This window comes from Hoplias malabaricus, chromosome 6 (genome assembly GCF_029633855.1).
Source record: "Hoplias malabaricus isolate fHopMal1 chromosome 6, fHopMal1.hap1, whole genome shotgun sequence".
Taxonomy (NCBI): Eukaryota; Metazoa; Chordata; class Actinopteri; order Characiformes; family Erythrinidae; genus Hoplias; species Hoplias malabaricus.
The window spans coordinates 28304059-28365938 of record NC_089805.1 but is presented as its reverse complement, the minus strand read 5'-3'; the positions used below and the strand labels follow the sequence as shown (position 1 = coordinate 28365938).

At 38.6% G+C, this 61880-nt stretch overlaps 2 protein-coding genes across 3 annotated transcripts; both read right to left on the bottom strand.

Annotated features, from left to right (window-relative positions):
* Nucleotides 1-16483: 16483 nt before the first annotated feature.
* uts2r5 (urotensin-2 receptor 5) lies at nucleotides 16484-17614 on the bottom strand. The gene has a single exon (XM_066675482.1). It carries the CDS (start codon nucleotides 17612-17614, stop codon nucleotides 16484-16486), a length of 1131 nt encoding a protein of 376 aa, XP_066531579.1.
* Nucleotides 17615-33135: 15521 nt separating this feature from the next.
* Nucleotides 33136-61611, bottom strand: smurf1 (SMAD specific E3 ubiquitin protein ligase 1). 2 transcript variants are annotated; one of them, XM_066674466.1, is made up of 18 exons: nucleotides 61316-61611; nucleotides 43359-43397; nucleotides 42271-42379; nucleotides 41661-41794; nucleotides 41463-41528; nucleotides 41144-41219; nucleotides 40685-40923; nucleotides 39856-39940; nucleotides 39159-39305; nucleotides 38675-38876; nucleotides 38411-38514; nucleotides 38030-38144; nucleotides 37717-37895; nucleotides 37348-37485; nucleotides 36900-37020; nucleotides 36307-36508; nucleotides 35850-35934; nucleotides 33136-35730 (listed from the first exon to the last, which is right to left on the bottom strand). In XM_066674466.1, the coding sequence occupies exons 1-18, from the start codon at nucleotides 61368-61370 to the stop codon at nucleotides 35631-35633; spliced, it is 2196 nt and encodes a 731-aa protein (XP_066530563.1). In that variant the 5' UTR covers nucleotides 61371-61611; the 3' UTR covers nucleotides 33136-35630. The 2 variants fall into 2 exon arrangements, with proteins under 2 accessions (XP_066530563.1, XP_066530564.1); XM_066674467.1 differs by having other exon boundaries at nucleotides 35850-35925.
* Between the last annotated feature and the right edge of the window lie 269 nt (nucleotides 61612-61880).

Here is a 61880-nt window from a genome sequence, read left to right as displayed (position 1 = left end):
ATCAACAATAATACATATATTATCACCCAATATTGTGTTAGTTCTTTGTCAACTTTTGCTCTCATGAACATTAGAAATTTTGAGCTTGTATTTGCTGTTTATGTCCTGCAGGCCTCATTTACCTGAGCTTACCAATTGTTTTTTACGGGAAAAAAATTATATACATAATGTATTGGCTATACTGAATACTAAGATGAAAACTATTGTGGTGTTTGTCACAGAGTACTTCATTGAAATGTATACCAAATTCACTTTTTGAAACCAGTTAAACTGTGGCACAAAATAACAACTTTTGTGTTCCCGGTCAAAACTGATTGTGTATGATTAATTTATCGAAAACAAAATCCCAAAGGCCTCCTCACTGACAACTTGGCTTCTCTCCTCCTGATCATGGTCATGATCAATACGAGATCCAGAGCTTCAGCTGCTGTATATTTCTTGGCCATTGTGCTGTCAAAAATTGAACTGTGAGCATGGCCCCAGAAAAGCTTTATATACTAGAACTGCAAGAAAATGATGCAAGTTTGTTTATCGTTATTTGGCGCAGCAGGTAGTGTCACTGTCACACAGCTCTAGGGTGCTGGTGTTGTGGATTTGAACCCTGCTCTGGGTGACTGTCTGTGAGGAGTTTGGTGTGTTCTCCCCGTGTCTGCGTAGGTTTCCTCCCAGTACAAAACACTCGTTGGTAGGTGGACTGGCGACTCAAAAGTGTCCCTAGGTGTGAATGTGTCGGCCTGGAAAGGACTGGAGCTCCCTCCAGGGTGTGTTCCTGCCTTGTACCCAGTGATTCTGAGTAGGCTCCCAACCCACCACGACCCTGAACTAACCACAGCAAAAAATGGGAAAAAAATTATTGTGAAATTAGCATTAATGTGCATGTAATCAGAAGGTAGTTATTAACTACTTAAAAAAATAAACAATAATTGGCTCATCAGTAAATCACAGTCATCCTTAATCCTAACATAACATATTTCCAAATGTATCATAAATGGGTAAATGATCTAAGACTTTGTATAACATCTCTCGTTATTTGGGACCTGTGGGCAGCTGCAGATATTCTCTTATATTCTCCTATTTTTTTCTTATATGTACACAACCGTGTGGAACAACATCACTGAAACATTGAACTCTGAGCTATATTGTATACATTGCTCAGTACTGCTTTTATGCAATCTGTGTGTGTTAAGTTTGTGCTTGCTTTTTAAAATACTCTAAAATAAGTCACACTTTGACAGTTATCACAAAGCATGAGTGAAAACACAAAAACAAAATTTAAGTGTGAACTTTAGGCTTTCCCCTCTCTATTCTGTGTCCTAGAAACTAGGACACCACTTTAAAAAAAATACTCTCCTAAATTTTAAAGAGGTAGAAGAAGAAAAAAAAAACTGTACAACAATTAGTCTAATTAAGGTGCCTGCCAGGGGTCACTAAGGAGACAATGTTAGCGAAGAGGCAATCTATGCCCATGTTGTTGTTTTTTCTTTAAATAAGGTAAGAGATAAAAGAGTCCTTATTATTATCGTTATATATGAGTATAATGAAATTATGTTGACAGCTATGTGAAGCAGTAGGGCATATATTTACAAATATATATTTACATGGGCAGCAGAATAGTAAACAATATCTAATATAAACAGCCTTTGAGGTAGATATGGCAATATTACAGTTTCAAGCATAAGTGCAGGCAGAATAAATTTGTACTCTCAGCTTATTTTATTTTAGAAAATTACTAGCCAATCAGAGACAGAATAGGGCCAGTCTTTGTGGAAAACAGGGGGCCCAGAAACAAAAAAACCCTTGAAATATAGGGACTTTGAACCTAAGCAATTTGGAACATATATAGAAAGTCCTGGAGATATAAGGCCCCTAAAATCAGGGGCGTTATATCTCCCTGGAGACATAGGGACATTTGAATGTATATCCAGGGCCCTTTAAAACTATGGCTTTTGCAGTGAGAATCAGAATATTTTACTCTGGCAACACAGGGCCTTAAATGACACTCCCACATAAGTAGCACTAGTAGCAGTACTAAACTCCAAGAGAGTTTGGCCTGACAATAATAGACTGTGTGAAATAAGTGGGAGGAGAGCAAGAGAGAAGAGGAGCATATCATAGTCTGTGCAAAGGATGAGGAAAGAGGGAGGAGCTCCAGGGAGAGGTCATCCTCTGAGTCCTGTGAGGATGTTCCACCGGAGAATATTTTATCATCAGAGGGTGTGTGTCATTCCAGGATGTTGTGGCTGATGATGTGCTCCAGAAGGATGTTATGTTTGGGGTTGTTTCAGCGTGTTTGGTTCAATGAGGAGGTTTTGTCTGAGGAGGTTTTATTTAATTATGAGGTTTCACCTGGCGATTTGTTTAATGACAATGTTTTGTTTAATGATGATGTTTTGTTTGAGTTTTTTTCTCTGATTATTGATAGAGGATAACATTTCATCCACTGGACAGAACCAGGAGCAGGAAGATGAACCAGACGGTTCACAGAGCCTGAAAGTACACTGAGAGGTGAATTAAACAGCATTATTATTTTTTTATTATTCATTAATGTATGAAATTTGATGGAGTTCCCCTTTAATCCTTTGCTCTCGCTGGAGCAGCACTATGAAGAGATGGACCGTCTGGGGGAAGGAGGCTTCAGCTCAGTGTTTGATGGCTTCTGCAGAGAAGATCAGCTGCCTGTAAATAACACACACTCGCACAATAAAGAATGCTACATCAATAATGCAGTGTTTGTAAAGTAATGGTCAGTCACTGGTCAAATTCAATCTCTTCATCTTGCAGGTGTCGAAAACACTTCGAAAATTTGAAAAATGCCTTCATCTGTTGTAAACATGCCTGCTGACGTTTTATAGTGTCACAATAACACAGACGGTGAGATTTTTCAAGCTGGCAGAGTAGGAGAACTTCCTTCTGATGACATATCTTGAAGGTGGGAGGAGCTCTTGTAATGCAAGAGGTGTTGTGAGGTGAATGTTGGAGGGTGGGCTGTATGGGCTGAAGAGAGGTGGGTAACTTGACAAAGAAAGGAAAAGGTGGAGCTCCAAGATGGAGGTCTGTTTGTTTGAGGTTAAGTGTGGAGGAGGACTAGGTGTAACAATGTCTTCTGTTATAGACAATGGATGGAGGGGAGATGGAGTATCCACTGGAAGTTGTGCTGATGTCAAAGGCAGGTCCAGACGAAGACGCCGGATGGAGCGTGATGGAGCGTCCAGTGCCCTCCGTGGACCTGACTGACATCATGAACATCAGAGGAGAAGGAGGAGGAGGCCAATGTGAGAGACTGTGCTGCTGAGATGAATCCTTGCCTACTGACCTTGGATGTAAAGGGCAGATGTTCCAGTTGTTTCACAAAACTTTTTAACACCATCAAATAGCAAACCAACTGCAGCACAGAATATAATAATCATACACAAGATAAGATGTAAAATATCCTATGCCAATCCATTAGGGCTTCACATAGATCCCACACCACTCTCTTCGTACCAGCAGTCACACAATTTCCATAGTTCCAATCCTACAGCTACACTCTATGGTTGCTGTGGCCTTTTATGATCCGATCAGCAACCAGCTACCATTAACATCTATGGTTACACCTCCAGAAGGCTCAACAGTGATGTCTAGCGTATCAGACCCAGCCTCCTCCTAGCCTCCTTTTCCAAAAAGTAAATCCACACTAAGGCAGTACCTATCCCCACTTGTACTGTTAATGCGTGCTCAGTGCCACCAGTTCCATGTGATCTTTACGTGCTACACCATCAACCACCACAACAGCACCTCTACAGTGCATTTCCCCAACTAGTCTGTGTTCTCCTTTTCCACAACCACTGACTAGACCTTTCAGCTGTTTCTGATAACTCCTTCACAGCTGCCCTTAGTTTTCCGGCCCCTAATGTCAAACTGCACAAATAGGAATGTGTCAGACTTGGCAACAAATCCCCTAACACCTATACCCACCGGCCTTACATATGCCTGCCACTCGCGTTCCCTCACCTCAGCCGCCAAGTCCGCATACTTCAGCTTCTTCCTTTCAAATACTTCATCAACTGCATCCTCAAACTGAACTGTTAACTCTATGAAATAAACTAAACAATATAGCAGGAATTTTTAAAGTCCTGTTTTTAATGATATTTACCCTTCCATTTCACATTGCAGGAATTCCTGAAGGAACTGGTGGAGGCTCGGATTGATATCCACACTAAGACGTTCTTCAAAGATTCTGTTTGCATTAAAACAACATTTACATTAAGCATATTGCAAAATGTTTGTGGACACCTGCTCATCAACCTGCTATTAGAAATAAATCCAGTACTCCAGAGAACACAGTTCCACTTCTCCAGAGCTGGGAGGGAATTTAACTCTTCTAGCTGAATGTTGGCTTTGGGCATGGTTACCTTTAGCTCACTTAAGACATCATAATTCATTTAATGCTTTTTCTGTAGAGATAATATAATTGTCAGAACACCTACTGGGCCAGGCTAGAAGAATCATTTTTCCTTACTGACTGACTAACTGACTCCTAATGTTGAAACACGCATGTGCAAATAGGAATTTCAACTTCTGCTTTTAGTTCAGCCATATTTCATCAGGTAGCAGTGCTACACCATCTGTTGTTAATTCAGCCATATTTCAAATAGCGCTCTTCCACCGACAAGGAACTGGACCGGTTGGAAGTAACTTTGGAACCGTTCGGTGTGTTTCCACAGACATAAACTGGTTCTCGAACCAGGAAAATCTGTTCCCAGTTGGAACCAAAGAGGAGTAGGTTCTTCAGCGCAAACTGTGGCTTCGTCCGTGGGCGTGTTGAGGCTCAGTAACTCAAGAAAAAGCTCAGAACCTCACACACAGCGTTATCACCCAGTGAAGCAGGACAGGGACATTTACAATGTTTCATATATATAAATAATAGGAAATAAATCACGAACATGCTCTGTTTGTGTGTGTTTCTGTGGCTGTGTTTGGCTTGACTTCCATGGAGCCCGAAGTGGGCACTGGGGCTTCCCCGACCTGGTGGAAATAATTTATTACTATTAAAAAATTTGGAATGAACAAAACATCAGAATCAGAATCAATATCTAAAATCGAAGCTTAGCTCTCACCCCTAGTCTCCTCATTCATGGTGACAAAAAAAAAGTATCATGTGAACCATTCAGACACACCCATAATTCTACCATTCACTCCAGGCCAGACAGTGCCCTCTGGTGGGCATCTTGATTCTGTATCTTAAATAGAACCACAGAGCTCTATTCTCCTCATTCATGGTGACTAAAAAAACACCTCAGCTGTATCACATGACTCATTCAGACACACCCACAATTCTACCATCCACTCCAGGCCAGAGGGCGACCTCTGTTGGATAACAGATCTGGACTCTGTGTTTTAAATAGAACCACAAAGCTATATTCTCCTCTCCTCCTCCTACAGGCCAAATTGGAGATCTACATGGTGAGTCCGGACATTCTATAATAATCCCTCTTTCCAGCAAACTGTTGAAAACAGGGGTTATTCCATTGATGGCCTCCTTTTTCAGAGGATATTGAGTTGTGCACAGCCTGTAATCACTTTTTGGAGTGATTATTAATTCTGGAGCTCCTTTCATAAGACTAACATCACATTTGCCTTTGGACCACAGCCAAGGTTCAATGGCATCTAGAAAATCTGCTTTGTTGGTGATGCTGATTTGTTGAGACAAAAGTGACACTTCGGCTTGTGCTGAGAATGACAAATTTACTGTTGTTCTATATGTTTTGGATGTCTTTGTATATTCCAAATTGAAATTTTCACTAATTGTGATTTTCAGTGATTGTTCATTCATTATCTGTAACCGCTTATCCAGGTCATGGTCGCGGTGGGTCCAGAGCCTACCTGGAATCATTGGGCACAAGGTGTGAATACACATTGGAGGGTGCGCCAGTCCTTCACAGGGCAACACACACACTTACGGACACTTTTTTTTTTTTTGAGTCGCCAATCCACCTACCAACGTGTGTTTTTGGACCGTGGGAGGAAACCCACTAGGACAAGGGGAGAACACACCAAACAGACAGTCACTCGGAGTGGGACCTGAACCCACAACCTCCAGGTCCCTGGAACAGTGTGACTGCGACACTACCTGCTGCACCACCGTGCCACTTATGAGTGATGGTTAAACAAGTTAAAATTTTATTTGACATGTCTTTCCTTGTTTGTTTTTTTCCTTTGCTAAGCAAATGTGAGACACCTCCCCCCGAAACCACTGACTCTGATCTGAGGTTAATTTTACTGCGCAGCCCGCCCATTGCTCTCCAGTAAATAGGGTGGTTACAGAGACGCATTGTCTCTACCTTGGAAAACACACATTTGTTCCATATCAACAGGCCAGGTTTGCACACTAGCAGTGCAATGCAAATCCCCTGAAGTTTTCACATTATCATATTAAAATTTGCCTGTAGATTATTTTAAAAGGGTAACCAAAGGTTTGATTTTTCTAATTGCCATCCCATCCACACGCGTGTAGGATTGCATGGAATTTGTGGCAAATGTAACACGCTTATCTCAATACTCTCCTTTGTGTATGACAATTCCATTTCTAGTTTACATATTAGGTCCCTAGCTAAAAGATTCATATGGCAATTTGGTGATAGAAGGAAAGCATGTTGTAGGGTTGTATCACTTCCTATGTGGTGACACCAAAGCTCGTCAGTGTAAGATGCCATTAAAGGAACTCCACCCGCCCCCAATATAGATGTTTTCCTGCCTGATAAACGTGGTTTGGGGTGTAAGGTCCCCGTTTTTATAATAGAAACTGTAGCCCCATTGTCAACTAAAAAAGTTACACTTTGACCCGCAATTTGTAATTCAATTGTCAGCAAGGCAGAGGGTTTTGTTAGAAGCATTTGATCATGTTAAACAATCTTACCAGTATCAAGATGTGTGTGTGATGTGTGTTCTGCTCCCTGTATGATTTATGCCTCCTCGCCCACAAACAAAGTGTGTGTCTTGCTGGCTGGTTCTAAGGACAATTAACAGCGATGTGTCCCATTTCGTTAGTTGTAATAATTGCATTGAGAGAAGTCTCTGAAGCCAGTGCCACCTCTTCTGTGTCCACTTCCACACAATCATTTCTCACCTTTGTCTGAATATCGGGTTTCAAACCACTTAGGAAGTGTTCTTTTAAGTGGCTTTTCCACAGGCTCATGTCATTTCCTGGATAGTCAGTGGGTTTCTGAAATCCAGAGTGAGCTTTATGGATTCGTTCATGCAGATAATCAGTGACCGTCTGTCCTTCTTTCTGCTTGCACTGAGACAGTTTGTCCAGATTCAGTCTGAGTGGAAACGATGCTTCAAATTATGTATAGAGGGTAGCCACTGCGACTTGATAAGGTGATCCAGGGTGCCCCCATACTGTAAGCCTTCGGGAAAAGGAAGATTCCCTTGTACTTTAGTCCATTCCAGTATCATCTTGTGTGCACATGCCTTGGTCAGTTAATTCACAGAAGGTTTCCACCCATTCACAAAAAGCCTCAGCATGAATACAAACTTTGGTCCTTCCTTATGTCTTCCATTGTCCATGGTCTGAAAACATAATCTGCGCCATTAGGTCCCATCACCTGGATAATTGGCATTTGAGGCGAGGTGCTCGGTCCCTCTGAGCTTTCCTGAGGCAGTGCAGTGGGAGGTCTTTCCGCTGATTTCTTTTTTTCTGCTTCTTTCTTCTAGTTCTCTGATTTGCTCCTTCAGGACTTTAGCATGTTGCTGCAAATGTTCAAAATCTTCATCCTTTTGCTGACGGAGGAGGATTCCTCTTGTCTTCATCCCTTCTACCACTTTAGTGTTGGGTTGAGCTTTCAGTGGCTGGGTATAAACAAAGACTTATACTAATTGTCAGTGATTGCTACAAATTATTAGTGATGACCATTTAACACTAGTGATTCAATGAGCACTCATAAAGGACAAAAAGCATGCATTTAAAAATTCCCTTCACAGTGGGATGTCAGAAGTGTGCTTACACACTTCCATTTCATTGTCTGCCTCTTTTTGTGCTGCCTGTCTCCACTTCCCATAAGTGTGCCAATTTGGCTTCCATGGGCAATTCTCTGATTTCTTTTTTTATTTTGTTACTATTACAGTGTTCTTCAGCTTTATCAGACCTGTCTTGTTGAGCTTGCAATTGTTGTTTAAAGTTGACTAATTCATTTATATTTAATGTCCCCTCGGGAGAAAGTGACAGTATTTTACCCACTCATCTAATTGAACGCAGCTATCTGGTTCCCTTTGTTTCATGCCCTCTATTAATTCATCAGAAGGAGGTTCATCATGCACTATTGGGGCTGGGAAAGGTTTCCCTTTCCCTCCCTTTGAATGATCTTGACCGATTTCTGAGATTTTTGGAGTGACCAAGAATTGAACACATTTACACAGGCAGTATTCTACAGCTGTCACACGTATAAGCTACTTCTGAAATGCAAGATTCTCACCGAAGATTTAAAACATTTTTTTCAACCACCAGGTTCTTTCCTGAATTTCAGCACATCAGGGATGGGAGGCCGATCCGTGTTCCCCTTCTTCAAACAGGTGAGATGGGGTTCAAGGGGTGATCCTTTCCATTGGAAATGGTCCCCCTCTCCAAGATTTTTGCTGATTTTGTTTGTATTTTGCCACTCTTTGATTTCATTGTTTTTTTTCTTTTTTCGGTCAGGTCTTTTGCTTGCTGCAAAGAGTGAAAAGGTAACCAAGTATGATTTAAAATATACTTTTGATATAAAAATATAATTTATACTGAGAATACGGGGGAACTTTATTAACTGTGGGCTACAGGCGTGTTCCCCCTTCTATAGTAAATTTATAGTGCATTTAATATTTTGGGTAAATTTTTCAACCAGCAATGATCGCGTGTCGGATTAACCTCATAGGATTGGAAAGACCGCTCTTGAAAGCCTAGCTCTATAAGGACCGCTTACCTCGTTAACGAACAGCTGCAGACCCTGCCTCAGCGAATTGCAGTTAGTTTGAGAGGAGACACATTGGCACATGTAACTTGTCAGTGTTCTTACTTATTCGCGTTTAATTACTGTTTAATGTAGGTAATAGTGTTACCCATTACTAATCTATTATTTGGTGGAGATCTTGCAGAGTTTAACTGCTTTAAACTATTTCTTCTCTCAATTAATGTTGTAGGTAATATTAGGGTAGATTGAATGGTTCATTGCAAAGTTTGTGATGTTTCGGACATTAAAATGGAAGCTCTGTGCTGAATGAGTATCTAATGTTGTAGACATTTTTATGTGTAAAGAAGTGAACTACAATATTTTCCCACTAGAGGGCACTATTGGATAAACCAAATGTTATTGTGCTGTTTTTGAATGATTAGCATTTTAGCTGGAGAAATATTACTAGAATGTGTTTTGTTTTCTAGACCATACTTCTCGTACTTAATTAATCTCATAACGTCTAATCTACAACCTGAGCCTGTGAGTTAGTACTGAAAGAGTGTGCTGCTGTGTAGTCATGCCTACTATCGTATTTGCTGAATCATAATAAAAGTCTGAAATCAACACTAACACTCCTGTGTTCTAACCTACACTCCAAAGGAGGGAAAATCATGATAGAACTTGCCTTTATATATATGAAAACATATCAGTTAAAGTGGTAAAAGTGATAAGAATATGTAAAAGAATCAATAACAATGATCAGATGATAAGAATTTGTGTCCCCTTCAAATACACTACAAACCTTCCAACACAACTTCAGTAACAATTATAAATCTTACTTTATTTATAATTCAATGTGTTTAAAATGTAAATACATTGTGTTCCAAATTATTATGCAAATGGTATTTTTCTTCCTAAATCTTCTTCCCATCTTCCTAAATGGTCAATGCAAATGATGGTCATTATAATTTTTAAGACATTAATGCATTTTTAAGTCAATAAATCAAATTTTATTGAACAAACCTCCCAATGAAAGCAGCATTTATTTCAAAAATAAAAAAAAACTCCAAATGCACTCTCCCAGTTATGCACAACAGAGTTTCAAAACATTTTATATAGGGTGACCAGACGTCCTCTTTTACCTGGACATGTCCTCTTTTTTAGATGTAAAAAAATGTCCGGGAGGAATTTCACATACGTCTTGTTTTCCTAGAGCTTACATAGAACTTCAAGAAGCGTTTCGTTCACAAACTAGTCCCGCCCTCCCCTACTCCATTTGGTTCTCTTGAGTGAGAAGGGGGAGTGGTGAAGTAGCCTAAAATCTTTGGATTGCACGGTCTGACTGTAGAGCTACCGTTATTGGTCGATAACCTTCTCTGTAAACATTTAATTGGTCAGTCTGCACGTTAGTAGTTGTACTCCATCTCAGATGTGGTCACTCTATTTTATAGGATGTAAAAAACCTTGCTTGAATTACTTTGCAGGATGTCAGAATAGCCTCTCAGACCTGCTGTTTTGATGTGAACTGCATCCCACCCTCATAGATCTTTTGCTTTAGGATACACCAAAGGTTCTCAATAGGACTGAGGTCAGGGGAGGATGGTGTCCACATCATGAGTTTCTCTCCTTTTATGCCCATAGCAGCCAATGGCACAGATGTATTCTATGCAGCATGAAATTGTGCATTGTCATGCATGAAGATGATTTTGCTACATAAAGCATGGTTCTTATTTTTGTACCATGGAAGAAAGTGATCAGTCAGAAAATAATTTTCACACCTTCCGGGACTTACCAGCTCCCTCCCAATGATTCCGGCCCAAAACATGACTCCACTTATTAACGTTGCAGCCTTGTTTGGACGTGGTGGCCATCCACCAACCATCCACTACTCCATCAGTCTGGACCATCAAGGGTTGCACGGCATTCATCAGTGAACAAGACTGTTTGAAAATTAGTCTTCATGTATGTCTGGGCCCACTGCAACCATTTCTGCTTGTGAGCACTGGTTAGGGGTGGCTGGATAGTAGATTTACGCACAATTGCAAGCCTCTGGAGGATCCTACACCTTGAGGTATGTGGGATTCTAGAGGCACCAGCAGTTTCAAATAACTGTTTGTTGCTTTGTAATGGCATTTTAGCAGCTGCTCTCTTAATCCGATGAATCTCTCTCTCAGAAACCTTCCTCATTATGCCTTTATCTGCACAAACCGGTCTGTGCCCTGAATCAGTCACAAATCTATTCACAGTATGATGATCACGCTTAAGTTTTCATGAAATATCTAATGTTTTCTGAAATTTTATGATATTGAAATACACTTTTAAAAGCTATCAACAACTGATCACTGTGTGCTAAAAATTGACAGTACAGTATATGATTTAACTCATAAGAAATAACTATGCATTGTTATGGGCTATAACAGATGGCATTCAGCCATAAGAGGCTTAAGATTTGGACTCATGATGTGAGACCTGAGACTTAACTTGAACTTGCCCCTCAAAGACTTGGACTTGGACATGCAGAAAATGAGACATGTGAACATCTTTGTCTTAAGACATTCCATGATGGTTGTAATTCACTGTTTTATGTGAGACTTTAGGAGATAATTGCCAAACAGTTCAAAAACAATGTAAACATTTCAGTGCAGGATTTCATTACTTAACCATCTACTGTACATAACATTGTGACAAGATTGAGGCACTCTAGGTAATCTCTTTGTGTCAGGCAATACTATGTACTATGTGTGAGCTTTGAACCCTCAGATGGCATGGCATAAGAAAATGCTACTGTGTTTAATATAGCAAAATGGGCTTGGGAGCTCTTTGGAAATTCTGCTGCCTCAAGAAATGCAACCTGAATCACTTACACCATGAGTGAGTTAGAGAGAGATATGCTGCTCTCAAGACTATGAACCTTGGGAAGTCCATATGGTTATTTCAGCAAAACAATGCCAAGCCTCATTCTTTAAGTGCAACAACTGCATGGCTTTATAAAAAAAACGTGAGTGGTCTTGACTTGGCAAAAATTCCACTTTCAAAATATGAACAGTTCCCAAATGATTAAAAAAGTAATTAAATGGAAAGGTGATGTAACACAGTGGTAAACATGCCTCATGCCTAACTTTTTTGTTAATTACAAAATGCACTCATGTTATTCAGTGAAAATATGGATGAACTTTTCTTGTGCTTTTGTCAGTCAGATATCTTAAAGGGAATCAGCATATCACACAATCTTGTCTTTAATACATTTTAGAAAATGTCAAAAATTCTGAACATTTTACAGAAAGATTATCTTATATATGCTTTGAAAGTTGTCTGTCATTTTAGTGATCAACAGAAACTTTAGATGCCATTGTAATTTAGATTCCAAAATATTAGATATTAAAATAAAATAAATTAACAGGAACATAGGCACAAAAGAAAAACTCAGTGAGGCCTTTCAAAAACTTGCAACCAGAAAATGAATAAAACCTCAATTCTGAGTGGCATCATTCCAAATCACAGAGTCAGCTCCTGCAGTGAAAACTAAAAATCTTTTGGTCTGAACATATATGAACGGTGGGTATTTGTGAGCACGTTCCATTTTAAACCATCAGTGAATCTCTAGATATTGGGAGATGAGTGAGGAAGTAGATCATCATAAGTTGAAAATTACTTTTCATAATGATCAGTGTGGTGTGGATAAAAGTTTCCATGAAGAGTCAGAGTCTGACCTGATCGCTACAGAGCCTCAACTGTGCACCTTCTCATAGAAACATAGTTCAGTCCAATTACTCATCAACCATGCCATATGCAAAAGTCAGCACAAGGCTTTGAAGGGTTTATTTAAAACAGTATTTAACACATTGCAAACCCTAATACCATATGGATAGATCTTCCATGAGTAATTACTTAAACATGATCATTTCTCAGGGAAGAGAATCTTGTAGTTTTCAGTGCATTAGTCACAATCACAATTCAAAAATTTGTAGGAATCAATGTAAGTATTTGAGCCAAATAATGAAAGTAAATTGTTTCTCAGCTGAAAATGAATGCATAAATAAATAAATAATATTAGTGGGGCTGATGAAATGAGTGTTCTGCTTTGAAATATTTTTCTTCTCAATGAAAAATGTTTCATGGTGACCAAGACTTCTAAGTCACTTGTAATTTTAGACATAACATAGTGTACGCATGATAAGATCACTGGCAAAATCACACACAGATGGATTTTTATGAAAGTGAATACTACCCTTTGATTATGATTACTGATTTGATCAACACTTTGATTCTGTTGATTCCATGCCCAGAATTCAGTCTCAGCCAAGGATACATATTTCAGTAAGATGTGTAAAACATGAGAGATCACAGGACTATTTAATCACATAAAAAATGCATTATCAAAAACTTTTTCTTGACATAAGGTCAGTATATCTGTTAAACTGACAATAGTAAAAGGAAGTTTAACACAGATCAACCAAATCATTATGACCACATTCTTGTTTCTATACTCAATGTCTCCACTGACCATACAGAGTTCTACAATTAATATACTCCATATTTGTTTGCAACCCTTTTAGCCTGCTCTTAAATGGGCAGGACCCCCACTGAGCAGGTATGGTTTTCATGGTGGATCGTTCTCAGCACTGCAGTGATTAAGGTAATGGTGGAGTGTTTGTTGTGCTGGTACAAGTGGATCAGACACAGCAGAGCTGAGAATAGTCCACCAATCAGAAATATGCAGCCAATAGCAACCTGTGTCCACGAATGAAGAGGACAACCAAGACAAACTGTGCAGCAACAGATGAGCTACTGTCTGTGACTTTATATCTACAAGCAGGACCAACGAGATAGGTGTGTCTAACAGAGTGGACAGTGAGTAGATATCATGCTTAAACACTCAAGCAGCATTGCTGTGTCCGATCCATTAGTAACAGCACAATACACATTAATACACCAACACGATGTCAGTGTCACTGCATATGACTGATCACCCAAATCATTCCTGCTCTGTGGTGGTCCTGAGAAAACAAAGGTAAACAAAGTATGCAGAGCAACAGGTGGACTTCTGTTTGTAACTGTAGAACTACAAAGTCATCCTGTCTGGTCAGTGGAGCTGAAAGAATGGACAGTGAGTGTAGAAACAAGGAGGTGGTCAAAATGTTATGGTTGATCTGTGTAAATTTATCATGCAGTCCTTTCTTGGGTAGCCTTGGGCTAATAGTTAGAGGACCAGGCTTGGTGTCGGATGGTTGCCAGTTTGATCCCCAGTACCTGCAGGAACATCCATTGCTGACGTGCCCTTGAGCAAGGCACTGAAACCCCAAACTCTCAAAAGTGCCGTGGATGGCTGCCTGTCGCTCTGGGTGTGTGTTCATAGCTAGTGCACTAATGTGTATGTGTGTGTTCACTGCCACAGATGGGTTAAATGCAGAAGTCACATTTTATTGAACGTTGTACAATGACAAATAATTGGACATTATTGTTATTTTTCAGAATCCTTGCTTTAATTCTTGCTCCCCATTACATACACATATATTACTAAGCGATACACTGTAAAGCAATAAAGTTATGCCTGAGAAACCTAAGGACTGAGCATAAAAAATGCCTTCTGAAAAGGGTTTTTGCTCTGTATTGTCCAGATCAATTATTCTCATGCTTTTCCTCTTTGTAATCTGTTGGTAGAGGCGTCAGCCCTACTTTGCTGCCATCCTTGATCTCCAAGTCCTTTCTGGTACCTCTCCAGGAAAATAATATGTCATTGCCCTTGAAAATATGGGTCAGATATGAGATTATTGATGTTTTCACAGTAAATGGGTTTGCAAAACATTTTCATACAGCAGCTGAGATAATTTCAACATTTAAAATTGTTTGTTTGGAAAAAAATAAATCAAAAGTAAGCAAGGTTTGGACCAGTAAAAAACAAGGGGTATGACAGTATGAATGATGACATCTGGTGAGGGAGTAGATGTTTGGCTCAGTTCACACTGGACATTCAGATAATGCCAAAAGGCATTGATTTTCATGTTCCAGGAAATTCAAGCCCCAGAAAATTTGATGAAACCAGCATTCATATTTTAAAACTGGTAAATAAAATAAAAGAATACTGTAGACATGAACATAGATTTGCAATCACTTAACAAAGTGATTCCGCAGCCTAATGTGCAGCACAAAAGAAAAGCTAACTCAGTGAGCAGAGTAGTTATAAGGAATTTCAAAAGTAAATAAATTCTGCTTGACACTTCAGAACTGTTATTTTACAAAGAATACTCCATACTTTCAAGAGCACAACTAACAAATATGCCTTTGCTAAAGTACCACTTTTTGAAAACCCTTCAATAAGCTTTAAGGTGTCTCAGTTTTTTTTTCATATCCAGATGGCATGGTTCTGAGTGAGCAAATGGAAACTGTAGCTTATTTAATGTTGTTACTTTACAGAGAAACACCAACCAAGCCTGTGTTATTAATGTCACTCCTCAACTTGATTCACTGATGTGAAGTAACAAGGATAACCAAGGTCACAGACATATATAGTAGCACACTGTAATAGCACTTACAAAAACAATTTGATAGTATCAGTGCTTAAGAATATTTTACAATCAATGGTGAGTTACAACACAAGAATTTAAAAATCACTAAATCCTGACAGCATTAAAACATTGGTTCTAAATTACCCTTAAAATGCTCTACATCAATTGTGTGTGTGTGTGTGTGTGTGTGTGTGTGTGTGTGTGTGTGTATATATATATATTTTTTTTTAAGGACAACATAATGGATTATAGTGAATTATTGGATTATGAAGAACACTGTAATGGAATTTTTGTGTATATATTATATACTAGACTTTAATACCAGAAAAGGTGCATTCAAGAGCATGAGTAAATAAATTGTTTGTTTGTAAGGCTGCCTTTTTGTATCTATGGCTTAAAAAACACATTACGTATCTCTATTTAGCAAATATTTAGCCAAGATTTGTTTTTAAACAGCAATGGCAAGTATTTATACAATTGCAAGCTGAGCTACATCACCCCACCCCTTCTTCCTCTAAAAACAAATTAATAAAGCAAATTAATTTAACATTTTATCCTAGAATCAAATCTTGTTCGGACACAACCCTTTCCTGTTACTATTCCCCTTTGACTTATGTGTCATTAACAGAGGCTAAAATCAGTGACTTGATAATATTTAATATTATTGTAGAACACACTTTTAATGATTCATGAACTAGTTTTTTAAATTGTCTTTTTTTTTCCAATGTTAGTTTGTAACTTTGCTGATTTGCAAAGGAGAATCTACATACAATGGATTAATTTAGTCTAAGAGTCTAGGTCCAGAAATATATATATATATATATAGGACTGCCTGTCATTTCATTTCACCAGAAAATATGTCTAACTTATTTCCACTTATGTGTTCTTACAGGAACTCAGGAACTAAAATTCATTCTGTAATTTTTTTTCTTTCCGTGCCTGATAATGGTCCATGAATGTAATTTTTGTTTCTTTATAAATCTCCTCTCAAATACGAATAGGTTTTCTTAACACTTAAAACTGTATCACTGCTATGAGAACACTTCCTACTCATAACAGCAGCATATAATGTCATGGCTTGGTATAACCATCCAGAACACCATTTTGTGACATACTACAAGAAACATTTGTAAACTGGTGACTTCCAGATGACACGGACCTCTGAGATGGACGACGGAACCTATTCTTAAATACTGCACTCCTCTTTTGCCTCTCTTTCAAATATTCCTGATAATTTCTGGTCAACAAAGTGTAAAGAAAAGGGTTGATGCAGCTGTTGCTATAAGCCAGACAGGTCACCACAAAGTTTATATACACCATCGTACTACGAGACAGTTTCCCAGGTCCAAAATAATAAATACTGAGCAACTGCCACAACCAGAATGGCAAGAAGCATGCCCAGTAGGTGAGAACTATACCAAAGATAATGTAGAAAACCTTCTGTTTGGGACACATGTTAATTTCTTTGGATGAGAACATGGTGGTTTGGGAAACCCAGTAAGTCCTGGCCAGTTTGAGATAGAGGTAACCGATGATGCATCCAGGAGCCAGGATACAGGTGTTGAAAAGCACAGTCAGGTACACTGTGTAGGCTGTAAACTGCCAGGTGGGGTGGCACATGCGCTTCTCCACACCATTCTGCACATGCTTCCTCAGGTCGATCATGATGAGGGTGGGCAGGGCAAGGACAAATGAGGCAAGCCACACTGCACAAGCCACAGCTTTCCTGTAGCGCTGGGCCCGAGCCAGTGCGGCCAATGGGTTTATTACGGCCAGGTACCGCTCAGTGCTCATCACAGTCAAGATGAAGATGCTGGCGTGCATCGTGAGGAAGTCAAGGCTGAAAAGGATCCGACAGCCCACACTGCCAAAATACCAGTCTTTAGCAAAGTAGGTGCACAGCACAAATGGCACAGTGGCCAGGTACAGCAGGTCAGCCAGAGCCAGGTTCACAATGTACACATACATGGTCCCGGTGACACGGACAGAGATGTTCATTACTACCAAAGTGTACACATTTCCAAACACACCAACCACAAACAGGAGGCTCAGGATAGTTCCCAGGACACACGTTATCAGGGTGTCATTGGGAGAAGCGGCTGGATCTAGTGGTGCAACTGTTGGTGAAGTGTTGGCCAAATTACTCAAAGAACCATTGGGCTGGGTCCACTGTCTGACAGCAAATTGCTCAAGTGTCCCCATATTTCAAAACGGTCAGGTCAACAAAATATATATAAAAAGTCAAAGTTCTAACTGATTCTGAGCATAACTTTGACAGTTTAACGGAACGAGTTACATTCCAGGTACGTTTATTGAGACGATGACGAGGCAGTCCTTAAACTGCTTAAAGTCCTTAAAAATATTCACCTCATTCAACAGACACAGATAGGTCTAGTCAAATTTTGTATCCTTTCAAAAAAAAAAAAAACAACTCGCAACTTCTAAATAGAAACTATATTTTGCTATACTGTAAAACCAACACTGTGCATAATGTAAAGTGTTGGTAAAAATATCATAGTGTTACCCGTAGAAGACGATGTCCTCGTCTGCTCTGAATTTACAGCGTCCTCTCTGTCCCCTCTCTGTGTGTAGAGCAGTAGTTAAACCTTGAGCTTGGAGAACGGATTGAAGACGTTATTCGCAGCTGTCTGTGTGAGCAACGAAACGCGCGGGAAGGATGAGAGCGTTGAGCGCGCGCTACTCCTCTGGTGCGCGCACACACGGAGGTACAGCTTTAACTTCGAGAGGAAACCCGCCTCCCTCAGATCCGAACTCCACAGCTACCATCAGCAACAGACTGCGAAAGAAACTGACCACACACTGACCTTTCACTTCTTAGAGAAGAGGATAAGAATGTAAGACCGGGGAACACCCTCCTCAAAAACAAGACTTAATATGGAGTAAATGCACCCCATCCACAAGACCCCAGACAGCGACCAAAAATATCAGTCCACTGGTATAAAAAGGCTGGCACACCACTGACTGTAACCCACTGCTGGTCCACCATCGGACCACTCAGAGCACTGTGCTGTACAGGATAGAACTCATTTATAATCTCCTCAAACAGATTTTAAACTCACAGAGACTTTTATTCTGGAAAACAAACTAATACAAATATTACCAACAACTATGAGAGATATAATTATTAGTATAAGCCTGATATAAAATGATTATGATAAAAATGTTGACACTGTGCTGGATTAAAATTATTTACTTTATCTTATTTATAAAAGATAACAAAACAACCTAATGAAGGAAAAAAATGTTAATTGGGCTCTGAATGCAAAAGTGGTAAAATGTGGCATTTTGTCTAAAATTCTGTTTAATTACCAGCGGTACACCCAGAAAACACTGTGCAAAAACACTAGTGGACCTCCAACTTGGAACAACAGTGGAACCACAGAGGTCCGCCGTCTCCTTGCAATCAGGGACAGCACATTTAAAATGTGCTAGTTTAGCAGCAGTCAATAACCAAGGTTGTAAAGACCATAAAATGTTGTGCTTGTATTCCTTCTACTAGACGTTTTCAATTATATATATATAATTATTATATATATATATATATATATATATATATATATATATATAATATTATATATAATTATATATATATATATATATATATATATATTCCTCTATTTATTTATAAGAAAAATTCCTTAATCTCATGAGTCCAGTAAATTTGTTTTCTATATAAAAGTTTCACAAGGTAATCAAACATATTGTACAGAATAGAAAGATTAGATCAGTATCTGAAAATGGAAGCTGCCTTTGAAGTCACAAGGTCAGTTTTTAATCTGTTGTCTTGATTGGATGATGATCGTCATAATGAGATCATATTTTACGAAGGTTATTGTCAAGTGAAACCATTTTCTTAGGAATAGTTCAGTGTTTCTTAAAAACTAAAGACAAATATTTGACAACTTCTATCCTGTTTTTATCATGTGCATTATGTTTTGTCATTTCTGCCTTTCTGTACTTACTCAGGGTCCCCAGCATGTTTGACAGAAAGGCTAAATTTGGCTGGCATTATGGAATTATATGAGACTTACTTCCAGCAATAAAGTGCTTTATTTTCTTAATCTTTAGATTAATGGGTATGATCAGGGGGAAATATATTTTGTTCCACAGAAAGAAGGAAGTCAAACTGCAAACCATACAGGCTAATCAGATGTTCTTGCAGAAATCCAGGCCACCTTTATCTTGCAGCAGTTCAGAGAATAAGTGATAGACATTTTCTAAGCCTTCCTCAAAAAAAAACAGGGCAGTACAAAAGATAGCAAATCTTCACTACTCTAATGGGGTGTGGAACAAAAATGGCTGGCAGGTGTTACTTTACACATTACACATTTATTCTGTTTTTCTGGCACTGTGAGGCCATTAGATATGTGGTCAGAGAGCGCATAAAACAAGCAGTTGATCAAATAGCAAATTGCAAACAGAGAAATCTACAGTCAATATAAAACATATACATGAGTGAAAATTTACTAGTTTTAGATTTGCATCATCACAGAATGTGGTGATACCAGCCAGAGTATACACAACTAAAAATAAATATTGTTTAGTAGCTGGTATCTCAGTGATATAAGCTTTGTTTTGTAGATAAATACAAAGGTGCTACAAAGGGTTCTTGAAGAAATACCATAGAAGAGTTTTCATTTTTTCCCCCTAAAAACGTTTGTTTGAGATGTGTGAGTATGTGTGATTACACCACTCAAATTAGCCAAAAAAAAAAAAAAAACTGGGCCGAAATAATGGTCATTTTGGCCAGATTTTACCAGTTTAAACAGCAATGAGGACCATTTCTACTTTCCACACAGGGGAAGAATTTTAGTTCTATTTAATAAGGCTTAATAGAGCCATTTTTTTAGTTTTGGACTATAAATGATTGTTCTTTAACTGTTTTATATTTCACCAAATAAAAAGTGTGGAATCCCACATATGTAAATTCATTCATTCATGCATTCATTATCTGTAACCGCTTATCTGATTCAGGGTCATGGTGGGCCCAGAGCCTACCTGGAATCATTGGGCGCAAGGCGGGAATACGCCCCGGAGGAGGTGCCAGTCCTTCACAGGGCAACACAGACACATACTTTTGAGCTGCCAATCCACCTACCAACGTGTGTTTTTTGGACTGTGGAAGGAAACCAGAGCACCCGGAGGAAACCCACGCGGACAACACACCAACTCCTCACAGACAGTAATCCGGAGCGGGACTCGAACCCACAATCTCCAGGTCCCTGGAGTTGTGTGACGCTACCTGCTGCGCCACCGTGCCGCCCCTATGTATATATCTAGCTGGAATACACTTTTTTTGTTGAAACACTTTAAATGGCATGACAATATTAGAAAAAAAAATGTCTTAAAAACAAGAATCATGCCATACATGTAGAGAAACAAGGCTAATGATGTTAGAAACCATTAATTTAATCTTGGAAAAGGTTACCATGACTTCATTAATGTAATCCTTATCTGATAAATTTGATCTCCACTTGAAAACTTAATTTGTTTATCATGAATTTGAGAGTCCCAAAGAAACTTGAAGCGCACTTAGAGCCAGTCAAATGTGATTTTATAACCACAGTCCACATAAATTCAAAATGGTGTAAACTTTGTACTATTGGATCTTTAAGGAAATTAACTAAAATTCTATTGCATTCGGTCTCTTGATTTCTTGACATGGGCGGACTGAGACACTACAGAGCAATATGTGGCTCATGTCTCATTCAGGGAAGCTTTTTTAGACTGCTAATAGTGGTAAATGCTAATGATGGTAAATGCCAGGAGATTTATTTTATATTAAGAATTCGTAATAATTAAACTGTAGTTTACAGTTAGAATACTTTTTGGGGATTAAGCTTGAGCTCCCCTCACCTCAACCAGAAATAGGTAAGGGATAATTATGAACCTGGCTCATAAATGCATTTATGCCAACAGTACATACATTTGGCCGTTAAAAGATGAATTATTGGTTATTATTGACAGGTTGCCAGAGTTACCTGAAGTTAAAGTAATTTGCTCAAATGAAAGTGGATTACAAAATAGCATGCTGATCAATTTAGAGCACAAAAATAGCATCAGTACCGATGATTGATTGCTTTATGAAGACAACTTTCACTGCCGATTATCACGCCTCATAAAGAACAGGGCACTTGCTAGTTACTGTAACAGGATGGGGACCTTGGCAGTATCTGAGACCTCTCACAAGCCCTTTGCATGACACAATGAACTGCACAGACAATCTCTAGCCCTTCACTATACACTCTCCTTTCAAACATAAATAGAAATTGCCCTCAAGGTCATACAAAAGGAAATGCATCATGTTGATTTTCTTTATCTCATAAATGAGATACTGTGAGAGAAGTAGAGCATGTCTGATAAAATAAAGTTTAATTGCTTTGGCAGAATGTTCTGTCTTAATTATTCTGACACCTAATTGAAACATTTTGATACATGAACCCTACATAATACATCCACAGAGATTTGTCAGTGAAAAATTCATCCAGCTCAGCTTTGTGATACACAATGTTCTGAAGAGGAACATTAGATGCTCTGTATATCAGAGACACACATTTCATTAGGATTCAAAGGGAAACATGAAGACATCTTCCAGAGTGTATTTGTGTTAGTATCGTATTCCATTTCCAGAATTTATTGATGAAAAAAATGGAAGAACTATATGGTTTTAAAATGAGACATTATCATGAGATAAAGGGCATGGATGCTCCAAAGGAACAGATAGGAAGCATTTTCTCTTTTTTTAAGTCTCTGACTTGTGAAAAGAAGGAGAAATGAACAACAAAGAAGTGAGTTGATACTCTAGGTGTCAATCACTCGGTGACCCAGACTACAAACTTAAAACTGAAGACACATTCTGCATCCTTGAAAAAGGCCCTGAGAATGCAAGTAATTCCCTGTTCCAAAACCAGGCAATTACAGTACACAGAATCAGGCTGAGATTCATCTAAAAGGTGACTCCTCAGACTAAACATGTGGTTGTCATGTAAAATAAAAGTGACGTGATCCTCTGGTCTCGTTTTCCTAATATTGCTTGGAGAGATACTCAGTGTAATCAGCATATTGAATTTAGTCGCATTAAACACAGTACTATTATTTTGGTCACAGTCTGTATTGATTACACTGCAGTTTCCAGTTATACTGTAATATCTGGATTCACCTTCTTTGCCCTTCTTCATATTGGCACTTAAACAAAGCAGGAGAGTAGATACTCAGCTCTGCAGAACACTCTCTCATATACACTGTACAGCAGGGGCGTGCCTAGACTGCGAGGAACATTGCTCTATGAAATCTTTACCAAATGTTTGTAAGGTCAAACCCTGCAAGAATGCAGACTTTACAAAGAGCTTTGGTTTAATAGTATAATTCTACTAAAACTGCATAAATGAATACATAGGTTGCACATGTAAATTTACTTTGAGATTACTTTAATATGTGAGTACTTAACTAATACAGTCAAAATAGCATGATGTTAACAAAAACAGAAAAACACAGGGCATTTTTGCCGCATTTAGAAAAACTGTAGTACTGTGCATTTGTGCTAAATATACTAAACCAGGGGTGCCAAACTCAGTGGGTAGCAGGCCACATTACACTTAGTTCAGTGTCAGGTATGTGTTTGTGTTGAACTGTCCCAAAGGAGAGTGTGTCCGGGAACATGAACTCACACTCGCGGGGATTTAGCTCTGGCTGGCTGGGTGGGCCTTCGTGTAATTTGGGAAGGTTCAGGCCCCTGAACAAAATAATTTTTCTTTAGAATATTTTGGCGATTAGAGTGATAATTAGGCCAGATCTGGCTTCATAATTCAAATTTGATGTTAGAAAAACTGTACAGCATTCTCAGCAAAAATGACATTGTACATTTACATTAATGTGTTGTGTATTATGGTTAAGCTGGTATTAAACCTTGAAATTATTTATCCATGCAAATAGATCAATAAAATCAATCAAGAATGTTCCATATACTTGATGTTATACACAGTTGATTTTTTTTTTGTGTAGTATTTTGTGTATGAAACAGCTGTTAAAATTAGGTCAGTTGTGATCTCTACAACAAACTGAGCAAAGAGCAAGGATTCTAAAGAAAAATGCATAACTATATCGGGCTTATTTTAAGATGCATTAACATATTTTGGCCTACATTCAAAAATGCACTTCTAATCCCACCATGTGTTTAACGTTTGAGATTTTCTCTGTGATAGCTTATAATCACAAAAACATTTAAATCTTATTAAATATTCAGGTAAAATTGCTTAAATCGCTTCAAAACATAAATGAAAATCAAGTATGATTACACTCCTCAACTCAAACGACTCTTATAGCCCAGCAGTCAAAAGAACTGCATATCTGCTTAAGTACAGTAAGTCATAAGGTTTAATTTTTGGAGGGGCTTATTCCTTCTGTTTACTTGCTAATTATGACTAGATATTCCAGCAAGACAATATAAGAGGCCAAGGACATGCTGCACGATATATAAAGGAATTGTTGAAGGAAGAGGATTTTCATGTTATTATAATTTCAGAACAATCTGTTCTGTGGGTTTCTGTGCACGGAAAGGGAGCTATTTGTTAAGCCCAAAAAGCAAGGTCTTCTTAGGTGGTTTGTTAAAAAATAAATAAATAAATATGTGATCAAGATTTGGAATTTAAACTTTACATAAATAACAAGGAAAGCTTCACAGCTTCAGGTTTTCTAACTAAAAATAATCTGTGGGCCATTTCAGTTTGTTTATCACAGAGTTGGCGCCATTTAGTATTTTGTTTTATTTATTTATTTATTTATTTTACAGCTCCAGCATCCTGGAGGTTGTGGGATGAAGTCTGGGTGACTGTCTGTGAGGAGTTCTCCCTGTGTATGTGTGGGTTTCCTCCCACAGTCCAATAACACACGATGGTAGGTGGACTGGTGACTCAAAAGTGTCCACAGGTGTGAGTGTGTTGCCCTGTGAAGGACTGGCGCTCCCACCAGGGTGTGTTCCTGCCTTGCGCCCAGTGATTCTGGGTAGGCTCCAGACCCCTTGCAACCCTGAACTGGATAAGTGGTTACAGACAATGCCATAATGATGCCAGTATTCATAATATCCTCATCCTCCTACACCTCACTGCAGCTTTTGTTACACTGCCAATCCTGACATTCTTATTTCCAGATTTTTATCCGTACATAATTCTGGCTTTGATCTTGATTGGATTTGGTCTTGTCTTTGTAAAGGTAACAGTTTATCTCTGTTGGTATGCACAAGTCATCCATTGCTCTTGTTGCTGGTTGTCATTAAGCCAGGAGTCCTAAGAGAGCACAATTGGTTTCATTGCCAGATCAGGGCCCTCTCTCTCCTTTGCCGTCTTGTGATACTGCATTAAGGACAGTGTGAAAAGATGCATGTCATGAAAGAAGCACGTACTTCACCTCCCCAGTGTTGGTGACATGGCGGAAATAGCCTACATTGTACATTTCTGGCTTTAACAGAGGCTCTTTTCCAGAGTGATTTTAAAAAGTGCTTTGTCAAGTTCAACTCTATATGTTGATGGTGTTATCTTAAGTAAAATAAAACCTTGTTGTCTTAAATTCATCACTTCTTATTCCACATTAAGACATTACTAATGCATTTTATTATCTGAGTTCTATATCTGTTCTCTACTCAACAATCATGAGGCAGTTAAGATGGACTTCATTTTCTCCCACTTCAATAACTGTAATACATATTTTAACAGACTTCAGCCAAAATATCATCAGTTATGTAAGTCTTCAGCAACTGTTTTCTTTTACACATCACTGTACCATATAACCACAAATATCTCCTGCTAACCTCCATAGTTGTGTCCCTAACTCACTGGCATTCTCTTTATTGACTCTCAGATCTTGAGGCATTGAATGGCATTCAATTTTGAATCATGACTCCTGCTCATAAAACACTTATCTGTGTGCAGTAGGACATTCAGTGCTGCTGTTCCTAAACTTTTAAACCCTTTTTGATTGCTCTGTGTCTCTTCTTTAAAAGCTCAACTTCAAATCTTCTTTCCTTCACTGGCCTTTATTTTACCTCAGTCAACAATGCAAGAATCTAACCTAAAATGTACTGATGAGCACAGACACAAAACATTTTGTGCTGCACCTTATATCTATATGTTTAACCAGTACTAAATTTAGTAAAATATTCCTTTAAGAGTAATAAATGTTCCAGGCTTCTCTTATGATTCCAGTCTTCTGATCATTTTAGGTAAAAAAAAAAAATTAACACATCATAGCACATTTGATGACACGTTAATCACCTCATCAGGGTTTAAACTGCAACAATCCAATAAAATAATGGACCAAGTCTGAAGCAAATTTTGTTTGGGTCTTCTTGGTCTCTTTTTTTTTTTTACACACACACACACACACACACACACACACACACACACACACACACACACACACACACACACACACACACACACACACACACACACAGACAAAAAAAAATTAAAAATAACATCAGTTGGTATGCCAGTCTCAACACTTGAAGGGAAAGAGTGATTTAATAATGAGTAAGCTATGGGCCTTAGGAGCACATGGGCAAGACAGGAGTATCAAAAATATTTTTATTGCCAGTAGACTACTGTTTTCATCATCATCAGGCAAACGGAATGTTAAACCTGAACATAAATATACAAATAAGTAAATTGCTGTCAGTATCATTCTAAACATAGGCAAAGATTTTTACCCTATTTACATTCTTGGTTCATCTGCACAGATGAAACTGCACCACAGTGAAAACATCAGGCAATTAGCATGAAGACATTCTTTGCCTTTTTTAAATGTCCTGACTTATTTAAACCAACCTCCTATTAAAAACAGCCAGTGCCATCTATAACAAAGTCTCCTCTCTGACTAACGTTCTTAAGAAAATAGATGGCATGGCTGAGACTTGGCTACTGTGATAGGTTTACTCCCAGATAAAGCAGAATGAGGGCATATGTCTAGGAAAACTCACATCCGTTACGGAGTAAAAATGCAAATCAAATTCAAAAAAAAATTTGCGCACTGGAAACTACCAGAGTGAATGATGGGCTGGAGAGCAATCTACCACTAAGAATCTATCACAAGAAATATGGAGACGTCTCCAGTGCAGACCCAGCTGAGTGCAAAACCTTGTCGAATTCTGAATTACTCTGAAAAGAACTGAACCCCTGGCCATATTTAAGGGACCACTTTGGCTTCAAATGCAAGAAAGGCCACATATTAATGCAGTGTAAACTGTTTGCCAAGAGAGAATTAGCAGCTTTTGAAAACCCAACATCAAACCTGTGCATGTAGGGCATGTACAGGTAGGTTAAATAATAATTGTATCGTTGCATTGGTAGTTAAAATTTTGTTTACCTGTATTAGTAAGAGGCTCAAATTCATCAGTGTGTCTTGGTTGGTTTTGAACTATCTACTGGCCTTTGGCCTTACAACTCTGCAACAATTAATTTTACGTACCACCCATTCTTTTGTAAGTGTGTATTAACATAATTCACTGAAGCTTTTGCTATGACAAATTAATAGAGATTCAAAAAATGATCTATCTAGCTAACAACCTGCTGGTAAGTTATTAATTAGGAAAGTGCTGTTACATGACAGGATCAAAAACAATATAAATAGGAATGGCATTTCAAAAAATTATAAATATATATTTCTGTTGTATTGAAGTGGGTATGTATAAGGTCCATAAGTCAGTGTATTAGAAGTCAGCACTCAGTAGTCTTCCAGTTCGCAAGAGCAGACTGGAAGAAGACAGTGATCTGGAAGAAAGCTGAATATTGTCTACTGTGGGTAATACACTGTCTTAGTATAAGTACCTCATACATACCCACTTCAAAACGATATCTCTTTAAAAGCAATATGATGCTGAATAGCAGACATAATTTCAAGTATTTTAATGTTCATGTTCATATCTTCAGGCCTCTCCATGAGCAATTTATTTAATTTGTAAAATTATTCCTTTAATTAAAATCAACTGATTTGAAACTTATATCCCCTTGTCCTTTTTGTGCAACACAGGAAAGACCCACGCCCCCATCACACACACACACACACACACACACACACACAGTTAAAAAGTACCTTATTCTGAGTACATTTCAAATGCAATACATTTTACTTTTACTTGAGTACATTTTTAGACCGGTAATTTTACTTGTACTTAAGTAAGAGTTCGTCAGAGTAACATTATTTTTAACTTGAGTAGAATATTATAGTGTGCTCTTTCGACCTCTGAGATTATGTGTAAAATACCATCGGATCACACTGCATTACGGATATTACCCTTAAACTAAATGTGATTTGATTCATGCTTATACACCACCCTCCACTAGGTGGCCCAGCGAGCGTTGAATTCACTTGGTTATCTTGCCGTGCATCTCTGTCGTATCGTTGTTTTTGTGTCACTATCACTAGCATTTTAGCATTAAGTGTAGGTAAGAGATAGAGCAAGAAAAGAAAAAACTCGCCCTAACGTTATTCCCCAGTCTCCTCCACCACCGCCAGCGTCTTCGTCTGATCTTCAAGGTAATTACACTTAATCAGAGGTTGCTGTTACTCTGATGAAATTTTACTCAAGTACAAGTTAAATTACCGTTCTAAAAATGTACTCAAGTAAAAGTAAAAAGTAGTACATTTAATATTTACTCAAAGTAAAAGTTACTTAGTTACTCTAACAGCTGTGTGTGTGTGTTACTTAACATATGTACTTCATATCAGAGGCGATTGCTCTAAGACTGCAAGGGAAGCTCAGCTTCCCCTAAAATGTCAAAAAATAAGTGATCAAATATATACTGTTGTGTGTACATGTCATTGAATAAATATGCACTACAACGCGATTAACTTTTGTTCAGAATCAGCTTCTTATCACTGGTAAAGACGCGGCTTTCCTCTCAATCATTCCCGCAGTTTCACAGTGATTTAAACAGAGTTCAATGGAGAAGCAGCGAAGTGCAGGGAAACGAGAGGAGTGATTGGATAAATGCTGGGCTTTGTCCCGCCCATCGGACGCTCAGCGTCTCTGGGGGTCTATGGGGCAGTGGGCTGGCCTCGGCTGGCCCGGACGCTCAGCTTCTGCATGATGATTGGATGATCCGTCTGAGGCTGAATCCCTTTTTGATTGACAGCGAAATGAGCGAATCAGCGATCCTTTGGTGTAAAGAACCGAGGGAGCATTACATTTTCATTCTGTTCTGCGTTGAACCAGACTTTCTTAATCCTTTTAGCGGCATTTTCTTTGCTAAAAACGACTAGCGACAAATTGAGCTTCTATTTCTGGTGGGGTTTTTGTAGCTGCTTGTGTTTGGAGACTGACTTCTATCACTCTTTCTGACTTCTATCGCAGTTTCTGTCCAGCGCGTGCTGCTGAGCCCCTCCACCGTCACAAAGCACTCACAGGCGGACACACTTTATGATGTAGGCCGAAATTGAGCTTCCCCTCCTTGAAAGACCATCATTCGCCACTGCTTCATACATACCCACTTAAAAACAACACACATATATATTGCTGTTTATGCTCCACTATACGATAATTTTTTTATAGCTACAACATGGAAAAAGATCATGATTTTAATTCCCTTTTTATATTTTGATGTAGCGGTCAAAGAGGCCAATACAAACAGCATATTTGATAAAGATGACTGGTACCAGAAATTTTCATAGAAAAATAAATATATATATATATAAAAAATGGGGACATGGGTTGCTATCTTAAAGCAGAGCGTTCAGATCCCAGTCGGCGTCGCAGCAAAACAGGCCCCTGTAGGAGGGACTGTGACTCCATTGGCTGCTGATTGGCTGAATAAAGGTGACGACCAATGAGAAGCGCATTCTCTGTTTAGGAGCCGTGAAGAATCCGTCCCTCGCTCCTGCTGAGAGAAAGCTGAGAGTTTCCATCTCAAAACATCGCTACAACAGTGTGACCTCAAAAATACGGAACAAAACGCGTCCCGTATCGGTTCAAAGCGGAACGCATCTGTTAGTGTCCAAATAGGGGACGATTGGCAACAGTTCCAGCCCATTTTGCTTTCTCCGCTAGCCATTTCGCATCCAGCTAATCGTCCAACAGGCTAACCACAACAATAGCATGGCATTGTTTCCCCAGTAGCTCTAAACACTACCCCAGCGTCGTCACAGTAACACAGCATTCCTATTACACACCATGCCACTAGATGTCGCATGAAACTACAGCACGTCTCAGAACTATGTCCTGCTCTGCAGATGGATGTAACTCATTAACGCAGGTTAACAAACGGCTCAGAATGTTTTTTTAAATAAAATCTTAATGTATTCGATTCTCAACTTGTATTATATATATATATATATATATATATATATATATATATATATATATATATATATATATATATATATATATACACACACACAAAGTTAATAATTCGGTTAGGTTCGGTACATGCTATACATGCGCAGATTTGATGTTGAGTTTTTATAAGCTGCTAATTCTCTCTTGGCAAATAGTTAACACTGCATTATAAAGATTTAAGTTAGAACAGTATGGAAGCAAATCTGTCTCATCAGACATTGAAATATTACCACCTTTGAATGTGTGGCACTGAATTTATTTTGCACTGAAATTATGCGTCTGAATATAATTGCTCTTGAATAGAACTCGTGAATTTTCAAGAACACGTCTTCACTGTTATTATTCAAGGTTAATACATTCAGATAAAAAATTAAAGCTCAAAAAAATTCAAACAATATATTTAGAAGTTGTTCAGATTCAGTAGACGAAATTCAGACACAAATTCTAGTTGCATTGTGTCGCTGCTAGATGGCGAAATACGAACACAACTTCCATACCGTGGAAAAACTACACGTTTAGCTTCCTTCCGCGGACATTATCTCTTTATTTTCAAAGTGTCTCAAAAACCTGAAAGTCTCACTAAAGGCACAATATAACAGACTATTGATGTCCTGAAGATGAAGACATTTTGTGATATGACAATGTGTGTAAACATGAACTTCGGAGTATGGCATTTTTAATTTTTAATTGTCAGATTATCAAAAAAAAGGTGTAATACAAATATAATATCCTAAAGTGCAGAGTTTAATTCATAAAGTTGTGTTTGTTTAAACACTGAATGTCTGTGTGTATATTAACAATGTCTGGTTATTTCTAATATTATAAATATTTATATCGAAATTTGTGTTTGTAGATTATTTATTTGTTGTAAAAATGCTTCTTGACAATGAATTTTTTACAGTTGAGAAACCTGTTAATTTCCCTTTTCAGTGGTCTCACATTTGTAAGGAACATGTGTTTGTGGGATGAGCAGTAGAACTGAGTGTGGGTTGCACCCATGAAAAATTTGCCAAATCCTCTCTGCCGAAGCCAAATACATTGTACAACCTATGTTTGAGTAATTTCTTCAGTTTTATTTGTATAAGCTCCATTTCCTAGTGCTGTACAAATGAAAGTCAAATGTACATATGTTTAAATGTTTAAAAAGACAAAGGCTTTCATGGAGTGTCCCAATTTGCACACAACTGTATCCCCAAAGTTCATGTTTCTACACATTGTCACATCACATGCTCTGTTCACAGGGCCATGACCAAAAATTTCCACAGTAAAATGTCTTCATCTTCAGAATATCAATAGTCTGTTATTGTGCCTTTAGTGAGCCTTTCAGATTTTTGAGACACTTTGAATATAAAGAGATAATATCCGCTGAAGAAAGCTAAACGTGTAGTTTTACCACGGTATGGAAGTTGTATTTGTATTTCGCCATCTAGCGGCGACAGAATGCAACTAGCGCAGCATTTAAGGTGAAAGAGAAAATCCTAATGAATCGATTGCTCATCCTTGGTGTCCCGGATGTGTATCTGAGTTCTTTTGTAACTCGTATTTTTGTGTCTGAATTTCGTCTACCGAATTTGAGCAACTTCGACATATATTGTTTGAATTTTTTTGAGCTTTAATTTTTTATCTGAATGTATTAACCTTGAATAATAACAGTGAAAACGTGTTCTTGAAAATTCGAGTTCTATTCAAGAGCAATTATATTCAGACGCATAATTTCAGTGCAAAATAAATTCAGTGCCACACATTCAAAGGTGGTAATATTTAAAAGTCTGATGAGACAGATTTGCTTCCATAGAACAGTATTTTTGAGGAGAAAAACGACTGTTTTTGTATTTGGATGAAGTTTTATTCACTATTTGAATTATCACAGAAACTTGTTTGCAACTCAAGTTTTGTTTTTTAGCCCTTTTGGTCACTATCATGCAGTCTCCCATATTTAAAGAGGGTAACTATCTAAATAATCTGAAACAGCACAATTTAGTCAACATTACCTACCAATTGAGCAGGAATAAAGCATTATCATCATCTCTTTTCATGATTTTCAACATTTTGAGGCTATTTGCCATTTATCTGCCATGAGCAGAGAGAGGAAGCCCAGCATGTTTTAATTATCGCTAGCCACTTTGTTTTTTTACTGGTTTACTGACACCAGCGTGCCGTAAAAACACATTAGACCAGTTTCCAAATGGTGAGGAAAAATCATCTGAATAATATAAAAAGTGTTATTTGATTACAATCAAATATTAAGATACAATATTCTGCATCAACATTTATGGGAATACAGTAAATCCATATATAACTACAGCCTTGTAGAGCTGACTGGGAGAGCCTGCTTTCTGTGGTTTTCAACTCTTCTTGCCAGTGAAATGTCTGATTCAGAGTGTATCTGCTGAACACAACTTGTCCTGTTCTACCTGGAGCCCTCTACAGGGTGTGTTCCTGCTTACAACCGTAGGCTCCAGACCTACAGACAATGAATGATTGAATGAAGGTTCACTTTGGACTTTTATATTTCCAATGTTTTGTAGCCTTTGCGATGCTGATTTATGACATTTAGTATTTTGTGGATCTCTGTATGTGCGTGAGACTGCTCATGTTACAGGGTAAGCATACCTGAAAAGTTGACAAAAGGAACTCATATACTTTATCTCATTACTATGATCTAACAAATAACCATTCACTCACTCTGATGTCAAATTTCCCACACTTGTACCATTATGTAATTTTGCCCCTGTATATTGTTACATTATCTTGATGTGACAATACTCTGATTCACTCTGTGATCTAGCAATGCATTCATTCTATTCTCTGTTGTAACATTACCCTTACTCATTCATTTGGACATACCATTTTGACCTTTGATCTAGAACAGTGAACATCAATCAACCATAGTCAGTTTTGATAACTGGTTCTATATCTCCCTGGCATTCAGTGCTCATTGATATGAAATGATGTGAGGGGTCAGCATGGGCATAGTTTCCTATGCAGGAAGGAAATTGTATCCTAAACCTCTATCAGAGGGAACATTAACAAATTCAGCTGTTTGTGCTGCAGCAGCTTTCGGCGAGGTCCAATTAAATGGTTTTGCCTTTGCTCACCTGGTGCAGTGAGCCTCAAATACCCAAGACCATCGCTGGTTCATTGGATGTCCTTTGTTGGAATGCTTTTAACCAGTGCATACTGAAAGTACCTGCTGTTTTGAAGATGCTCTGACGCAAATATTGACATTACAGTCTGGCACTTGCCAAAGACGCATAGTTTTGTATGGTAGCCCTTCTTTAGAACTTGCCTATTCACTTGCTATCTGATACATCCAACTCTTTACCAGGTAGCAGTGTAATGAGATAATCAGTGTCATTCACATCCCATGTTTATTATTTTCAATTTAGTTTCTTTAATATAATCTTATTTACATGGAATCTTTTCAGAAATGTTTAGTACATTGTAAGTTACATTATTCTTGCATCCAATAAACAATGACACTCAGGACCAAATAATTGTACATAGTAATGATACTGGTCACATCATTCGGAAAAGTTTTGAAAAACAATAACTTGCAGGCAAAGTCCATAGCCTCATCTTCAAACTCACTAGTCATTCCCACTATTACAGAACATTATTTTCCATCTTTTTTGAGTTTATCCAAGTTTATGAACAGATCACTCGTCATATGGAGAAAATGAAAAAGGACTGAGTTCACATATATGCTGCTGAAATTTAACACTCTTTTCAATCTGTTACATGTAAGAAAAAAAAAAAGACATGTTAAGACATAACCAAGAGTATAAAAGGTGTCAGATTTTATTGCATATATCACAAATATGAACATGACCACCGGGGTCCAGCCTACATCAACGCTAACTCAATCCGGGCCAAAGGGACAGGCTTCTTTGAATTAGCAGCAGTTTTAAATACTTTGATTCAAACATAAAATAAAGAGAGTAGTGTACAGCTTTCACAAGAAAATTGGCCTTTTATGAATAATAGGAAATATGATAATAGCAGCAATACGTAAAAAGGACATTACATAGTAATAAATAATTAGTTAAAAAAAAAAATCAAGTGGTTGCAGAACACTTAAAACTAGAAAAGTTGGCTCATTTTTCTGTCAATTTTATGAATAATCTGGTGCCATGCACATCAAGCACTACATAATGAAATCTGAGACCCTCTACTGCTCTGTTAAATCCGTATGCCAAGACCTAAATATAACGTGCCTGAAGTCAAACACTGAAGAGACAAACCAGAGAGGATCAGAGCTGAACGGGGATTTAAAGCACTGCTGTCCCCGTCATCTGCCTTTTTATTTCCTACAGGGGAGAACAAGTCACGCTTTTTGGAATGAAGATGAAGGATGACTGTACTGTGTGTGCCAGTGGAAGTGCCATAGAAAAGATGTTTGATTAAAAAAGTGGTTTCAGTGACAGACATGGATAACAGTCTTGCTGTGAATATGAGCGAAAGCATGTGTAGACGTGTTAAACAGTTAATGCTAAGTCAATAAGAAAACAGGATCAGCATTGTCCAATAAGACATCAGGACAATAAGAGCTTCTGAAAAACATTCATGATTCCAAAAAACACATTTTTTCATAGATCTCCCACGCAATGGAAAATGCACGATGGCTAGTAGTCTGTATTATGTCTGCAGGATAAATCAAACAGGAAAATGATGGAAACAGACAAAAATATGCCTTTAGAAAGTTATGGACTACTTGATACATAGCATCATTCAGTCAACATTATCTCTTAAAAAGGAGCCATTTGTTGATCAGAAGAAATGCTCAGCACAGAACAATAATAAAAAAAAATACATTTTGTGCAACGTGCAAAAAACGATTAGAACTTTAAAAGTTAAAATGTGTCGGAGAATACTGGCTTAAACTGGATAATGCTCTCACCGGAATTTCCAAGGGCTTTCTGTCCCTCTTTGGCCTGTACATGGTCTATGAGCCGTAACAGATGTGCTTCTGTTAGTGAAAATACACACTCACGCACGCACAGTGTGTAGCCATTTCCAATAAAGAGTCCCAAAAAAGGTGTTAGACTTAAGCTTTCAGATCCTTGATCATTCAGAAGGGGGTAAGAATATTTTTCAATAATACCTTTCACAAAACAAAAGCATTCAAGTTAAAAAGTCTAAGAAAAATGACAAAGTATAGGAAATGGATACCACTGAAATGTACAATGCCATCCTCTCATAGGACTCAGACTGACAAGGGTGGGGATTGTTAGCTGTATATGTCATTAATTTCAAATTGAGCAGAACAACAAAACATCCAGTTTATATGTTCCATCGACTAACTTATTGGGGAGATTGGGTTTTGCCTTCCCGTTTCTTGTCATGGTAAAGTCTTCACCATGATTAAAAGACAACCTATACCTTAGGACCACAGTCTCAGAGTATTAGGTTATTGCAACCAAGCGGGTACAAATTCAGCTGAATTAATAAATCAGACTTAAGACTATGATCCACCGCTTCAATTAATAAACAAGTAACAAATAAAAATAAAAACATCAGTTGGACTTTTGAGAGGACACTGATCCAATTTTCTCTTTATGTGGTACCTGTCATTATAACAATGCAAATAAAAACTTGCTTATCATATCACACCAAGAACCAAGAACAAATAGTCCTAGCATAGCCTGGTGGTTGTGTGAGAGTAAACCAGGCTCTGCGTGTGTGCAAGTTCCTGCCCCTGGGTAGTGGCTGCCCTCTCTCTGCTCCTGAGGGTGGGGCTGGCGGCTGATGCTCAAGTCTGCAGGGAGGCACCAGTCTGTCCACTCTGGGAGAGAGTGGGGGAGAAAGAGGTCTGGAAGGGGCTGTTAGGTCGGTCAGTCAATGCTGGCTGGTTAGCAAGCTGGACAAGGCTTTTCACTCCACAGCAAAACCACATGTCTCCTCCACAGCAGTCAGGAGCTTCTCATAGAGTTTCTCATAAGACTCGTAAGGCGGAATGTCAATGCGGTTGAAGCTAGAGAGAGAGAGAAAGAGATATGAAACTGAAAATAAATCAGTAAACACTTCAAATGCTTCAAGAGTAGCTTTGGAACTGCCTTCTAAAATAACCATTAATCATGCTTGGTGTCTCACCATGTATGAGCTTTGGGCAAATTATCCGTATTGGCATCAATCAAATGGATAGTGAAGAGCCTTGGTCCTGCAGAACCTGTAGAACCTTACAAAGATACATTCTAGTTATCACTGTTCCCAGTCTCATTACAGGCAAGACAACCCCAAACCACAATGACCATATTAAAAACTGACATTGAATCTCACAGTAAAAAAGTTGCTTTAAAAAGTAAGTCACCATTACAAACGGGAGAAAAACTCATATCATGTGATATGCTTAAGAAAAGACAATTCAGAGGGATCCTTAAAGTGCCAGTAAAACTTCAGAACAGATTTAACATGTTCTCCAATAATGAAATCAGAAAAAACAGCACATTGACATTCATTTTATCTACATGTAATTTAACATGAAAGATTAAATTTAAGGGGCTTTAAGGAATGGTGTTAATGTCAGGTGCATGGCTCATCTCTTAGCCACCTTGCAGTGCTTTGAAGCCTTGCAGAGGGACGCGTGTTGAACCGGTGACAAACTGGAGCAGCCTTCCCCTTCTTTCCTCATCAAATGACTCCACAGCCTGCCAGAACCACTTCACTATGTTACTGTCAGCCACACAGTGCTTCAACCGTGTGTTGGCCTTCCAGTCGTTCAGATCTATCTTGCCCAGGCCTCCAATGATCAACTGCAACAGACAGAATGAACACTGATTAACTCTAATATACGTATGTACCATATTGTAAATTAAATCAAAGTATCTAGTTATAATTACACACAACATAAGATAAGATATTGTAGGCACCACTTTAAAGAGCACAGAGCTTGTAAACAATATTACATGGACAAAAACAAGTAAACAGATGGGATATTTTGGAGCAAATTACAAGAACCGAAAATGGTCAGTGTCCAGTGCAAACCCTCCCAAATATTCCAAAAGATATTAGAAATCTTCCCTAGATCCTATCCCTATTAATACACAACTTCAGGAGAAACTCTGGGCATGTCTGCATTTACAGTGCTTTTGGAAATAGTGTAAATTTCACACAGTATTTTCAATGTTCCAATAATCTCCATACCTCAAGCTCCTTGTTGTCAAAAGGCTTGAGGAGATGTTGTGGGATAAGTTCATTGAATCCTTTCTGCAAAGCAAGAAACTGGGCCTCAATGCCCCGCATGAACCTCCAGTTAACATAGAGCCTAAACACAAAAATGAAAAATCATAAGAACAGTGCATCCCAATATTGAAATACAAAGACAGTTAATCTGTATGGCCAAGTCCTCCACGAACAACTTATGAATAATTTACATCTGCCCCTTGCGCACCTACAATAAAGATTCTAGCAGCCGTTTTTAAGTCCAGGGTTACCTAATCATGCTGACAGTTAGAATAAAAGCAGATCTAGGTCTGAACTCCCTGCAAAACTCCCCCATAGTGCTGCCCTCTCCTGGGAGACACGCTCTTTACAGTCATGTGCTGATTTATTGCCGCTGAGTTCAATCACACTGCTTACATCTCAGACATACCTCACATATTCTTTCTTATTCTCTTCTGTGACTGGGATATTCCTGCCATTGGGCTTCAGTTCATGCTGGAGGAATTTGCCAAATGCATTGTGTTCTACGCAGAATGTATGATCCAGGACAGATGTGATGTCATTCTCGCTGCATAATAAAAGTAAAACAGGAATTGGAAACTTCATTAAATCTCAAATCGTCAAGTTTTATTCCTAGCCTTTTCTGTAAATTGGTCTATGCTCCTATTAAATATGCCTGTAATAAACTGTATGTATTACGACATAAAATAAGATAATTGACAAATTTCTAAGTATATTAAAAAATAGAATTTGTAAATAAAGTAATTTGTATAGACATATACAGCTCTTGGACACTCACAGAATCCAGACGAGGCTTTTGTGAAGCTCTGGATCCACAGTCTCCAAATCAGACAATTGAATGGGCTTCCCCAGGAGCTGCTTGTAGAAGGGCAGCGTGAATCCACCATTAATGTAGTGCCCATGGAACACCGCCAGGCCCATGATTCGTCCCACAAAGTGAAAGTAAGACAAGTGGTCCTGAAACACAGCACATGCTTAGCCCAGGATCCAGTTTTACCACATTTGAGAGTCACTAGTCTCAGGTTGGGCGAGTGATGAAGCAGGCAGTGATGTTCAGCATAATAATCCTGCCAAAACGTTACATAACTCACAGGGTTGATTGATGAGTCTGGGTTGATCTGCAGTGTGTAGATGTTATCTGTAGAATACTGGAATAGGCCATAGTATGGATTCAGCATCTCATGACAAAGAAGATACAACCACTCCCTAGAAAAATAAATTAATTAAATAATATAAAAAGATGCAGAAATTACACCACTGTTACATGTATTTGTGGGCCTGTGCAATAGCTTATTAATCTCATCATTCTGTCAAACACAGAAGTTTGAGCAAATGTGGCAGGTGTTTAACGTTTTCTTTTCATGGGTTTGGCTAAGGTTCATCAAAACCATTTTACTCGTTCAGTTTGAAAGAGGTCATCGTTGCAGTCACCGTTAAGCTGAAATCAAAAATCTGGAGACAAGATGTCTCACCTTGCCACTCCTCCATAATCCAAGCCCTCTTCACCACGGAATTTAACCATCAGGCGCTTCTTTAGGTCCTTGGGCCTCATCTTCATGATCTGCCTGTATGACTCCTGTTGGACAAGCATGCCATTGCATTTATTGTACTGGTATTAGCAGGCAAATAAAACAAGCTTCATCCAGATTAAACCAGATCCATATACTGCAAAACAAGGGAACAGTATTAGAATTTAATTTACTGCTACAATCTTCTTATGAGAGCAAAAGATGTACCTCAAAGATCTCCTCACGAGACACCTCTATGCGGCAGTGTCCAGCCTGTGGCTGCTGCAGAGAGAGTTCATGTCGCAGCACTTTGAGTTTTTGCACCAGATCTCTCTCATAGCGAACAGGCAACTCTCCCTCGGCTTCCTCCACAGGAACTTCCATCTGCACTGGCAGAGCCTGGCTGGACTCCTTCACCTGAGAGTGCTGGCTGTTATACATATTAAAACATACACATTATTGATTGAAACATGGTCTGGGTTAAATATTCACCCATACAGTTACAAATTAAATTCCATAAAGTAAATCACAGTATAATCCAAACATGAGCAAGCCATTATCATAATCTGGGAATAAATTACTGTTGGTAGTGTTCATTGTAATAAATGATTAATGTAATTTAATTGAGGAATCACAAAAACGAGTCAGTAAGCATGTTATGAGCAAAGGCACAAAGAAAAACATTGGAATGTAAATCCTGTGGGGAGTTTACCTCATGATGTGGTGTAACCTTGGGTCTGTGAATTGTGTTGTTCTGTTATTGTGGTCAACAAAATATATTCTTCCTGATACCGTGCTTCTGATTTCCCAACCTGGCGGCAATGGGCCCAGCTCCTCACAGCTCACACTGTTCAGATCCCTGCAGGGGCAAGGCGATCGATCACCATGCTGGTTTACACCAACAGACATGCATGGATCTTGAGCCTCAATTTTCAATTTGTTTTTTGTAGTTTCTCTGAGACCCTCCTCTGATCACTCATTGTTTCTCTAAGATCAAGACTGTGTGTAGATAGAGATCATCTACATAAAAACACAGCTACAATAAAAATTTAAAAGTCTTCAGGAGAAGCTGACTTTCAGCCAGATGTTATATTGGAATATATGCATCCCTGTTCCTACTAATGAGCTCCTAAAACAAGTTCCTCATCAGAGCTGGCTTTAACTTCTTTCAATGACCAAAGCTAATTCAAATAATGCAGTTGTTTGGGTAATTTTTAATTTAATGTTGATCACAACCTGTTACAAACCACATGAAAGAATTGAGAGGAAACATTACTAAATTTTCTGTGTACAGATTTAAGTTAGATTATTCATTGTCAGTTAGTTGGTCAATATTAAATGTGTAAGTTTCAATGAGGGCAAAAGAATTGGTTAATTAGTAAAATTCAGTTATATGGGTTTAACCCTACCGTGGTATTCTGGGATCATGCCAAGTGCTCACGCCTGTCTGTGTGTGCAGAAAATAGACCTGGCCCTGTACGGTGGTCCTCTGCTCTGTAGAGAGAAAAGACAAGACAATAGATGAGCCCAGGCAGTTAAGATGGCAGATCATAGCTTGGCCAGCTCTCCTGAGACACAAATTAAGAGAGATCAGACCTTGTGTCCAGTCTGAGGGTTAATTACCGCTGCTGTGTTTGCTGATCAGAGTGCAAGGGTCATGCTGCCACAGCAGAGGGATCAGCTGTTAGCTACTCTCTAGAGATGTTTAATTGTGCTTGTATGGCTAACACAATGCAAACAGGGCAATGAACGTCTCTAACACAGCAGCCCTTTAGTGAGCTCTCAGAGGCAGTTCAACAAAGGAAACGCAAAATAAAGACAGATTTATACTATGCAAGTTAGTATAATGCAGTCAAAGAAAAAAAAAATTGTCAATGGTGAAAGAATTATATGATTACAACTTAGTGTTATGATCTCTCCTAAAAAAATTAATTTAGCAGCTTAACAAAAAAAAAAAACCCAAATCTACCACAAAAAGTTCCAGAAGACAGAAATTATGAACAAAAATTTGAACACTGCTATAGGGCATATCTAAAAACAACTAGGATATAGTGGCTTAGAATGATGTTATCAGAACACTGTTGTTGTTTATTTGCATAATGTGTCTATAGCCAGCATCTCTTTATTGTTGATTTCAGCACATGAACTTGGCACAGCCTCAGTGACAGCATATTGTGTAGTGATAACTGCTGTTATCGCATAGTGTTTAATGAGAGTACAAACTCAGGATTCATTTACCATAGCCCTCAGGCAGGTCAGGTGACTGGTGCCCATGCGGACGGTTCTGTGGTGTGTGTGCATGACCTCTAGAATCCTGGTTTCTGATACGTTGTGCTTGGAGCCTCTGCTCCTGATTGGGTGACTCCAGGGCACGGCAGCTGCCCCCGCCAGCAGCCCCAGTGGGGTCAGTGTAAGGAAGTGGCTCTTCCATGAAACAACTCAGAGGCCGCCCTGGCCCAGAGTCCTCAAAGACAGGTCTGAGAAAAAGTTCAACAAAGTTAAAACATGCCGAAATATCTAGATACAACACTGTATGCATATCACATTCCACCTGTATTTGGCTTGTGAGTAAATGTAAATCTAATACTGTCAGCAGGGGGCGGTATTACATCAAAGCATATCCTATGGAAGAGGGGGAAGAAGAAAAAAAAAACAAAAAAAAACAACGGACAGCTCTGCTGAAGAGCTCCCACTCACCCTTCATTTTCTAAAAGTCCTCTACAGTCTACCACAGGCCCACCACTCCCTATCCTGTCTCGAGTCTGGAGGCTTACTGAAAACAGAATAATAGACAGAATATAAATTTGAGGGAGAATTTTTATGTTTCATAAGTTGAGTTGTACAGCAAATTAATGTTAAATCAACATGATTATTGTTAAAATTAACAATGAGTATTAAAAATTAACCCACTATATCCCTCTCAATGGACAATCTAAATCTAATTGTGTTGACTTAACACAGGTGAATTTGCTGTGTGGTATTCTCTATAACAGCTGCATGTTTGATTGTTTCGTACCAACAATCTGCCCTCGCACAGCATCACTGTCAGAGGCATTCAGCTTGCACAAGTCCAAACGTTGATCTGTTGAAATGACAGAGAGCCAAAAGGTCAGTCCTCAAAATATACAAAATATTTAGAAAGAAAAGTAGCTCATTTTTCTTCATTGTGGCTCTTTCACAGCTCTACTAAATGTGTAGTGTGAAGGTCACTCACAGCCTGTATCTTTGAGTCTGCTGATGGCATTGGACAGGAGCCTCACACAGCCCAGAAAGCCAGCCCCCTGCTTTTTATGGATCTTCTTATGGTTCCATACACTGATAGTGATGGAGTCCGTCTTTCCAATATATCTAAACATTCAACAAAATAAGAAAATTAAAAATTCCATTGGCAGTATTAGATTATAATAAGTGCTTTGAAAATAATTATTAATGATAAACTCATTTTTTTACGATACATTTGGAATTATCTATAGGTCTCAGAAGAACGCTGTTTTGAACAGTCTGCCAAAGGAGTTGAAGGATTTCCTTTAAAATGTTATTCAAGTTTTAAAGATTTTTTTGCTGTTTTGAAGTTGAATTAGCTATCACATAGCAACTATCAGCCCATGAGCAGCTGGGCTTCAGCTTGGCTTAATATGGACAGATCAAAACAATCAAATGAGACAAAAATGCAAAATCATATTTATTAATGATGATTAAGCACATCAACATACATTTGACTGACCAAATAATGATATTTCCAATGTCAAACAGAAATGTTGAAAGTTGTTTCAAAAGTGCTACAGCAATAACAAAATTCAAACGTAGGCAAGAAATATGCTTACAAATCATAATGCTGGTTCCATTTAGGATCCAATGTGCTCTTGACTGTGTCTGTGGAATGGCATTGACCCGAGCCATCAACGACAACTTTGGCAAAAGGGTCAGGTAACCCTGAAAGTGAAAGCAGTGTGGCAGAATATTAAAAATAAGAACACAAGTGCCACTGTCTGTTGCAGTACAGCATGGCAGAAACTGGAATGCTATCACATGCTTTCCAAAGTCATTGTGTGAAAATTCTCCTGGGGCACTTCACACAATAATATGACTTGAATTTATAGTTTGATTTATGAATTAAACTCATTCATAAGGCACTCCTCGTGCCCTTAAGACGTTAGAAAAAGAGGTCAAATGCTCAGATGCTCCAATTAATACAGATGCACCATAATAATAAATCACAAACTGGAAAAATATTCAACTTCCCTCTCAGGAAATAATTCTGGGCTGAGAAATAGTTGCTATTTGGCATTCTTTGATGTGTTATTTCTGTGGTCATGCTTTGCCTGTCTCTGTTACACATGCTCAAAAAATGTATTAGCTGCCATCATGCAAGAACTCAGTGTAATGGTATGAAAAATCAGCACTGTGGATGTGGGCTGAATATGACGCATTCACACATCAGTCATTAACATAGTGTGGGCCATGAATTGTTGAGGGCAGTGGGACAGAGTCATGTCTGTCACTCGCAGCCGCCTTGCTACTCTATAGAGCCCTCACTGACTTAAGTACAGCAAGTTCCAGCCCCAGTGCTGCCTGTCCAAATATCTGTGGGTGGAGTGCAATTTGGAACTGGTGAATAGGGTGAATTCCCCAGCTGATGAAATAAAGCAGCCAGAGGTGGGTGGCTCTAAATGTCCTTCATCATTTTACATTTTTGGGATAATAAAGGTGATACAGTCAGAAAAGCGCAATGTGCAAGTGGTTCTATGTACTGTCATTCACTATGGACTGCACAAACATTCAATTTGCACTTAGTTGCTGGGCATCTGAGAGGGAAAAAAATTCAATTTGTTAAAACAAAAAAAAATAAATAAATAAAAAAAACTGTTGCAAACTAACTGGCTATATAAAAGGAAGTATGACATGTACTTACGGAAGAAGTCTTTCTTTGCTAGATTTTTGGCACATAATACTGAAAGAAAAACAGAAACCTTTTGTCATTTAGAGCAACTAATACTAAATGCATTTGTCATCATTTGTCCAGCCAACATGTCTGCAAACTTTGTTTTCATTATTATGCACAATTTTATTTTATTTTTAAATGGCCATAAAGTTTAGAAAATTGTTATGAGCAGATAATTTACAAAATGAAACAGGAGTTAAACCTAAAGCTCAAAAAAGATAGATTATTAGAAGAAAATAGGACTCCTAACAACCATGAAATGCCTGGTAGACCATTATAAATGGTCACCAACATTTAAACAGTGCATAAAGGCTTTATCCTTGAGAGAAAAAGAAAGTGTTTCACAGGTGTTTCCATTCTTTTACACAGAAAAAAGCAACACGATGCTTTAGGCTATAAGGATAAACCATTACACAGAAAGAAGTGGAGGAAAAAAATGCTAATTAAACAAAGACGTTTGTTTTTAACTGCTTGAATGGTGGGGGGGTGTGGTGTGAGCTGAACATGCAACTTCTCTTCTTTGGATGTGTGGCAAAATGTTTAAACAGAATACAAAAATTGAATGCTTAATAAGGTAAAGGTGGTCACAATTTTTGACAAATTATTACAAAACATTTTGGATTTTGTGCTTCATGTGATTTCAGTGATGCAGAGAACACAGATGGAATAAACAATACTTATATAAAACAAAATGCAGAACATTTGAAAATATTAAAAACAAACTCGGCGTATTCTTTACACACACTTCACCACCCTTAATTTTGAGCAATGTAGCTGTGCATTTGGCATAATGTGCTGTTAGTCCCTGAAGCACCATAGCTGAATCTGGTATGGTGCATTCCCCACTTCTGTTTGCATGCTTATTGTCTGCGTCTTCTGGTCTGAGGTGAGGCTGCGGGCCTCTTGGTCAAACAAAGTTTGGCTTTTACAATCTGGACAAAATTAAATACAAACTGTTCTGCTATTGTTAAACTATAGTAGAAGTTTCAAGGAACATTAAACAGCAATTTGGCTACTGTTTACTCTAGTTATTTTGTTAAAGAAAAACAAAATCCACAAATAAACAGAAATTGGGAAAAATAAATAAGAACCCTGGGTGTGTGTGTGTGGGGGGGTGCATTTTATAGGTCCCAAATATTGGGAGGACTGATTTCTGTGCAGTAATGTATCTAAAGATAAAACGAACATATTCTTTAAACAACAGATTTTTAGGGTTTAGTAATGAAATATTCCTCTGCCATCTCTCGCTGTGTGTGCACACTCAGATTGTTGTGATAGATTAGTATATTCATTCACAATCCAGACACAACTTTAGGTCTGCACTAGCATCACCACTGAAGAGAATGAACAGTACTCTCCAAGTTTGTATTTTTTCCTCCCCGACAAATCTCCATGAATACCTAAAACTAGAACTTAAGCCATCAGCTTGAGAGGCCTTCTCTCTGTTTTTCCCTTGGCAGCACCTAATGGGAAAATATCAAAGGTCACTTGAAAATATGGTTGAGCAATAGTGGCAACACAGACCAGAAAGAAGGCTTGTGTCAGCATGTGTTAGGTACAGTCGTGAGAGACGGATCAGGTGTGGTCAGCACAGCAAAAACCACTGTGTACATTAGTTGGGGAAAAAAAAGAACACACTAAAGAGAAATTATCAGGACTAGGTTTCCAAATTACAATTAATCAGAACTGTTAAGTAGGTCACTTTATTTAGAAGGTTAAGAAAATGCTTTGATTTTTAAAAAGTGTTTCCTGATGGCCTTCGCAGGTGCTGAACATAAGCGCAAAGTTCTTAATTATAAACAATAATTCAACCATGCCTTGACAGTCATGCGTATTGTCTATGCTTGACACTGCTGAGACTTACCATGAGGATATTAATATTGCATGATGACTATTTAAAGCATATATTACAAAATCAGTCTGAGAATTATGACAGTGCTAACCTTTATGTTGTTATAATCTTCTTAAGGCATCTAGGGGGAGTTAAAAGATTTGACAATAACTGAGAAAGCCATACTGCCTATGTTTACTAGTCTAAGCAACCAAAAAATATTAATGAAAAAGGCAGACAGAATGAGTGCAATGTCTGGAAGAACACGTGTGTATGACTGAGTGTCACAGGACAGTGAGAAATCATCTATTTTACTCATTGCACCATGACAATGCTGACTCCAAAGAAACGTTCCGTTGGACAGTGGAGGCCTGATCATACAGTGTGTGGGTGGACAAGCAGACATCAGCAGTGTCCCCTCAGTGAAGGACCTTCTTCAGCAGCAGGATAATTTAACAAAATGTATGGATGCCAAAATATCACACTGCACAATGGGCACCACCCCTTCACGACTCTTCACACCCATCTGATCTTTGAATACTTCAAGCCAGTAAAACATTTACACAAGGTGTAGCAGATTGTACGGTAATCTTTCCCAAAATCAACCCTCCATTCTTCCCTGTTGTATGATCTCTCTCACACACAATAAATGTTTTTCAATAACAATTACATGATTTATAAACACATTTTCAATATACATTATTTACAGCTTCTGTCACTTACTGACAGAGTGCTCCCACCAGTTCATTGCATAGTGCAAAAATATTAATATTGACAAAGCCAATAGGTTTATGTCTGATGGTGATGCCATGTTTCTATTCAGGTTTTCTGTGGCATTTATATTGTTCATGTCAATATCAGAATTATATCGCATCAACAAAAATTAAGAAATATATTGTGATTTAAATTTTGCCCATATCGTCCAGCCCTATAATGAACACATACAAATAGGTATGGATTTGGTGTTATTTTGCATGCCATTGTCAGAAACATTTTCAAAGTACAAACATAGTAGAAATAAAAATGAGGCAAATCTGTGCTTCCCAAATAATCCCCTTTTTTTGTGTAGATGAGAAAATATTCAAGCCCTCATCTCTAATACGTATTTTGCTTCTAGACCCCTATGGAATTAATTTTAAACACTGTAATTCACAAATGTCACAAATCTCAAAAGTCTGAAATTATTACAAATTGTGTGGATTACGTAACTCATTCATTTGTCTAGCTGTGCTACCCCCCACTTAGGGAACCACTGGCTTAACTAAACATTGCAATTTCGTTTAGTGTTTCAGTGTTTGTCTTCTTTTAATGAACTGTTGGCTGCTTTTGTCTGCCATGGTGAACACAGCACTGATGTCACAACTTATAGTGCATTGAAATCTTTGATGTAGTGGATTAAGTCATCTCTCAAGGAAGATTCATTTTAAGCCTCCTGCTGGGAAACCTTTAATATTCCCATAAAGCCAATACAATTTGAAAGCAGCCTTATACCAGGCCACTTACAAAAACTGCCCAAGGATCTACCAGTAGTTTCAGTTTCATTACAACACTCTCCAATGTCAATCAGAGGAAGATGGGTTTCCCCTTCTGTTTTTTTTTTTTCCCTTCCCCCTATAAATAGATATTTACGATAAACGAAATCAATGCCTTCATGATCACAGGGTGGTCAGATAAATTAGATAATGTGGGCACAACCTAAAGGCATGAAAAATAAGCAATCTAGAGAGATGCCTGATACATTATTTACATATTTTCCCACCACGATTGACTGAAAATTAGTTACTCCATTTCTCACTGAAGCTATAATAATTACATTGTTAGGCACAGCTTCAAGGGCAGAAAAAATAAAAAGAACTGGAAAAAGCATCAGGTTTCTTCAATTATTACAAGTTTTATACTTAACTTTAATAAAAGGGTCATTTAAAATTATTCTTGGCAGCAGTGTCTATGGATAGATACTGGTAAGACTGTGTTCAAATGGTCAAAATGTCACTTAAATCTAGCACCTTCTGCACTATGCATGTTGAAACAAAGCACAGTAAAGTGTATTAGTTAATGGCTGTTATGTTGATGTAATGTTCAGGGAAAGTGTACACTTATGTCAACAAGCTCTGGCATTTTATTTTTCACCAATGACTCTGGGAAATTTCACACGCCCTACAGATTCCTTGATTATGAAGTGCAGCAATTGTACTTTAATCATATTTGTACATAATGCAGTTTCTTTTTGTGCTGCCATTTTTATTAACTTTATAATGTGCTGTTTTGAACAGTAGTTTTAATTTTAGCTTTATGTTCACTACAGTAAAACATCACAAACAGATGCATTTAATCTTTTAATCATTTTTAAAAATAATAAAATAAAACATCAACATAATAATTCTTCTCAACACAAACTGTACTGCCTTGTATTATTGTTATATGTATTGTATTTTGAAGTCACCAACAATACCAAGCTTTTTAATCAACAGCATGACAGCAGATCATCAATGCTAAGATGCAAAAGATAAAAATCAATTAATTGCTCTGTGATCACTAAACACTACCATCAAACCTGATACTACTGACGTCACCGGCCGGTTGTCAGGCCAGGAGTCCTGAAGTTCATTATAGACACAGTGTACACACATAGCGAGAAGTAATGTTTCATCTAAAAGCTAAAATTTAAAATCTTGCATAAAAATAATTTGTCAAAAGCTGAGTTTGCATTGACTGGACTTGCATTTTTCTGTGAATGTGAATCCAAATAGTTTTCATACATAACCAAGAGAATGAACTCAGCACAATTTAACAAAGTTGTTTTAGACAAACTGCAAAAATATAACTTATACTTAGGTTTCCTACTAATATAGAATAAGTTTTATGCCAGGTGAGAGGATTTACAAAATGTACAGGAGACTTTATTAGGATAATAAATATGGGTACAGCAGGTCGTGTCGCAATCACACCGCTCCAGGGACCTGCTCCGGGTGACTGTGAGGAGTTGGTGTGTTATCCCCGTGTCGGTGTGGGTTCCCTCCGGGTGCTTCGGTTTCCTCCCACGGTCCAAAAACACACGTTGGTAGGTGGATTGGCGACTCAAAAGTGTCTGTAGGTGTGAGTGTGTGAATGTATGTGTTGCCCTGTGAAGGACTGGTGCCTCCTCCAGAGTGTATTCCTGCCTTGTGCCCAATGATTCCAGATAGGCTCCGGACCCACCGCGACCCTGAACTGGATAAGCGGTTACAGATAATGAATGAATGAAATAATATAATCCCCCCCACACTTTTTTTTTTAATTTGTACTCAATTCTATCTGTATTTTACAACATAGCAAGAAATAACTTACGGCCCTCTCCCAACTCAAGTGTGTGTGTGTGTGTGTACACAACACCTAAACAGACATAAGGCTGCAAAGGTTCTCCTCCTCCTCCTCTGTAAAAGGGCTTTAACCTGCATGTAATTACAGCTGTATGGATCTACAAAAAGAGAAAAGGAGACATTTGTGATTCAAATGAGGAGCTAGACTATCTTGGGGGCTGCACTGATGCTGAATGTTAATCATGCAACAACCGCTGCTACTAATTAGTAGGTCCATGTACAGCCTTGGCCTTGGGTCCAATTTATGACCAGACATTGCACTGGAAAAAAAGCAGCATGTTAAAATGCCACAGCAGTTTTACTGAAGAAATAAAGGGAGGAGTGAGGAGAGAGAAAATAACAGTAGATGCCACAGCAACCATGACACCACACACCTTCACCACTTTTTACAGTCCTCACTGTAGGGAACACCTCATTAGACCTGAGCTTTATCACAGCATGCGTGGGAGAATGGAGGGGGATCCATCTTATGGCCACCAGGCAGTCCATCAACACCCAATAATGGTTACTGAGGCAACCAGTAGATTAACTGGAAGAGCCACACTGCATAAATAATGAGTGTGAGATCAAAGTCCACTCGTATGATTAAACTCTGCCTCTGACCTCCAGTTAAGCAGCCAGGGAGAAATGAAAAATACATATACCTGCTATTTCAAAGATTCAAGCAGAGAAGTCAGACTTGCCTTCCATACTCTGCTAGCCACATCTGTAGCCATGGAAACAAAGGCAGCAGAAACTTTGCAACAACAGGGAGGTTTTATTAGACAGGGATGTAGGATCTCCAGAGTTGATGCCAAATGTCACACAAAAACATCAATAAAAACAATGAACGAAGAGGTGTATTATTCATTCATCCCATCTCTGTCTCACATTATCTGCAATTCTGTAACGAGAAAAGAGATTCTACGCAAAGCTTCTGTAATAACATACACCAGATATTGTTACGTCTAACAAATGCAGCAAACTTTTTAATCCTGCTCCCACTCGCTCCTAACTAAACTCTGCAGCATTTGTTACGCTCCATCCTGTAACAGACATTAAAGGCCAGTTCACATACAGTCCAGCCCGCAGTCCCACATACGTCATTTTGTTCTCGAACATAGCTAGTGAGCATTAGCCTAGGGATAGGCAGTATGCACATTTTTCATACCGACATAGGCTCAAAATTTTATTGCGGTATATGGTATTACCATAGAGTGTTGGGGGGAGGGCTTATATATAGTTATATAGTTGAGTGAAAGGTATTCTGAGTGCATGTGCAGTTTATCTCAGCACTGTCCAACAGTGCACACCAACGCACAGGATGACGATAACCTGTTTCTTAAGAGCAAGTTTCAATTACTTGTTTTGGAGGAAGAGAAAACTTCAAAAGCAAGCAAACTAAAAAGGTTCTACATTGTTTAGAAGCTGAGCTGGACAGCTAACAAATGATTATTAATAAAACCAGATATTTAGCCTATAAAGATTCACCATATTAATCCTGAATCCTGGGAGATTTTGTTCCCCATTAAAGGCTATAGGTTTTGCCATTTCTGTAGCACAATAACTCAAAATTTATGTGCTGTTCATGTGATTGGTTACATCCCTAATATAATACATTTATTACTTTCTTAAATATCATTTAGCTGTTGTCCCTTATGTTAATTATGCGTGGTCATTACTGTGTTAAATTGAACAAGTGCAAAACTGCAGCATGGGAAGGAAGTTTTCTTCTTTTTAAACTCTTCTTTTATATAATACAAGGTAAAATGTTCGCATTTCAAAGTTTCAAATGATATGCAGCCATGGGTGAGGTGGGGTAAAACACACAAGAGATCCAGCCTACAAACAAAGACACAAGATATTATGCAGTATCCTTCCAACATCTGGCAACATTCCTCCAAGTGAGTTTTTAGGCCAGACAGAATAGACCGCAGCTGGGACCTTAAACAGAGCTCTTCTTGTTGCTTTACTCCTGTGTTCTTGGTGAGTGAATGGCAAAGCAAACATGAACAACATGTTCCAAGTTAGTGCTGCCCAAATGCACACACTTGCACACAAACACAGACACAGAAGCAAGTGTATGTGCATGTGAGAAACTAGAGTATTATTTGGCCATCATGTGTCCAGAGACCTGCAGGGCTGTCCAAACATTCTTCCCCATCTGCTTTCATTAAGCCTTTTTTTGAGAGGAGGCCAAACAGTCTGCTTCAGTGTTATCAAGCATCAGAGATCAGATTTAACCATTTGATTACACTGGATTAGCCTGCAGAGGCCAGGCTAAGAAATAGCAGTTTGGCCTCAGCCAAAAGTCTGGTCATTGGCACTCTTGTGTTTACCACCTTGCCTTAAATAGGAACACTATGTAATATTTTAACCTTTAAATTTACAGCTTGAAAATCATTAGGATGCTGACATGTACCAGAGAGAATAGGGCATCTGTTGTTGCTACTCCAGGCTCAACACTGCAGAAACTGCACTATGTTACATTTTGTGGAGGATGAGGAAACCACCCCCAGGTCCCTCCCCCTTACATTTGATTTATCCCACCTTGCAAGTATAGGGGGATCCCAGTAGCAAAAATTCATGTTCCTTTAACTTGATTATTTCCCCACTAAATGTAACCTATTCATCTTTATCACAAGTCACTACATGTCTTGGCAGTTATGGTAGCACACACAGATGCTGGTGGGTTGTTTAAAGGGCTTAGTTTATTAAGTGACAGCTTACATCCCTGGTACTCACAGGCCATAGTTCCTTCAGGAACTATGCACATTATCTCACAGTTTCACTAATGAGACCTCCTGCTTAATAAAACATTATGAAAGGTATAACCGTGCATGGTAAAAGCACGTGCCTACAGACACTGCTGGCCTTTGATGAATCTAGCTGAGCAACCTTACCTTCACTAAAGAGAGGGTGTGACCAAAAACTGAAAGTGACCATTTAATCAATAATACTAGGGGAAAAGATCTTGTGCACTGTAGATAAACCTGATGAAGTCTACTAGCCAACACGTAGCTTTGTAGTTGCAAGACAAGGAAAGAAGAATTTCATCACAAAGATAAGTCAAAGCCAGTTAACTTCTCAGTTTTATCAATATCAGCAGTGTGGCAGTTAGAACATGCAGTGCTTCTGTGTCTATCTCTGTAGAAGGAGAAGAGATAAGAAAGGTCTACTGGTTGGGGTAAAAAAAAAATCTCCCTATCCCTCTAGCTCTAGCTTCTGCAACCTTATCAGTCCACTGTTGCTATACATGAATGGCAAGGCCAAGCCGAGCACTGGTCAGTGGCAGGGGAGTGCTGCCTGTTCAACAGGACCTCGTCCATTCTGCTTCTCTCCTATCCGTCAGAACCACCCTACTTTCTCACTCACATGTGCCCCAGTCCCTCAAAGTGCAGGTTTAAGTTACAGCAACAGGAAGGCTGTGCGGATATGAGATGGGCCAGATCTCACAGCCATCTTAAGGCCCAGCAAACGCAGAAGCTGAAACACAAGCTGCAAGGCCCCCCAGCACAAATGAAATATCCATGAGCTTTTTGTAGGCTTATCCTCTGTCCTCCTCCTTTACGTTTTCATAAAAATCCTCAAGCGGAGCCATGCAGATTACACTAAAGGGAGCCATTTTGTAAGGTCGCCAAAGCAACACAGGCACTATGGGCTTTTTAAAAATACATTCCTCTCCAACAGCGAGCAAATGAGCGTTGTCAGGCGGGAAGCTATTTACGAGCACCGCACGTCCATGCGTGCATGACTGGACATGACATTTCCTCGGGCTGAGAAACAGTGGGTCAGTTGGCCCACTGCAAGTACACTGAGAGCTTCCCCCGGAAGAGCCACAGTCAAGCAGACTTCCCCAGTGTTGAGTCACCCTGGACTCTAGTAGAAGGCCACAAAAGACAAGGGCAACCCGAGACACACCTTGAGGGTGAACAGCACAATGCAAATGAACGGCAGAAACATCCTGTGAGCACATGCCATTGCAATGCCTTTAGTCAGACAGTGTTGGTGAAGACAGAGTATAGTGCATTGCACATTAATCACAGGGATGAGCCAGTTCTGTAAACATGTGCACACATACACTGCAGTTTTGTGTAAGTTGAGCAACCAGAGGCTGTTGGCTAACTCGTAGTCACTGATGTTAAGATATGAGAGAAACTGTTTGTCCCTACAACATTTCCTACAGCATCCTTTGATAAGACCATCTTGGACTGGGCCACTGCTTGTGTTCATGACAATTTTGGAGACTTATTACAGTACATACATTTTTGTATATTACAGTGCATACTGCTTAAAGTAGACAACCCAGATGAATATCTGCTTTGGGCAGTGATGACAGTGGATAAGTACTGACAGAGAGAGAAAACTGGGGGGAAGATCAAACTGGCCTAGTTTTCTGTCTTGTTTGCAAATATGAAGCACTGGATTGAAACAAAAGTAAGTCAGGAAATCTGAGTGAGTGCAAATCCCAGCACACAGCTTTTCTTGTTTACAACAGCGGGGGAGGAATGTGGCCTAATACGTTGTGTGTGTCCTAATGAGGCAGGGGGTGGGCCAGCAAGAAGGCAGATGACCTCTGGGTGCTGGGTAGTAACCTAAATCCAGATGAGGTGTGTGGGGTGGGAGCCAGTCAGGCTGCTGAGAGCAGCTGTAATCTTCACAAGAACTTCATCCTGTCTGGAGGCCCCACAGAGCTGTAGCCAGCATAGAACAACAACACAGTAGTGTGTGCAACTTACCGTGTAGATTAACACGGCCAAAAGAGTAACTTTCAGAAAGTCAGTACAGCAGTGATCAAACAAGCTGGCGGCATTTTTCTTATTTGGGTGCTGTCTAACATACAAACAGAACATTTCAGACAAGCCTGCAGGCAGGAGAACCAGACACATTCACAGAAACACATCTGGTGTGGTTTATCTGGCATGACTGCAGATTTGCTCTGATTAAGATGTTATGATCCCAAAGTGAGGTGATTTCAGCCAGTACATGGTGAGAAATGACAGTCAGCTCCAGACATCAGCTGATGCTAGCTGAGAGCTGTAATGCAGACAGTGAGACTGACAGATTTCAACAGTTTGTGTGTGCAGTTCACTTCAGAGAGATTAATCTTGTGAAAAGTGCCACTCCAACACCCTGACAATGGTATGATAGCCCTTCCACCATGTGCGCGCACACACAAAAACCATGATCTGTACTATAACACCATGTATTACACACTATTATCCTATCAAAAAAATCTTCTATATCAAAATCTTTGCACAGTTTAATAATTAGGGACGCCCAAATTTAAACTCTGAGATGGATGTTAGAGGCAGAATGCTTCTAAAACGTATGCAGTTTTAAAACATTTTAAATGGGAATGATTTAGTTTTAAGATTAACGTAACATTAAGTTACAGCTTGAATCCAGGAAATTATTTTTTATGCAATGCAGAGCTATTCATGTGTGAACCGTGGCTATAACATACTTAAAGTGTGCACCATGTGACAGTATTTTCTAGGAAAATGCAAGCATCAGACTGAGACACCACATCAGAACATTGGACATGGTCATTAGCCAATTTACAACAATTATGTTTCCATAAAAGAGCCCTAAATATCTATGGGAACTAGGGCTGTCACATTCATTAAATTTTAACTGACGATTATTTGTCATACATGTAATTCCGATTTTTTTTTTTTTTTTTTTTTAAACAACCCCAGTATTTTAATAGGCCTTTATGCTTAATGATAACATAATAATGTACACACACTATTAGGATAAAGAACACCAGTTTATTTAACAGTTTATTCATAGATATATGTAAAGATATTTGCCCCTTGTCCTGTGTTTAATTAAAATTGTATGTTTGAAAATTATATTTGCAAATTCTCAAAATAAGCAAAACAAACCAAATGTACTATAGCTTAAACATCAGTTAACTTAAACGGTTATTTACTGGCCTTGGCATATTCTGGGCAAGGAATACTAAGGCTATGATCACATTCACTTTGTGAACAGCACAAATCGCATTGAATCTGACCTGGTCTGAAAGGCCAGGTCGAAATTCATGTGACTTTTACATCACTCTGGCTGCTGAGATTAATCTCCGGACTATGATCCAAAGCATTTTTTTTATTTATTTATTTATTTTTTTAATTTAAGGTGTTTAAGAGGTGGAAATGGCCAAATTAAAGGATTTCTATATTGTAAAAAAATATTGGGAAACCAAAAAAAAAATTTGTATAACGGTGTTTTATTTTATTTATTTTTTTTAAATAAAACAAATAAGACTTTTTTTTAGTAGTTCCATTATCAGTTTGATATTGTTCATGTCGGTATGAAGCTGTATAAATGTGGCTCCTGGAAATGTTAAACTCATTATGTCTCTGCTCGTCGTCTTCTCTTTTGAGACTCGTGTTCGTGAGAGACCTGGGAAATTTGCGCTTACAATGAAAGAAAAATCAGTTCACGTTTTAATATTAAGTACAGTCTTTAATTAATACTCTGTTTTTAACAAAGAACTCATTTGGAATAAAGAAAAGGGATGTTTTGTGACACAGCGCTGCAGTGTGTCACCAGTCCAGTCCCATTCCTTCATTTAAAAAAACGAAAGTACTTTGTATGAAACAGACGGACATTTCCTTCTGGTCAACGCCTGACGCATCGTTCTTTGTGCGTGTGGGTCAGTTAAAAAAAAAATGGTTTGGTCACGAAATCAGATTTGGTTTACTTCTACCTGTTTTGCGAATGTAGCCTAAGATACTCGCCCGAGAGCCCTCCGGAATGGCAAACTGCCGAGAAGAATCTATTGATTTGTCTTTCCAAGTTCGGCAAACTGCTGTGGTGGATCTGCACATGATTTATCAGTTTGTTTTATTGGCATGTTTTACAGCCACCGTTTAATAGCACCATTTGTTTAGAAATACACAATTGATATTCTGTTTGTTGGGATTGAAAAAAAATATATAATATGATTGTGGTCAGCACAAATTATCGCGGTTAGCTCAATCGCAATCATGCGATTATGTAATAATCCCGACAGGTCTAATGGGAACTTAATGTAAAATAATTGCTAACCACTTCACAGTAATATGTCCATTTCATTTGCCCAAGACATGAGTTTCATTTAAACCCTGTTACATAAAACATATTTAGTGTTAAGGATTCTTTTTTTCTAACACAAATAGCAAGCCATTAATTGCAAATACCTGAATTACAAAACTGTAAAATTACAAAAACTTCCTAGTCAAAATCCTCCTATACACATCTTGTCTCTCTCCTCTACTTCCTGCTGCCCAAATCCAAAGCAGCATCTGTTTACTGAGCCTGGGTAAAGGCCTAGGTCTGATCAATAGTGTCAGTTTACAGAGCGCAGCCCACAGTCAGTGTGGACTGCATAATTAACAGCAACCCCACGACCCACCCCCAGCTGGACTAAACATCACACAGAGGAATGTCAGAGGGTCTGCATGCTCTGAATGCCTACACAGCCATGAACATGAACACACTCCCTAGGACCTGACCTATCCATGTGTGGGATGGGGTGAGTGACTGAGGGAAAGAGCAAAAGAGAGCAGGACAGAGAAATTAAGGCAACAAGGCAGCATTAGATGCTGTATTGCCAAAGGGGTTTAAGAGTAGACTCGTGCTTCACTCCTTAGAATAAGCAGGATTCCCGAGGCCTCCACCCTTCCCTGCTAAAACAGCCTCATGGGTAGTGTAAGCCTATTTCTTACTGCCACTTACACAGTTACTTCCTGGAACTTAAAAAGAGCTCCGTCTTTCTTATAGAGCATAATCTGATCAACACAAAAAAAAAAAAAAACCCAGCAAGCTAATAATAATTTTATTGTATTGTCATGACTACTATACAATAGACTGAGCATGTTGCAATTTAGAAACATCCAGCCAACTAAGCTGGCAATGTAGAGTGTTGCAACAGCACTGAATACCGGCCCCCCACCATTACAACTACAATCATCCATAGCTGAACACATGAATATCACAACTTTTATACGTTATTCATAACATCTAAGGCCACCAACTAGCCCACAACAAGTGTCTTCAAGGAGTCCATTCTACAGGTTAACCTGGGAAATTATTTGACCATTTATGGCCAAAATGTATACTGTTCTGAAACAATGAGGGTTGGACTACAGTGATACAAGTCTCTTTTGGGATACCTGAAGGAGGAATTTATAATACTTTCAGAGAGCCAATCAAAAAATCTTGTCAAACAGTAGACCAGACAGATTTCCAACTGAAGAAATGAATGGCAAAAATCATGCACTGAAAAAGTTTGTATTCATCATCAATGGTAGCTGTGCACAGAACATGCAGTTAAGGTTAATATGATAAAAGGTATTGCAAAGAAATTCCATTTGTAAAACCAGCACAAAACCTGTAGCCACAGGCTAGATTCAACACTTGAAGGCATGCTGACTGCCCTGCCAACCTTTCAAACAGCCCAGCTCCATTCACCTTTTAAAAAAATAAATAAATAAATAAATAAATGATGCCATACGGAGTGTGATAATTACTAAAATACGCAACATATGGATGCCGCATAGCATTTCTTTCCACCCTCATCATATACAAAATTCTATTACACCTCAAAACAATATATAAACTACTTATTTGTTGTTATTCAGAGTTAAATTATATCTGAAAAAACGTATAACATAAATGTATCTTATAACTGATGATAATTATTATTCATCATAGGACACAAGGATGAAAACATAGTTTGTGACAGCCATGTGCCATTTATCAGAGGGCTGAACAACAGCTTCTAACTGCTGCAGTGGCTTTATAGGTCTGGGTCACAGATGCCAGCATCTGACTAGCACATTAAGGTAAACACAGCTGTTTAGCAGTGACAAGCAAGCCACAATGCTTCATCCCTACCAAATATGAGTGATTAAAAGCTTACTGTATTTCCTTGTTATGTGTGTGCGTGCGCGCGCGTGAGAGAGAGACAGAGAGAGAGAGAAAGAATGTTTTGGTAACCATGGCTTTACATTCTCGCATAGCTGCATGCAGGCCTACTTGTTAGTACAACAATAAACGTGAAGCTGTTCCATTAATCCCCAAACCTCAAGGCTGAAACCCACTCCAGCATGCAGCAGAAAATATGAAAAATCAAATGCCTTCACAACAAAATATCAGCTCTGTAGTGTTGGAGAACATATGTTAAAAACTAAATTATCATTAATAATAATAATAATAAATAAAAAGCACTGAAACATTTAACGTATTTCATGTTTTTTCTTCATCTTCACTGCATTAAACTCTCAGATCTCCAAAATGCAGTCAAGGCTGCTTCAGGAACAAAACACAAAAGAGGACTTTGCAAAAGAAAAACTGAACAGAATAAAGAATTATTTCCCCAGGACTTCCTTTTTAGTTGTAATGAAACTACTCACAGCTGCCTCCAGCTCAGGGCCACATGTTTTTGCAGAAAAACTGTAATCACCAGTGCCATTTAAAATCCACTCAGGTATTCCTTATTGCAAGGGATGGGGACATGCACCTATTTACTCTTATTTCAGTATAATATTCAGAATCTAGGCTTCAGTATGGTACAGTCGGTAAAAATATACCTACAAATTAAAAATATAAATAAATAAAAAGGTCTAATGCTTCCTGATGTTTTAAAAAAAAATAAAACTACCAAATACAGCATGGAGGCAGAAATATAAAGTCCGCTCTAGTCCAAGGAATTTAGGCAATTCAGCCAGGATTCCAAAAGCAGGGGAAACGTCTTTTTTCATGCAACACCTATCCAAAAAGTCTGCTGCAACTGAAGACACTGCTCCTCCCCAGTCCTAGTCAGCAACTGTAAAAGTTAAATCCCACAGGGTATTAAACAGGCACACTGTGTGGGGGACAGGAAAAGCACTATGATTCATTCTTCTGATCTCTTTTAGGGAGGAATGTGTCTTGGACACAGCACTGTCCACAATCTGCAGTGCCCCCCACCTCCCCTAGTGTATAACCACACGTTGATGGTCAAAAGTAGAAAAATGCATTCACAATCTTACAGGCTACAGTTAGGTGGGGGAGGTAGAAGACAAAGGTGCAAAAGGTGTAAAACGTCAACAGTGAGGGGAAAAGCGTAAAGCCATAACATGGACAACCAGCTAAGTAGTAACTTGCTAACACACCATGACAAAAAATTAACCTTTAAAATCATTCAAAACAGGTAAAGATTGAAACACATTTCACAAAACTGGGAGTTCTACATTATAATTTTTCACAAAGTAAGGGGGACAGGGGAAGGAAAGAAAAAAAAACCCACACATAACTAGATAAAATTTCATTAACCAAGAAATAAGACGTTTACAGTAAATCTGTGTCACCCAAAACAATGCATACATGACATTTAACCACATTAGCCCAATAGCTTCTGTGCAAAGCTAAAATGACTATACTTGACAAACGTGTAAATTTGATTGTTTTTGTGAGTAAAACTGAAACACATCTAAATATTACATTGAAGATGCCACAATCTCCTACAAACCTTCAGGCAAGCTACTGCTGTTAGTGACAAAACAAAGCACTTTTGTACTCCACTGCACTGTGCCCTGCACCCTACAATGTACTCCACCAATACAATGGTGTTGGAAACAAAATAATTCTACTTCAAAACAGGGGTCACATTTGCACTGAAATCCAATCAAAAATCTTAGCGGGTAAAGAAGAACTATATTTTATATGACACTTCTTATTCCAACATCTTTTTAATATACCTTTGCAACTCAATAATTGAAAAGTAAAGTGATGAGTGGTTTAATAGTAAGTAATTTATTCACTACAATCTTTATATACATTATATATTTTAGTTACATTGCACATCTGATGTACAGAACAGCAAATCTGAAAAATCTGAATTTGGCTGCATATCCCATAACCATTTTGTCCAATTACTTTCTAATAGGACTGAACACTTCAAATGTCTGGTTGTTATTAGTGCTGCTGTGAACAATCGTAACCATTAAATAATGACAACATCTGTCACATCTGTGGAATCCCACCTTAAAAATACTGTCAGATACTAAAAATTGAACCAAAAGCTGTTCAGTTTAACTACTTTTAAAAACACAAAATTTAGAAGAGTTAGTCAAACTTTGTAACTCTGTAAAAGTAGCACCAAGAATTTAAAAAAAAATTAAGTAGTCTAACATCTTTTCAGTGCTGAAGTATTATTCTCCCTCTCCCATGAAACATGATACATAATATAGCATTTCACTGGATTAAGGAAGACTTCATTAAAAATAAGAACAGGAGAATAACTTATCTTAATCTAGTCCATCACCAAAGAACATATTGCTTTGCTTTGACAACTTTCAGCCACTTTAACAAGGCAGTCAAAACACACTCAACTGCGTTTGGATTGACAATGATATGTCTACAGTGTTAACACCAACAGTACCCAGGTTTCTTGTAACAAGTAATAGCAGTTTGATAAACCAGATGTGAATATGACTCAAATTTAAGGTTGCGATGCTTGAAATCCTTGTGATGGATCAAGTATAGTGTAGGTCTGATAAGATATGATTTGTTGGATAAGATGTACCAGGCAATATACGCTTTGCTGCCACAGCGAAAAATAATATCCCAGTCCATGCGTGTAATAATCTTTATGCAGGAGTTTCGCTGCGCTGGATCCCATTAAAAATAACTATTATTCCTCTCTTTGCGATTAAACATGTACACAAGATTTTTTTTCAATCACTGACAAAACCACAGATGTTCACCAAAAAAGCAGAAGGTGACGCAATATATCACGAGAATGGTAAAATACTCTCATATCGAGCATCAATCCCATACCACTATAAACTAATTCGGAAGGGTCTTCACCGATTTTAAACTTGTATGATTCTCGAGTCTGTGGGAGCTAGCCACCTAACACACCAACGAGCGATAAAACAGTACTATTCAAGGCATGAGGGCAATTTCACTCCAACGATGTTAACCGAATTCTTCACGTTTACTCCATTCAAAAAGTAAATAACGCAGCAATGAAATCACATTCTGTAAGATTACTTATTGGAGGAATGACCTGCTAATACTAGCAGACACCGAGCTGTCTCTGCCGCTAGCCCGCATTAGCCGCTATTAAAGCAGAGAGTCGACACCAGAAAGAACCAACTCCTCCACTCAAGACTTTAGGAAGTCGACTCCACAGGTCTAGAAAAAGATATATATTAACTGTTTTAAAAGCCTGGCTGAAAAAAACAGCCTTCCACAAATCTCACATAAATATACCATCTGTATAAACATTAAATACAAAACACAAATCGTCTTAAAAATAAACACTGGTCATACGAAACCGTTCTCCCACATGTTGAGATAGGAGAATTAACGTTAAATTACTGAATTTCAGTCCAATGTTTAGCGTGTTAAGTAAATTTAACAATCCATAGCTCACCGAGCGTTCTTGTTATATTTATATATATAAAATGAACTTTGAAAAAGGTTTCTCCTAAATGTCTAGCATTATAGGATCGAGATTATTGTGTAGAATCGACTCAATTAAACGTTCATATTTGAATCATGTTAGGAGTCGATTCCAGACTCTCTGCACTCGAACAGCTCTAGCGGTTAGCTAAGCGGGTAAGAGCTCTTCATATTAAGAGCAGAGAAATATCACCTAATTAAACCCCAAGTAAAACAAAACCCCCCGCGCACATCGACCGATTCATTGAAAGTAAAACCCACAGTGATAACGCGTGAGCGTGTGTAAGGCTCCTGGTGTAGTGGAGGAGTTTTACCTGTCAGTCTGATTTTAATGCTTGACCCGTTCCTTCGAGTCCCGGGGTTCGACATCACTCACAAAATAATCGGCACAGCTTTCTCTCAGCTCAGTCCCCGGGCCTCAACCCAACGCCAGGCTCGATGATAGAAACGCGTACTCCAGCAGAGCGAGGTTTATTCTGGCGTTTCACGACGGAAAAATGGTATTATTTCCGTCTGGCAGATCCTACCATCGCCTCTAGATTAAACTACATACGCTAACATTTTCGAGCTCGACGGCGTCCTGACGTCACCGCGGCTACAGCGAGTACGTGCTCGCCCACAACAAGCGCGCGTCCGCAGAACAGCGCCAAGCCTTTTAAAGGGCAGCTCCACTGAATCTTCTAAATTTTCTTGCTTATTGATTCGTCGGGGTTTAATGAAAAGCTCCGTTCTAGAGACATTTACAGAGTCAGAACAGTTTATAAAACCAGTGACTGGTTTACAAAAACTGGATATACAAAAACAATTTAGAACCGTACTGGGAGTCTACAGGGTAATATGTTGCCTGGTGTGTGAGACTGTTTACTACAGTTTGGCTCA

Bases quoted from the DNA above. Each gene is read 5' to 3' on its own strand.
- uts2r5 (XM_066675482.1), bottom strand. From the start codon at position 17,614: ATGGGGACACTTGAGCAATTTGCTGTCAGACAGTGGACCCAGCCCAAT.
- smurf1 (XM_066674466.1), bottom strand. From the start codon at position 61,370: ATGTCGAACCCCGGGACTCGAAGGAACGGGTCAAGCATTAAAATCAGA. The intron at 41,529-41,660 runs GTGAGTGACCTT...TCATTTCAACAG, and splicing joins CAGACTCAAAGATACAGGCT to ATCAACGTTTGGACTTGTGC. The intron at 37,021-37,347 runs GTATGTCTGAGA...TTTTGTGTTTAG, and splicing joins AATAAGAAAGAATATGTGAG to GCTCTATGTTAACTGGAGGT.